At 46.6% G+C, this 71699-nt stretch overlaps 1 protein-coding gene across 2 annotated transcripts; it reads left to right on the top strand.

Moving 5' to 3' along the window:
• The first annotated feature begins 22292 nt into the window (after positions 1-22292).
• LOC121543906 (calcium-independent phospholipase A2-gamma-like) lies at positions 22293-58014 on the top strand. Of its 2 annotated transcripts, none has more exons than XM_045215867.1 (9): positions 22293-22351; positions 23981-25237; positions 25849-25998; positions 26190-26436; positions 26719-26890; positions 27097-27154; positions 27653-27847; positions 54114-54309; positions 56712-58014. In XM_045215867.1, the coding sequence occupies exons 2-9, from the start codon at positions 24221-24223 to the stop codon at positions 56984-56986; spliced, it is 2310 nt and encodes a 769-aa protein (XP_045071802.1). In that variant the 5' UTR covers positions 22293-22351; positions 23981-24220; the 3' UTR covers positions 56987-58014. The 2 variants fall into 2 exon arrangements, with proteins under 2 accessions (XP_045071802.1, XP_045071803.1); XM_045215868.1 differs by lacking the exon at positions 56712-58014 and adding an exon at positions 56554-56662.
• Positions 58015-71699: the final 13685 nt, after the last annotated feature.

Genomic DNA, 71699 nt, shown 5'->3' with positions numbered 1-71699 from the left:
GCGTTCTGTCTCCTAGAGATGAACGTACTTTGGTGTGAAAAGTGCAAATCAATCCCAGAAAAACAGCAAAGGACCTTGTGAAGATGCTGGAGGAAACAGGTACAAAAGTATCTATATCCACAGTAAAACGAGTCCTATATCGACATAACCTGAAAGGCCGCTCAGCAAGGAAGAAGCCACTGCTCCAAAACCGCCATAAAAAAGCCAGACTACGGTTTGCAATTGCACATGGGGACAAAGATTGTACTTTTTGTAACGATCCCGGCAGTCTGAGTCGGGTCCTGTCTGGTGACTAGTTTTTCTGTTCGTGATCTCCAGTTTCCCGAGGGTTCGGGAACGCTCCGGGGAGCTCTCTTGATTTCCGCACCTGCATCCCATCAGCAATCTGCACACCTGGTCCTGATCATCACCCTTCTTAGGCTCTGGCCTAACATCCATTCCCCTGCCGGATCGTTAGCCATGAACAGTAGGTTTACCAGAGTATCAGTCTTAGAGCCTAGCGTTAGTTTTGTTGTTTTTGCACCTTGTTGGTTTATTGCTTACTTACCCCCGTTTTGTTCCATCTGCAGTCACCCGTCCGGAACCTTCATCCAACCTCTGCCTGGTGGTCGGCGGCTGCCGACCCAGGATGGGATCAACCACTGCACCCCCCAACAACTAATCAACGCCGCCCGCTCTGTTCCCTGGATTATTCAGCATCACTCTTGAATTTGTAATAAACACTCACCTTCGTTTCAACTTACCTTGTCCTGGTCTGCTTCTGGGTTCTGGCTTAGCAACTCGTGACAGAACGATCCGGCCAGTAATGAACCCAGCGGACCTGGACTCTGTTCGCCATGCCATTACCCATCAGGAGAAGATGTTGGGCCATCATAGCACGGTACTACAGGAGATCGCGTTGTCAGTTCGGAACCTTTCTACCGGTCTGACGGAGGTCCAGAACCAACGCAAGTTTCCGGTGGAGGATCCACTACCGGTTTCACCCATCTCGCCTGCCGCTTCTGGAGCTGTGTCCTTCCGTGAGCCCAAGGTTCCGACGCCGGATAAATATGAGGGGGAGCTGGGAAGATGCCGTTCCTTCCTTATGCAGTGTGGATTAGCGTTCGATCTACAGCCCTACTCTTATGCCACAGACAAGGCTAGGATAGCCTTTGTGATTGCGTTGCTGCGTGGTCGAGCGCTGGAGTGGGCTTCAGCCGTTTGGGAACGACAAGACCCCTGCATGGCTTCATACCAGGGGTTCACGGCCGAGATGAGGAAGCTCTTCGACCATTCCGTCCGAGGGAGGGACGCAGCTAGGCGCCTGTTTTCGCTTCACCAAGGAACTCGCAGCGTGGCCGACTTCGTGATCGAGTTCAAGACGTTGGCTGTGGAGAGTGGGTGGAACGAGGAGTCTCTGCAAGCGGTCTTTTACCAGGGTCTGTCGGAGCAGCTCAAGGATGAGTTGATCTCCTATCCGGAGCCTAGTGACCTGGACAGCTTGGTAGCCTTGTCTATTCGGGTGGATAATCGAGTCCGAGAGCGAAGGAGGGAGAAGCAATGGGGTCCGTCCAATCGATCAGCTTCTCAGTTCCCAGTCGGGTCGGGTGGTGGACCAGAACACGTCGATCATTCTCCACCACAAAGGATTAGTGGAGAGGTCCTCTCTCCCGATTCTGAACCCATGCAAGTGGGGCGGCACGGGTTAACCAAGGAGGAGCGTCAACATAGACGTAAGACCAACTGCTGCCTCTACTGTGGTAGCTCGGGACATTACATCTCCACTTGTTCCCGGCGGTCGTCAAACTGCCCGGCTCGCTAAAGTTGGGAGGACTTTTAGCGAGCCAGTTTCAACCTCTCAGTACCTCTGTCAGACCCCGTTTCCCGGCTACCCTTGTGAACAGGAATCAGAGCTTAGCGATTAACGCTTTTATCGATTCAGGTGCCGATGGAAGCTTTCTTGATGCCGAGTTGGTGGAACAGCTGGGGCTTTCCAAGGAGCAATTGCCGGAAGCCATTGAAGCGACCACTCTGAACGGCAGTAGTCTGGCACGTATCACGATGAGGACTGAACCGGTTAAGATGCGGTTGTCGGGGAATCATTCTGAGATGATTTCATTCTTCATTCTGCCGTCTTCCCATGTTCCTCTGGTCCTTGGATACCCCTGGCTGAAGGAACACAATCCCACGTTCGATTGGGTGACGGGCAAGGTAACGAGTTGGAGCCTTGATTGTCATGCTAACTGTCTCAAGACTGCCTGCCCCCATTCGGTTCCCAGTCAGGTGATTGAGGCTAAACCCCCAGATTTGTCCCTGGTTCCCGAGACATATCACGATTTGGGGGAAGTTTTCAGTAAGCAGAAGGCTCTGTCACTCCCTCCCCACCGACCATATGATTGTGCCATCAACCTGTTCCCTGGAGCTGTCTACCCCAAGGGAAGGTTATACAGTATCTCCCGACCTGAACGTGAGGCTTTGGAGACCTACATCAAGGAGTCCCTAGCTGCTGGTCTCGTTCGTCCCTCGTCATCACCCCCTGGGGGCAGGATTCTTCTTTGTGGGTAAGAAGGATGGCTCTCTTCGACCGTGTATTGATTATCGGGGGTTGAATGACATCACGGTCAAGAACAAGTATCCCCTGCCCTTGATGAGTTCTGCCTTCGACTCCTTACAGGGTGCTACGGTGTTCACCAAGCTAGACCTACGTAATGCGTATCACATGGTCCGGATCAGAGAGGGGGACGAGTGGTTGACGGGTTTCAATACACCGATGGGTCACTTCGAGTATCAGGTGATGCCGTTTGGACTGACCAATGCTCCAGCGGTATTCCAGAGTATGGTGAACGACGTCCTGAGAGATATGATCGGTCTCTTTGTGTTTGTTTACCTGGATGACATTCTGATCTTCTCGAAGGAACCTTCCGACCACGTCCAGCATGTCCGGCAGGTTCTGCAGCGATTGTTGGAGAATCGTCTGTTCGTGAAGGCCGAGAAGTGCGAGTTTCACGCCCACACGACATCCTTTCTCGGGTACATCATCTCCAGGGGAGAGATTAGGATGGACCAGGAGAAGGTTAGGAGCGGTTCTGGAATGGGCCCAGCCCGGTACGAGATTGCAGCTCCAGAGATTTTTGGGGTTTGCGAATTTCTACCGCAGATTCATCCGGGATTACAGCCGTGTGGCCGCTCCGTTAACTGCCTTGACTTCCAGTATCAGGACCTTCAAGTGGAATCCGGAGGCGGATCGAAGCGTTTCTGGATTTGAAGAGGCGGTTCACCAACGCACCGATTCTCTCTCAACCGGACACGGCCCGTCAGTTCGTCGTTGAAGTGGACGTGTCTGATGTGGGAGTTGGCGCCATCCTGTCGCAGCGATGCTCCACGGACAGTAAACTCCATCCCTGCGCCTACTACTCGTCGCCTTTCGCCTGCGGAGAGGAATTACGATGTGGGTAACCGGGGAGCTTCTCGCGGTGAAACTTGCCTTGGAGGAGTGGCGCCACTGGTTGGAGGGGGCGGAGCAACCGTTTATTGTCTGGACTGACCACAAGAATCTGGCTTACGTGCAATCGGCTAAACGTCTCAACTCCCCGTCAGGCCAGGTGGGCGTTGTTTTTCGGACGATTCAAGTTTTCCCTGACGTTCCGACCTGGATCTAAGAACGGCAAGGCGGACGCCTTGTCCCGGATGTTCTCCAAGACGGAGGAGAGTGGGTCCAAGACCGAGACAATTCTCCCCCGGAACTGCGTCGTGGGAGCAGTTATGTGGAAGATTGAGGAGGAGGTGCTGGCGGCCCCTTCGGACTCAGCCCGGTCCCGGTAACGGTCCACCCGGGTCGGTTGTTTGTGCCTGAGTCGGTTCGTCCTGCTGTCCTCAAATGGTCCCACGCCAGCAAGATGGCTTGTCACCCTGGCGTGGCTCGGACAATGGCGTTTCTTCGCAGACGTTTTTGGTGGCCTGCCATGGCCGAGGATACTCGGGGTTTTGTTGCTGCCTGTCCAGTGTGTGCGCAGAATAAGAGTACCAATCGGCCCAGCTCTGGACTACTTCACCCCCTTCCTATTCCCCGGCGACCATGGTCGCATCTGGCCCTGGACTTCGTCACTGGGTTGCCCGCTTCTGAGGGGAACACGGTCGCTGCTGACTATCGTGGACAGATTCAGCAAGTTCGCCCACTTTGTGCCAATTGCCAAGCTTCCCTCTGCCTCGGAGACGTCCGAGATCCTGGTTAGGGAGGTTTTCAGGGTCCACGGTTTGCCCAGTGATATCGTTTCCGACCGTGGCCCTCAGTTTACCTCTGCTGTCTGGAAGTCCTTCTGTTTGGCCATTGGAGCTACAGTCAGTCTCACATCTGGTTTTCACCCCCAATCCAATGGTCAGGCGGAGAGAGCCAACCAGAAGATGGAATCCACGCTACGCTGCCTGGTCTCTTCCAACCCCACCTCCTGGGTCTCTCAGTTGCCTTGGGTTGAGTATGCCCACAATACTCTCCCCTACATCTGCCACTGGGATGTCTCCCTTCCAGTGCCTGTATGGCTACCAACCTCCCCTGTTCCCTTCTCAGGAGAAGGAGCTCTCAGTGCCTTCTGTTCAGGCCCATATTCGTCGTTGCCACCGGACCTGGCATCGGGCCAGAAAGGCACTCCTTAGAGTTTCGGACCGGTATCAGCTCCAGGCGAATCGTCGCCGGATCCCCGCTCCCACCTATTCCATCGGAGATAGGGTCTGGTTGGCCACACGGGATCTTCCGTTACGGACTGAGTCTAGGAAGTTGTTACCGAAGTTCATTGGTCCGTTTGTGGTGGAGAGGGTGATCAATCCGGTGGCAGTTCGACTCAAACTCCCGAGGACGCTCAGAGTCCATCCCACCTTTCATGTCTCCTGCCTCAAGCCTGTTTTCCTCAGTCCTCTGTTGCCTCCTCCGCCTCCTCCTCCTCCTCCTCGGATGATCGGAGGTGGTCCTGCCTACACGGTGCGTCGCATCATGGATTCCAGACGGCGGGGCCGGGGTTTCCAGTATCTCGTGGACTGGGAGGGGTATGGTCCTGAAGAGAGGAGTTGGATTCCGCGGCGACAGGTCCTAGATGCTGACCTCATCAGTGACTTCTACCGCCTCCATCCTGGCGCTCCGGGGAGTCCGCCCGGTGGCGTTCGTCGGAGGGGGTACTGTAACGATCCCGGCAGTCTGAGTCGGGTCCTGTCTGGTGACTAGTTTTTCTGTTCGTGATCTCCAGTTTCCCGAGGGTTCGGGAACGCTCCGGGGAGCTCTCTTGATTTCCGCACCTGCATCCCATCAGCAATCTGCACACCTGGTCCTGATCATCACCCTTCTTAGGCTCTGGCCTAACATCCATTCCCTGCCGGATCGTTAGCCATGAACAGTAGGTTTACCAGAGTATCAGTCTTAGAGCCTAGCGTTAGTTTTGTTGTTTTTGCACCTTGTTGGTTTATTGCTTACTTACCCCCGTTTTGTTCCATCTGCAGTCACCCGTCCGGAACCTTCATCCAACCTCTGCCTGGTGGTCGGCGGCTGCCGACCCAGGATGGGATCAACCACTGCACCCCCAACAACTAATCAACGCCGCCCGCTCTGTTCCCTGGATTATTCAGCATCACTCTTGAATTTGTAATAAACACTCACCTTCGTTTCAACTTACCTTGTCCTGGTCTGCTTCTGGGTTCTGGCTTAGCAACTCGTGACACTTTTTGGAGAAATGTCCTCTGGTCTGATGAAACAAAAATATAACTGTTTGGCCATAATGACCATCGTTATGTTTGGAGGAAAAAGGGAGATGGCTTGCAAGCCGAAGAACATCATCCCAACCGTGAAGCACGGGGGTGGCAGCATCATGCTGTGGGGGTGCTTTGCTGCAGGAGGGACTGGTGCACTTCACAAAATAGATAGCATCATGAGGAAGGAAAATTATGTGGATATATTGAAGCAACATCTCAAGACATCAGTTAGGAAGTTAAAGCTTGGTCGCAAATGGGTCTTCCAAATGGACAATAACCCCAAGCATACTTCCAAAGTTGTGGCAAAATGGCTTAAGGACAACAAAGTCAAGGTATTGGAGTGGCCATCACAAAGCCCTGACCTCAATCCTATAGAAAATGTGTGGGCAGAACTGAAAAAGCGTGTGTGAGCAAGGAGGCCTACAAACCTGACTCAGTTACACCAGCTCTGTCAGGAGGAATGGGCCAAAATTCACCCAACTTATTGTGGGAAGCTTGTGGAAGGCTACCTGAAACGTTTGACCCAAGTTAAACAATTTAAAGGCATTGCTACCAAATACTCATTGAGTGTATGTAAACTTCTGACCCACTGGGAATGTGATGAAAGAAATAAAAGCTTAAATAAATAATTCTCTCTACTAATATTCTGACATTTCACATACTTAAAATAAAGTGGTGATCCTAACTGACCTAAAACAGGGAATTTTTATTAGGATTAAATGTCAGGAATTGTGAAAAACTGAGTTTAAATGTATTTGGCTAAGGTGTATGTAAACTTCCGACTTCAACTGTATATTTGAGATTCTTCAAATTGCCACCCTTTGCCTTGTTGACAGCTTTGCACACGCTTGGCATTCTCTCAACCAGCTTCACCTGGAATGCTTTTCCAACAGCCTTGAAGCACTTCACACATATGCTGAGCACTTGTTGGCTGCTTTTCCTTCACTCTGCAGTGCGACTCATCCCAAACCATCTCAATTGGGTTGAGGTTGGGGGATTGTGGAGGCCAGGTCATCTGATGCAGCACTCCACCACTCTCCTTCTTGGTAAAATAGCCCTTACACAGCCTGGAGGTGTGTTGGGTCATTGTCCTGTTGAAAAACAAATGATAGTACCACTAAGCCCAAACCAGATGGGATGGCGTATCGCTGCAGAATACTGTGGTAGCCATGCTGGTTAAGTGTGCTTTGAATTCTAAATAAATCACAGAAATACACATGCGGAGATCATCCGTTCACCCACACCACATCTCACAAAGCCACGGCGGTCGGAACCAAAAATCTCCAATTTGGACTCCAGACCAAAATACACATTTCCACCGGTCTAATGTCCAATGCTCGTGTTTCTTGGCCCAAGCAAGTCTCTTCTTCTTATTGGTGTCATTTAGTAGTGGTTTCTTTGCAACAATTCGACCATGAAGGCCTGATTCACACAGTATCCTCTGAACAGTTGATGTTGAGATGTGTCTGTTACTTGAACTCTGTGAAGCATTTATTTGGGCTGCAATTTCTGAGGCTGGTAACTCTAATGAACTTATCCTCTGTAGCAGAGGTAACTCTGGGTCCATTCCTGTGGCGGTCCTCATGAGAGCCAGTTTCATCATTGTGCTTGATGGTTTTTGCGACTGCACTTCAAGAAACTTTAAACGTTTTTGAAATGTTCTTTATTGACTGACCTTCATGTCTCAAAGTAATGGATCTTTGCTTATTTGAGCTGTTCTTGCCATAATTATTACCAAATAGGGCTATCTTCTGTATACCCCCCCTACCTTGTCACAACACAACTGATTGGCTCAAACGCATTAGGAACTAAAGAAATTCCACAAATTAACTTTTAAGAAGGCACACCTGTTAATTGAAATGCATTCCAGGTGACTATCTCATGAAGCTGGTTGAGAGAATGCCAAGAGTGTGCAAAGCTGTCATCAAGGCAAAGGGTGGCTATTTGAAGAATCTCAAATATATTTTGATTTGTTTAACACTTTTTTGGGTACTACATGATTCCATATGTGTTATTTCATAGTTTTGATGTCTTCACTATTATTCTACAATGTAAACAATTGTAAAAAATAAAGAAAAACCCTTGAATGAGTAGGTGTGTCCAAACTTTAGACTGGTAGTGTATACAGTGAGGGAAAAACGTATTTGATCCCCTGCTGATTTTGTATGTTTGCCCACTGATAAAGAAATGATCAGTCTATAATTTTAATGGTAGGTTTATTTGAACAGTGAGAGACAGAATAACAACAAAAAATCCAGAAAAAACGCATGTCAAAAATGTTATAAATTGATTTGCATTTTAATGAGGGAAATAAGTATTTGACCCCCTCTCAATCAGAAAGATTTCTGGCTCCCAGGTGTCTTTTATACAGGTAACGAGCTGAGATTAGGAGCACACTCTTAAAGGGAGTGCTCCTAATCTCAGTTTGTTACCTGTATAAAAGACACCTGTCCACAGAAGCAATCAATCAATCAGATTCCAAACTCTTCACCATGGCCAAGACCAAAGAGCTCTCCAAGGATGTCAAGATTGTAGACCTACACAAGGCTGGAATGGGCTACAAGACCATCGGCAAGCAGCTTGGTGAGAAGGTAACAACAGTTGGTGCGATTATTCGCAAATGGAAGAAACACAAAAGAACTGTCAATCTCCCTCGGCCTGGGGCTCCATGCAAGATCTCACCTCGTGGAGTTGCAGTGATCATGAGAACGGTGAGGAATCAGCCCAGAACTACACGGGAGGATCTTGTCAATGATCTCAAGGCAGCTGGGACCATAGTAACCAAGAAAACAATTGGTAACACACTACGCCCGTCCATGCCACCCGTCATGCCACCCGTCCATATCACCCGTCTGCCACCCGTCTATTCCACCCGTCATGCCACCCTTCCATGCCACCCGTCATGCCACCCTTCCATGCCACCCATCATGCCACCCGTCGTGCCACCCGTCTATTCCACCCGTCATGCCACCCTTCCATGCCACCCGTCATGCCACCCTTCCATGCCACCCGTCATGCCACCCGTCTGCCACCCGTCTATTCCACCCGTCATGCCACCCTTCCATGCCACCTGTCATGCCACCCGTCTGCCACCCGTCTATTCCACCCGTCATGCCACCCGTCTATTCCACCCGTCATATGCTCAGCGACAGGGAGCAATATGATCAGGGCAACATACATTCAGACGTAATGTGAATACATTAGTGATGCTCTAAAGCTTGCCGTCATAAAGCAAATCAAAAAATAGACCCTCTTTTAGATGATTCATCCAGTGTTTATCATGTCTCCATTGCTGCTTCTTCTGTCTTCAGATATCGACTGTTGCACAGCATGTACTGTATGCCTAAGATATATACAGCACCAGGCAAAAGTTTGGACACATCTACTCATTCCAGGGTTTTTCTTTATTTTTACTATTTTCTACATTGTAGAATAATAGTGAAGACATCAAAACTATGAAATAACACATATGGAATCATGTAGTAACCAATAAAGTGTTAAACAAATCAAAATCTATTTTATAGTTGAAGTCAGAAGTTTACATACACTTAGGTTGGAGTCATTAAAACTCGTTTTTCAACCACTCCACAAATTTCTTGTTAACAAACTATAGTTTTGGCAAGTCGGTTAGGACATATACATTGTGCATGACACAAGTAATTTTTCCAACAATTGTTTACAGACAGATTATTTCACTTATAATTCACTGTAACACAATTCCAGTGGGTCAGAAGTTTACATACACTAAGTTGACTGTGCCTTTAAACAGCTTGGAAAATGATGTCATGGCTTTAGAAGCTTCTGATAGGCTAATTGACATCATTTGATTCAATTGGAGGTGTACCTGTGGATGTATTTCAAGGTCTACCTTCAAACTCAGTGCCTCTTTGTTTGACATCATGGGAAAATCAAAAGAAATTAGCCAAGACCTCAGAAAAAAATTGTAGACTTCCACAAGTCTGGTTCATTCTTGGGAGCAATTTCCAAACGCCTGAAGGTACCACGTTCATCTGTACAAACAATAGTACGCAAGTATAAACACCATGGGACCACGCAGCCGTCATACCCCTCAGGAAGGAGACGCGTTCTGTCTCCTAGAGATGAACGTACTTTGGTGTGAAAAGTGCAAATCAATCCCAGAAAAACAGCAAAGGACCTTGTGAAGATGCTGGAGGAAACAGGTACAAAAGTATCTATATCCACAGTAAAACAAGTCCTATATCGACATAACCTGAAAGGCCGCTCAGCAAGGAAGAAGCCACTGCTCCAAAACCGCCATAAAAAAGCCAGACTACGGTTTGCAATTGCACATGGGGACAAAGATTGTACTTTTTGTAACGATCCCGGCAGTCTGAGTCGGGTCCTGTCTGGTGACTAGTTTTTCTGTTCGTGATCTCCAGTTTCCCCGAGGGTTCGGGAACGCTCCGGGGAGCTCTCTTGATTTCCGCACCTGCATCCCATCAGCAATCTGCACACCTGGTCCTGATCATCACCCTTCTTAGGCTCTGGCCTAACATCCATTCCCTGCCGGATCGTTAGCCATGAACAGTAGGTTTACCAGAGTATCAGTCTTAGAGCCTAGCGTTAGTTTTGTTGTTTTTGCACCTTGTTGGTTTATTGCTTACTTACCCCCGTTTTGTTCCATCTGCAGTCACCCGTCCGGAACCTTCATCCAACCTCTGCCTGGTGGTCGGCGGCTGCCGACCCAGGATGGGATCAACCACTGCACCCCCAACAACTAATCAACGCCGCCCGCTCTGTTCCCTGGATTATTCAGCATCACTCTTGAATTTGTAATAAACACTCACCTTCGTTTCAACTTACCTTGTCCTGGTCTGCTTCTGGGTTCTGGCTTAGCAACTCGTGACAGAACGATCCGGCCAGTAATGAACCCAGCGGACCTGGACTCTGTTCGCCATGCCATTACCCATCAGGAGAAGATGTTGGGCCATCATAGCACGGTACTACAGGAGATCGCGTTGTCAGTTCGGAACCTTTCTACCGGTCTGACGGAGGTCCAGAACCAACGCAAGTTTCCGGTGGAGGATCCACTACCGGTTTCACCCATCTCGCCTGCCGCTTCTGGAGCTGTGTCCTTCCGTGAGCCCAAGGTTCCGACGCCGGATAAATATGAGGGGGAGCTGGGAAGATGCCGTTCCTTCCTTATGCAGTGTGGATTAGCGTTCGATCTACAGCCCTACTCTTATGCCACAGACAAGGCTAGGATAGCCTTTGTGATTGCGTTGCTGCGTGGTCGAGCGCTGGAGTGGGCTTCAGCCGTTTGGGAACGACAAGACCCCTGCATGGCTTCATACCAGGGGTTCACGGCCGAGATGAGGAAGCTCTTCGACCATTCCGTCCGAGGGAGGGACGCAGCTAGGCGCCTGTTTTCGCTTCACCAAGGAACTTCGCAGCGTGGCCGACTTCGTGATCGAGTTCAAGACGTTGGCTGTGGAGAGTGGGTGGAACGAGGAGTCTCTGCAAGCGGTCTTTTACCAGGGTCTGTCGGAGCAGCTCAAGGATGAGTTGATCTCCTATCCGGAGCCTAGTGACCTGGACAGCTTGGTAGCCTTGTCTATTCGGGTGGATAATCGAGTCCGAGAGCGAAGGAGGGAGAAGCAATGGGGTCCGTCCAATCGATCAGCTTCTCAGTTCCCAGTCGGGTCGGGTGGTGGACCAGAACACGTCGATCATTCTCCACCACAAAGGATTAGTGGAGAGGTCCTCTCTCCCGATTCTGAACCCATGCAAGTGGGGCGGCACGGGTTAACCAAGGAGGAGCGTCAACATAGACGTAAGACCAACTGCTGCCTCTACTGTGGTAGCTCGGGACATTACATCTCCACTTGTTCCCGGCGGTCGTCAAACTGCCCGGCTCGCTAAAGTTGGGAGGACTTTTAGCGAGCCAGTTTCAACCTCTCAGTACCTCTGTCAGACCCCGTTTCCCGGCTACCCTTGTGAACAGGAATCAGAGCTTAGCGATTAACGCTTTTATCGATTCAGGTGCCGATGGAAGCTTTCTTGATGCCGAGTTGGTGGAACAGCTGGGGCTTTCCAAGGAGCAATTGCCGGAAGCCATTGAAGCGACCACTCTGAACGGCAGTAGTCTGGCACGTATCACGATGAGGACTGAACCGGTTAAGATGCGGTTGTCGGGGAATCATTCTGAGATGATTTCATTCTTCATTCTGCCGTCTTCCCATGTTCCTCTGGTCCTTGGATACCCCTGGCTGAAGGAACACAATCCCACGTTCGATTGGGTGACGGGCAAGGTAACGAAGTTGGAGCCTTGATTGTCATGCTAACTGTCTCAAGACTGCCTGCCCCCATTCGGTTCCCAGTCAGGTGATTGAGGCTAAACCCCCAGATTTGTCCCTGGTTCCCGAGACATATCACGATTTGGGGGAAGTTTTCAGTAAGCAGAAGGCTCTGTCACTCCCCTCCCCACCGACCATATGATTGTGCCATCAACCTGTTCCCTGGAGCTGTCTACCCCAAGGGAAGGTTATACAGTATCTCCCGACCTGAACGTGAGGCTTTGGAGACCTACATCAAGGAGTCCCTAGCTGCTGGTCTCGTTCGTCCCTCGTCATCACCCCCTGGGGGCAGGATTCTTCTTTGTGGGTAAGAAGGATGGCTCTCTTCGACCGTGTATTGATTATCGGGGGTTGAATGACATCACGGTCAAGAACAAGTATCCCCTGCCCTTGATGAGTTCTGCCTTCGACTCCTTACAGGGTGCTACGGTGTTCACCAAGCTAGACCTACGTAATGTCGTATCACATGGTCCGGATCAGAGAGGGGGACGAGTGGTTGACGGGTTTCAATACACCGATGGGTCACTTCGAGTATCAGGTGATGCCGTTTGGACTGACCAATGCTCCAGCGGTATTCCAGAGTATGGTGAACGACGTCCTGAGAGATATGATCGGTCTCTTTGTGTTTGTTTACCTGGATGACATTCTGATCTTCTCGAAGGAACCTTCCGACCACGTCCAGCATGTCCGGCAGGTTCTGCAGCGATTGTTGGAGAATCGTCTGTTCGTGAAGGCCGAGAAGTGCGAGTTTCACGCCCACACGACATCCTTTCTCGGGTACATCATCTCCAGGGGAGAGATTAGGATGGACCAGGAGAAGGTTAGAGCGGTTCTGGAATGGGCCCAGCCCGGTACGAGATTGCAGCTCCAGAGATTTTTGGGGTTTGCGAATTTCTACCGCAGATTCATCCGGGATTACAGCCGTGTGGCCGCTCCGTTAACTGCCTTGACTTCCAGTATCAGGACCTTCAAGTGGAATCCGGAGGCGGATCGAGCGTTTCTGGATTTGAAGAGGCGGTTCACCAACGCACCGATTCTCTCTCAACCGGACACGGCCCGTCAGTTCGTCGTTGAAGTGGACGCGTCTGATGTGGGAGTTGGCGCCATCCTGTCGCAGCGATGCTCCACGGACAGTAAACTCCATCCCTGCGCCTACTACTCTCGCCGCCTTTCGCCTGCGGAGAGGAATTACGATGTGGGTAACCGGGAGCTTCTCGCGGTGAAACTTGCCTTGGAGGAGTGGCGCCACTGGTTGGAGGCGGAGCAACCGTTTATTGTCTGGACTGACCACAAGAATCTGGCTTACGTGCAATCGGCTAAACGTCTCAACTCCCGGCCAGGCCAGGTGGGCGTTGTTTTTCGGACGATTCAAGTTTTCCCTGACGTTCCGACCTGGATCTAAGAACGGCAAGGCGGACGCCTTGTCCCGGATGTTCTCCAAGACGGAGGAGAGTGGGTCCAAGACCGAGACAATTCTCCCCCGAACTGCGTCGTGGGAGCAGTTATGTGGAAGATTGAGGAGGAGGTGCTGGCGGCCCTTCGGACTCAGCCCGGTCCCGGTAACGGTCCACCCGGTCGGTTGTTTGTGCCTGAGTCGGTTCGTCCTGCTGTCCTCAAATGGTCCCACGCCAGCAAGATGGCTTGTCACCCTGGCGTGGCTCGGACAATGGCGTTTCTTCGCAGACGTTTTTGGTGGCCTGCCATGGCCGAGGATACTCGGGGTTTTGTTGCTGCCTGTCCAGTGTGTGCGCAGAATAAGAGTACCAATCGGCCCAGCTCTGGACTACTTCACCCCCTTCCTATTCCCCGCGACCATGGTCGCATCTGGCCCTGGACTTCGTCACTGGGTTGCCCGCTTCTGAGGGGAACACGGTCGTGCTGACTATCGTGGACAGATTCAGCAAGTTCGCCCACTTTGTGCCAATTGCCAAGCTTCCTCTGCCTCGGAGACGTCCGAGATCCTGGTTAGGGGAGGTTTTCAGGGTCCACGGTTTGCCCAGTGATATCGTTTCCGACCGTGGCCCTCAGTTTACCTCTGCTGTCTGGAAGTCCTTCTGTTTGGCCATTGGAGCTACAGTCAGTCTCACATCTGGTTTTCACCCCCCAATCCAATGGTCAGGCGGAGAGAGCCAACCAGAAGATGGAATCCACGCTACGCTGCCTGGTCTCTTCCAACCCCACCTCCTGGGTCTCTCAGTTGCCTTGGGTTGAGTATGCCCACAATACTCTCCCTACATCTGCCACTGGGATGTCTCCCTTCCAGTGCCTGTATGGCTACCAACCTCCCCTGTTCCCTTCTCAGGAGAAGGAGCTCTCAGTGCCTTCTGTTCAGGCCCATATTCGTCGTTGCCACCGGACCTGGCATCGGGCCAGAAAGGCACTCCTTAGAGTTTCGGACCGGTATCAGCTCCAGGCGAATCGTCGCCGGATCCCCGCTCCCACCTATTCCATCGGAGATAGGGTCTGGTTGGCCACACGGGATCTTCCGTTACGGACTGAGTCTAGGAAGTTGTTACCGAGTTCATTGGTCCGTTTGTGGTGGAGAGGGTGATCAATCCGGTGGCAGTTCGACTCAAACTCCCGAGGACGCTCAGAGTCCATCCCACCTTTCATGTCTCCTGCCTCAAGCCTGTTTTCCTCAGTCCTCTGTTGCCTCCTCCGCCTCCTCCTCCTCCTCCTCGGATGATCGGAGGTGGTCCTGCCTACACGGTGCGTCGCATCATGGATTCCAGACGGCGGGGCCGGGGTTTCCAGTATCTCGTGGACTGGGAGGGGTATGGTCCTGAAGAGAGGAGTTGGATTCCGCGGCGACAGGTCCTAGATGCTGACCTCATCAGTGACTTCTACCGCCTCCATCCTGGCGCTCCGGGAGTCCGCCCGGTGGCGTCGGCCGGAGGGGGGTACTGTAACGATCCCGGCAGTCTGAGTCGGGTCCTGTCTGGTGACTAGTTTTTCTGTTCGTGATCTCCAGTTTCCCGAGGGTTCGGGAACGCTCCGGGGAGCTCTCTTGATTTCCGCACCTGCATCCCATCAGCAATCTGCACACCTGGTCCTGATCATCACCCTTCTTAGGCTCTGGCCTAACATCCATTCCCTGCCGGATCGGTTAGCCATGAACAGTAGGTTTACCAGAGTATCAGTCTTAGAGCCTAGCGTTAGTTTTGTTGTTTTTGCACCTTGTTGGTTTATTGCTTACTTACCCCCGTTTTGTTCCATCTGCAGTCACCCGTCCGGAACCTTCATCCAACCTCTGCCTGGTGGTCGGCGGCTGCCGACCCAGGATGGGATCAACCACTGCACCCCCCAACAACTAATCAACGCCGCCCGCTCTGTTCCCTGGATTATTCAGCATCACTCTTGAATTTGTAATAAACACTCACCTTCGTTTCAACTTACCTTGTCCTGGTCTGCTTCTGGGTTCTGGCTTAGCAACTCGTGACACTTTTTGGAGAAATGTCCTCTGGTCTGATGAAACAAAAATATAACTGTTTGGCCATAATGACCATCGTTATGTTTGGAGGAAAAAGGGAGATGGCTTGCAAGCCGAAGAACATCATCCCAACCGTGAAGCACGGGGGTGGCAGCATCATGCTGTGGGGGTGCTTTGCTGCAGGAGGGACTGGTGCACTTCACAAAATAGATAGCATCATGAGGAAGGAAAATTATGTGGATATATTGAAGCAACATCTCAAGACATCAGTTAGGAAGTTAAAGCTTGGTCGCAAATGGGTCTTCCAAATGGACAATAACCCCAAGCATACTTCCAAAGTTGTGGCAAAATGGCTTAAGGACAACAAAGTCAAGGTATTGGAGTGGCCATCACAAAGCCCTGACCTCAATCCTATAGAAAATGTGTGGGCAGAACTGAAAAGCGTGTGTGAGCAAGGAGGCCTACAAACCTGACTCCAGTTACACCAGCTCTGTCAGGAGGAATGGGCCAAAATTCACCCAACTTATTGTGGGAAGCTTGTGGAAGGCTACCTGAAACGTTTGACCCAAGTTAAACAATTTAAAGGCATTGCTACCAAATACTCATTGAGTGTATGTAAACTTCTGACCCACTGGGAATGTGATGAAAGAAATAAAAGCTTAAATAAATAATTCTCTCTACTAATATTCTGACATTTCACATACTTAAAATAAAGTGGTGATCCTAACTGACCTAAAACAGGGAATTTTTATTAGGATTAAATGTCAGGAATTGTGAAAAACTGAGTTTAAATGTATTTGGCTAAGGTGTATGTAAACTTCCGACTTCAACTGTATATTTGAGATTCTTCAAATTGCCACCCCTTTGCCTTGTTGACAGCTTTGCACACGCTTGGCATTCTCTCAACCAGCTTCACCTGGAATGCTTTTCCAACAGCCTTGAAGCACTTCACACATATGCTGAGCACTTGTTGGCTGCTTTTCCTTCACTCTGCAGTGCGACTCATCCCAAACCATCTCAATTGGGTTGAGGTTGGGGGATTGTGGAGGCCAGGTCATCTGATGCAGCACTCCACCACTCTCCTTCTTGGTAAAATAGCCCTTACACAGCCTGGAGGTGTGTTGGGTCATTGTCCTGTTGAAAAACAAATGATAGTACCACTAAGCCCAAACCAGATGGGATGGCGTATCGCTGCAGAATACTGTGGTAGCCATGCTGGTTAAGTGTGCTTTGAATTCTAAATAAATCACAGAAATACACATGCGGAGATCATCCGTTCACCCACACCACATCTCACAAAGCCACGGCGGTCGGAACCAAAAATCTCCAATTTGGACTCCAGACCAAAATACACATTTCCACCGGTCTAATGTCCAATGCTCGTGTTTCTTGGCCCAAGCAAGTCTCTTCTTCTTATTGGTGTCATTTAGTAGTGGTTTCTTTGCAACAATTCGACCATGAAGGCCTGATTCACACAGTATCCTCTGAACAGTTGATGTTGAGATGTGTCTGTTACTTGAACTCTGTGAAGCATTTATTTGGGCTGCAATTTCTGAGGCTGGTAACTCTAATGAACTTATCCTCTGTAGCAGAGGTAACTCTGGGTCCATTCCTGTGGCGGTCCTCATGAGAGCCAGTTTCATCATTGTGCTTGATGGTTTTTGCGACTGCACTTCAAGAAACTTTAAACGTTTTTGAAATGTTCTTTATTGACTGACCTTCATGTCTCAAAGTAATGGATCTTTGCTTATTTGAGCTGTTCTTGCCATAATTATTACCAAATAGGGCTATCTTCTGTATACCCCCCTACCTTGTCACAACACAACTGATTGGCTCAAACGCATTAGGAACTAAAGAAATTCCACAAATTAACTTTTAAGAAGGCACACCTGTTAATTGAAATGCATTCCAGGTGACTATCTCATGAAGCTGGTTGAGAGAATGCCAAGAGTGTGCAAAGCTGTCATCAAGGCAAAGGGTGGCTATTTGAAGAATCTCAAATATATTTTGATTTGTTTAACACTTTTTGGGTACTACATGATTCCATATGTGTTATTTCATAGTTTTGATGTCTTCACTATTATTCTACAATGTAAACAATTGTAAAAATAAAGAAAAACCCTTGAATGAGTAGGTGTGTCCAAACTTTAGACTGGTAGTGTATACAGTGAGGGAAAAACGTATTTGATCCCCTGCTGATTTTGTACGTTTGCCCACTGACAAAGAAATGATCAGTCTATAATTTTAATGGTAGGTTTATTTGAACAGTGAGAGGCAGAATAACAACAAAAAATTCAGAAAAAAACGCATGTCAAAAATGTTATAAATTGATTTGCATTTTAATGAGGGAAATAAGTATTTGACCCCCTCTCAATCAGAAAGATTTCTGGCTCCCAGGTGTCTTTTATACAGGTAACGAGCTGAGATTAGGAGCACACTCTTAAAGGGAGTGCTCCTAATCTCAGTTTGTTACCTGTATAAAAGACACCTGTCCACAGAAGCAATCAATCAATCAGATTCCAAACTCTTCACCATGGCCAAGACCAAAGAGCTCTCCAAGGATGTCAAGATTGTAGACCTACACAAGGCTGGAATGGGCTACAAGACCATCGGCAAGCAGCTTGGTGAGAAGGTAACAACAGTTGGTGCGATTATTCGCAAATGGAAGAAACACAAAAGAACTGTCAATCTCCCTCGGCCTGGGGCTCCATGCAAGATCTCACCTCGTGGAGTTGCAGTGATCATGAGAACGGTGAGGAATCAGCCCAGAACTACACGGGACGATCTTGTCAATGATCTCAAGGCAGCTGGGACCATAGTCACCAAGAAAACAATTGGTAACACACTACGCCGTGAAGGACTGAAATCTTGCAGCGCCCGCAAGGTCCCCCTGCTCAAGAAAGCACATATACATGCCCGTCTGAAGTTTGCCAATGAACATCTGAATGATTCAGAGGAGAACTGGGTGAAAATGTTGTGGTCAGATGAGACCAAAATCAAGCTCTTTGGCATCAACTCAACTCGCCGTGTTTGGAGGAGGAGGAATGCTGCCTATGACCCCAAGAACACCATCCCCACCGTCAAACATGGAGGTGGAAACATTATGCTTTGGAGTGTTTTTCTGCTAAGGGGACAGCATGACAATGACCCAAAACACACGGCCAAGGCAACAAAGGAGTGGCTTAAGAAGAAGCACATTAAGGTCCTGGAGTGGCCTAGCCAGTCTCCAGACCTTAATCCCATAGAAAATATGTGGAGGGAGCTGAAGGTTCGAGTTGCCAAACATCAGCCTCGAAACCTTAATGACTTGGAGAAGATCTGCAAAGAGGAGTGGAACAAAATCCCTCCTGAGATGTGTGCAAACCTGGTGGCCAACTACAAGAAACATCTGACCTCTGTGATTGCCAACAAGGGTTTTGCCACCAAGTACTAAGTCATGTTTTGCAGAGGGGTCAAATACTTATTTCCCTCATTAAAATGCAAATCAATTTATCAATTTACATGCATTTTTCTGGATTTTTTTGTTGTTTTTCTGTCTCTCACTGTTCAAATAAACCTACCATTAAAATGATAGACTGATCATGTCTTTGTCAGTGGGCAAACGTATAAAATCAGCAGGGGATCAAATACTTTTTTCCCTCACTGTATATATGTTTTATTTCCCAATGGTTCTTAGCTACAGTGCAATATACTTTGAAATGAATGTGGAGTCGTGCAGTAAAGCCATATCTAGTTACAGTATAGATCTTAGCTACACAATGCACTTTGAAATGATTCTGGAGTGATGCTGTAACACCACACAGCAATAAGTGCAATCTTCTCTTCTATGATCCCTTGGGATTCTCAATATCCCAACTCAGTGTGATTCATCTTCAGGTTGCGAAACATCTCACACTGTGTACGATAGACTTTAAAATTAATCTTGAGTCATGCAGTAAAGCCATATGAGTGTAATTGACTTCTAGTCGACCTCACGGGGTTCTCAACATCCCCAGTCTCTGTGTGAATCATCTATAGCTCCCAAACATCTGACCATCTCACTCTGTGCCTTGTTTACCCCTATCATCAACCTTACCACTCTGTGCCTTGTTTACCCCTATCATCAACCTTACCACTCTGTGCCTTGTTTACCCCTATCATCAACCTTACCACTCTGTGCCTTGTTTACCCCTATCATCAACCTTACCACTCTGTGCCTTATTTACCCCTATCATCAACCTTACCACTCTGTGCCTTGTTTACCCCTATCATCAACCTTACCACTCTGTGCCTTGTTTACCCCTATCATCAACCTTACCACTCTGTGCCTTGTTTATTCCTATCATCAACCTTACCACTCTGTGCCTTGTTTACCCCTATCATCAACCTTACCACTCTGTGCCTTGTTTACCCCTATCATCAACCTTACCACTCTGTGCCTTGTTTACCCCTATCATCAACCTTACCACTCTGTGCCTTGTTTACCCCTATCATCAACCTTACCACTCTGTGCCTTGTTTACCCCTATCATCAACCTTACCACTCTGTGCCTTGTTTACCCCTATCATCAACCTTACCACTCTGTGCCTTGTTTATTCCTATCATCAACCTTACCTATCAGGTTCCAGGGAGCACGGTGCAAGACCTGGTTGCTATGGGAATTTGTCGTGGTTAAGAGGGAAGGGGAACTTGAATTGGATTGGGAATTGGATTGCCCCACTAATATATGTAATTAACTGCTACCCTTCATAGAAAGGAACATAATTTCAACAGGGTTTTTACTATAGAGTCACTTCTGAGCACTGTGACAGGAATCTGGATACAGTACATAATCAGATAATGTTTTTCTTCTATAGATGATAGAGTAATAATGACATATTACATAATAATGAAATATGACATAATAATGACATATGACATAATAATGACATATGACATAATAATGACATATGACATAATAATGACATATGGCATAATAATGACACATTACATAATAATGACATATGGCATAATAATGACATAATAATGACATATGGCATAATAATGACATATGACATAATAATGACATAATAATGACATATGACATAATAATGACACATTACATAATAATGACATATGGCATAATAATGACATAATAATGACATATGACATAATAATGACATATGACATAATAATGACATATGACATAATAATGACATATGACATAATAATGACATAATAATGACATATGACATAATAATGACATATGACATAATAATGACATAATAATGACATAAGACATAATAATGACATATGACATAATAATGGTTTTGCTTCTGCTGTATGTTTTTGATTACTTCTAATGAAACTGTTATTACTGTTTGAATGGAACAAAGGGGGAGTTTGTTTTGCTATAAAACATCCATCCATACACACACACACACACACACACACACACACATTTCATTCTGTTTAAGTTTGGCAGCTAGGATCAACAGGAATATCCAGCAGCACTGTACCTCTGTGGGTTGTTACTGTGCTCTTCTAGCAGCACTGTGCCTCTGTGGGTTGTTTCTGTGGTCCTCTAGCAGCACTGTGCCTCTGTGGGTTGTTACTGTGCTCTTCTAGCAGCAATGTGCCTCTGTGGGTTGTTACTGTGCTCCTCTAGAAGCACTGTGCCTCTGTGGGTTGTTACTGTGCTCCTCTAGCAGCACTGTGCCTCTGTGGGTTGTTTCTGTGGTCCTCCATGTTATTACACTCTGTACCAGAGAGTCATTTATTCAACTGGTCTATGCCCACTACTGTTTGTGTAATGAAATAAGGGTGAAAATCCAATAAATGCGTTGGGAACTCTATGGCCATTTAGAGCGGGCACAGGAACAGGCACATGTACAAAATGATTGTCAGGGCCGGTGGCTACCCCTTTGGAGCCAGATCACCTTTAGTGTAACTCACTGAGCACAGTCAGAGTGCTGTTAGGTTGTTTAATGGCGTGTGTGCGTCATAGTGTGTCCCAAATGGCACCCTATTCCTTTATAGATTCATAGGGCTCTGGTAGTGCACTATATAGGGAATAAGGTTCCATTTGGGACACATCCATACAGTGGTTTTACATTGAGGTTTAAGAGAATTCGTGGCACCCCATTGTGAGACCTGAATGGACCTTGTCCAATTACCTTTGTTGAAATCATAGAAACCAATGTCCCTCCCAACCATGTTGTATCAAGATAGGAGCTCATTTAACATTTGCACACATTGCTGACATTTTGCGCTGCATGTTGTTGAACGAGACTCTGCATGAAAGAATCCATAGTAGAGATAGATAAATCCTCAATGGGATGATCAATGAATGATCTCTAAATCATCCATATTTAATCCATATTTAATTTGCATCACATGTCGTCATTGTATGTTATCAATTGAACAATCCTCCTCTTATTGGGCCAACAACACAAATAACAACGTTATAGCTAAGCGATTAGCTACTTTCAGTGGTGGGCTATATGTGGCTATGTTGTTCTGTAAAATGTACTGGAATGTTGTAGATTACAATCGGATGCACACTCCATCTAGTTTGTATCAAATCATTAGTTCATACTCTAAGTGGTGAAATGAACATTTGTGCCAAACATGAGTAAAACAAATGAGTAATGCGGAATTATTTTTCTCCAATTTAAATTCAATTAAATACTGTAGCTGTCCCGCAATGAAATCTAATGAGATTCACACATGGAGTATTCTCTCATATGAGATGCTGCCCTCTAGTGTTACAGAGCAGTCAATGCATGCCCTCTCGTGGTTGGTGGTTAGTGGTTGACGTGTCTATGAAACAGCCAATCGAGAAGCAGAGCACCGTAACATGCTCTATTGTATATTTCCACATTTCCTGTTTTCCTTGGCTAGCCGAGCTGTCAATGAAACGCTGACTGTTCTGGTAATTTCCTTGAATTAAATGTTACATTTGTGAAGGTTTTATCATAATTTACAAAACACCTTTTGAAATGGGCTCTCATAAACTCAATGATGATTAGCGAGCTGATGCTGCATTGTTAGTTAGCTAACCCAACGTAGCAGGCGAAAAAGAAACTAGCTAGCTGTTGTTGTATCGCTAGTTAGCAAACTAAGCTAGCAAACAAACGGCCGAGTTTTTGTAAATCAAATAGCTTCGCTGATATGTAGCTATGTTTTTTCAACTCTTCACAGTGAAGTAATAGACATGAAGTCCCTTTATTGTTACAAGCCCTTGTGTTCCCTTCTGCCTTGGATATGTGCTCGCAAGGTGTCTCCTAAGAGATGAATATTCGCCACAGAAACGTTAGCTGTCCATTCTGTTTACATTGCTAAAAGTCTACAGTATTCTGGAGCAACGTTTTGCTCTCGATGACGTCTTTCAACCACTTCTCCCTGAACCTCGTTTTCCCTGGCCTGTGTGTCAGCCTGTTCGACTCCACTAGAAAGAACACCTCCACGGGCAAAGTCTGAGGTTTGATCTTGGAGATCACAATGACAAAGTAGACACAGGCCGTCGCCTTGGGGGTCGGGGTGCGTCGGGAGGGGATGCTCCATTGTGCCCGGTAGTGGTACTGTTTGTGAAACTCATGATCCGTCTCCTGGAGGAATTCTATGCTAAAAAGCCAGCTGGGATGCACCTCCCATGTGTGGATGTACTCCTCGACTTGCTGTTTCCCCAGTTCAATGGTAAAGTCCTTGCAAGTGATCCATTGGATGTTTCTGAACTCGTAGTCGGTGTAGTGTTGCACTTCTCGCTGGTGGTGGCCGAGAACACAGCGCGCGTTCTCCAGTACATTTTTCACGATTTCAGATGCTCTCAAGCTTAGGTTTGATGAAGGCCTCTCTTCCATCGTGTTTCTCTTCGTATATCAAAACGTACTTTGAGAAGGTATTTGGAAACCCGTAGATATCATTCGTTTTCTACACCAGACAGGTGCTCTTCTGCAGCATAATGTTGTTGTTTTGAAGGGTTTCCATGGCTACCATGGAACAGAAGGAACATCCGGGTATTTGATAGGGTTTGAATGGCCAACCAGTGCTCTCTATCTTTTTTAATTGTAATGAGGGGCTCTTTCTCTCATCCATTGTGGTTTTACTTTGCACAAAGTCCTCAGACATCCATTTGTTTTCTTTCTCAGATATAACCTCCTGAGTGGCGCAGTGCTAACTGTGCCACTAGAGATCCTGGTTCGAATCCAGGCTCTGTCGCAGCCGGGCGCGACCGGGAGACTCGTGGGCGGCGCACAATTGGCCCAGCGTCGTCCAGGGTAGGGGAGGGAATAGCCGGCAGGGATGTAGCTCAGTTGATAGAGCATGGCGTTTGCAACGCCAGGGTTGTGGGTTTGTTTCCCACGGGGGGCCAGTATAAAAAAAATATATACAAAAAAATATATGTATTCACTAACTGTAAGTCGCTCTGGATAAGAGCGTCTGCTAAATGACTAAAATGTAAATGTAATATTCTAGGAGGGTGCTTAATTCCTAGATGACATATGCTGGACCAGAGCCAAGAGGCACCATAATGGTTCTCTATCTTTCTTCCATTCTCCAGAGGTTGTCCTGACTGATCCATTCTCCAGAGGTTATCCTGACTGATCCATTCTCCAGAGGTTATCCTGACTGATCCATTCTCCAGAGGTTGTCCTGACTGATCCATTTTCCAGAGGTTGTCCTAACTGAACACAGGAGATGACCCAACAAGGCCTATCCCCGTATCAGCACTGGCACAAGCAAAGGCTGTAGTCCAGTCAAACTATTTTAACTCTCTCCTGTCTCTGGTGTGAGTCGACGCATGTCGCGGATCAGGAGCACGCTCAACACTGTTTCCAAAGCGGTAAGCGGCACCGACCTCCTCTCCAAGATATCCCGCCTTAAGCCCAGCGCCGCAGCCGCCCATGCAGAGAAGGTACTGGCCAAAGCGGAGCCTCCGACTCCATCTCCAACCCCGGCAGCGAGTGATGCTTCAGCTGCAACAGCCATGAAGCCACCAGAGCAGGATCAGACAGTAGGACAGGAGCAGAACAATGGAGAGGAGGTGAAGGAGAATCAGCCACTTCAGGCTTTAGAGAAACCCTTCATGGCCAACGTCAAGCCCAAACATAGTCTCACTGCGTCAGTGGCTAACTCCGCCGCCAGCTCCTCGTCAGCCATGGCCAAGCAGACGTTACAGCTGTTCCACCCAGAGGCCCTCTCCACCAACATGGACGAGACATACAGCACCCTGGCTCAACATGTCAACGACTACTTCGGGAGTAGTAGTAGTCTATCAACAGGAGACGACAAGAAGCCTCACCATCTAAATGACAATGCTCAAGCATCCACGTCCTCCAAGCCTGCCCTCAATCAACGCTATCAGAGCACCAAGAGCGGGGACCACATCCCCGTTTCAGTACCAGTGGCAGCTGAGACCGAGGTTATCCAGGGCGAGACTGCTACCCCACGACCGACTCCTCCCCTGGACGAGGTTAGCCCAACCTCAGGTGTTCCCACCCGAGAAAGCCCTGCCTCAGACAACACTTCCTTTGACCCAGCCACCACTACCCCCACCCTAACACCCTCTAAAAAAGGGGGGTTTGGGCAGTACCTGTCCGACCCTCGCCCCAATGTTCAGGCATTCTTTGGCAGCTACATAGCACCCTTGGTTCCTAGTAAGTTCAGGGCTGAAGCCAAGAGCGTCACAGCAGCAGTTAAAGGGAAGACCACGGAGGAGGCTGTGAGGAAGCCTGGAGAGAAGACAGAGACTGAGGAGGAGGAGAAGAAGAACGCTGAAGAGAGGGCCAAGAAACTGCTGCTGAGCCAGAGAGAGAAGGTACTGAACTGAAACTGATTCATATAAATGAACGATTCTCTGCCATGTGAATGTGAATTAATTAAAATGAACTTGAATAAATGCTCTGTTACGTGTTTTATAGACATTCTTAGGTCATACCTCTAATTACATAGTTAGTGATAATTAATGAATTTTTTGTATTAAAAAAAGTGCTCTGTTTTATATAATACTTTCCTCTCAGTTTGAAGTGTCTTACCCTCTCAGGTTGAAGTGTCTTACCCTCTCAGTTTGAAGTGTCTTACCCTCTCAGTTTGAAGTGTCTTACCCTCTCAGTTTGAAGTGTCTTACCCTCTCAGTTTGAAGTGTCTTACCCTCTCAGTTTGAAGTGTCTTACCCTCTCAGTTTGAAGTGTCTTACCCTCTCAGGTTGAAGTGTCTTACCCTCTCAGGTTGAAGTGTCTTACCCTCTCAGGTTGAAGTGTCTTACCCTCTCAGGTTGAAGTGTCTTACCCTCTCAGGTTGAAGTGTCTTACCCTCTCAGTTTGAAGTTAATGTTCAATGATCTGGGACAGAGGGAAAAACATTACACACAAACAATTACTGTTAAGTCTAATTTGGGTACTGGATGTGTTCTGTGCACTCCCATCCCAGATCATAGCCCGGGTGAGTATGGACAACAGGACCAGAGCCCTGGTGCAGGGCATCCAGAAAGCCACAGATGTGAATATCCACACCAGCCGTGTGGAGGAGCTCAGCATGCATCTACTGGAGTACCCTGAGACACGCGGCGTGGCCGTCAAGGTGGGGGTGGCGGTGTGTGTAGACAATGTCAACTTGAATCCTTGTAGATATACTGTGGGTATATTTACATTCATGTTTTAGTCATGTAGCGGAAGCTCTCATAGACCAACTTACAATCAGTGCATTCAACTAAGGTAGGTAAATGTAGAAGTGTGTGAGTTTGCTGAAGTTAACCCCCCCCCCCTCTCCAGGAGAGGGTGATCCCGTGCCTGTTGCGTCTGAGGCAGACCAGAGACCCCAGGCTCCAGGCTGCAGTGAGAGAAGCCCTGGCCCTGGTGGGATACACAGACCCTGTGAAGGGCCGGGGTATACGGATCCTGGCCATCGATGGAGGGGGGACCAGGGGACTGGTGGCCCTGCTGGCCCTACATAAACTGCAGACCCTGACGGGCAAACCCATCTACCAGCTGTTTGACTATATCTGTGGGGTCAGCACAGGTAGGCTGTTTCACCATGCTCCCTGTATTTTATACAACATGATATCGGCCCAAACTACTAGGGCTGGCTTCCCAGACTCAGATTAGGCCTAGTCCTGAGAATATTCTCAATTGAGCATTCTTTTTAGGCCAAGACTAGGCTTAATTTACATCTGAGAAACCAGTTCCTTATGTTTAATGAAAGACACTATACAGTCCAGTCTTAAAATCAAATCCTGATCCTAAATCCTGTTTAGTACATGTGGTATGTGGCATCCTAACATGATGAACCCCTGTCCCGCAGGTGCCATCCTGGCCTTCATGTTGGGGGTGTTCCAGATTCCTCTGGATGATTGTGAGGAACTCTACAGGAAGCTGGGTTCTGACGTGTTCAAACAGAACGTAATCGTGGGAACCGTCAAGATGGGCTGGAGCCATGCCTTCTACGACAGCCAGATCTGGGAGAACATCCTCAAGTTTGTACAGTACCCTGCTGCTCCGTCTAGTATTCTCTCATGTCAGTGGTGGAAAAGATCTGACAGTGTAGTCTGACCTATGGGATTTAAAGGGATGTTGGAAGATTATTTTGTAGTAATTGAAAATCATGTTCTTATTTTGGAGCAATATTGTTTTGCCTAATTTAATAATGATAATGAAGTGGTGAATGTTTTGTGTGTAACAGAGAGAGAATGGGAGAAGGCCTCATGGTCGAGACAGCCCGGGATCCAAAATGCCCGAAGGTAAGATTTTCTCTATACATCACTTTAACAACCATACGTTTACACAGTGAACAAAGACTTAATCAACTCCATATAGACGGGTTGGCTGACAACGTCACCAAAATTATGTGTGCACATCGATAAGGCCAGATGTGCGTTGTTATGATTCTGGACGGTCAGATAGCTAGCAACGATCTCGTTGTGTCTTGTTATTGATACCATGTCTTGTTTTGAGGTGTTTTGACTGATGTCATGTCAATGCTAATATGGCTAAAATTCGCTAGCTAGCTAACCAACAACTGTAACGATGCATTTAAGAGACAACAAGTGCTCATTGTGCAAATGTATTTATGTTTTCAATAAACATTTGGAGACAAAATCTAGTTTACATGTTGTTAACAGTCTAAACTAACTCCGTCTGTTTTGCCCTAGAGTTGCGCACGTGTCGATTTTGTTGCTAAACAACCAACCCGTCTATGTGCTCATGAACACGTCTTAATGCCTCTGTTTCTCCTCTAGGTGTCAGCAGTGAGCACCATAGTGAACAGGGGTCTACCTCTGAAGGCCTATGTGTTCAGGAACTACAGCATGCTACCAGGGGTCAGGTCCCACTACATAGGAGACTGTAAACACAAGATGTGGCAGGCCATCAGAGCCTCCTCCGCCGCCCCAGGGTACTTCCAGGAGTATACACTGGGAAAAGACCTGCACCAGGTAACCAATTGATCTATCTTTATATGTGTAGCTTTACCACTCTTTTTCTCTCTGTGTATCTACCTCAACCTCTCTCTCTTTCTCTCTGTGTATCTACCTCAACCTCTCTCTTTCTCTCTGTGTATCTACCTCAACCTCTCTCTCTGTGTATCTACCTCAACCTCTCTCTCTTTCTCTCTGTTTATCTACCTCAACCTCTCTCTCTTTCTCTCTGTGTATCTACCTCAACCTCTCTCTCTTTCTCTCTGTGTATCTACCTCAACCTCTCTCTCTTTCTCTCTGTGTATCTACCTCAACCTCTCTCTCTTCTCTCTGTGTATCTACCTCAACCTCTCTCTCTTTCTCTCTGTGTATCTACCTCAACCTCTCTCTCTTTCTCTCTGTTTATCTACCTCAACCTCTCTCTCTTTCTCTCTGTGTATCTACCTCAACCTCTCTCTCTGTGTATCTACCTCAACCTCTCTCTTTCTTTCTCTCTGTGTATCTACCTCAACCTCTCTCTCTTTCTCTCTGTTTATCTACCTCAACCTCTCTCTCTTTCTCTCTGTGTATCTACCTCAACCTCTCTCTTTCTCTCTGTGTATCTACCTCAACCTCTCTCTTTCTTTCTTTCTTTCTTTCTATCTACCTCAACCTCTCTCTTTCTCTCTGTTTTTCTTTCTATCTACCTCAACCTCTCTCTTTCTCTCTGTTTATCTACCTCAACCTCTCTCTCTTTCTCTCTGTGTATCTACCTCAACCTCTCTCTCTTTCTCTCTGTGTATCTACCTCAACCTCTCTTTCTTTCTTTCTTTCTTTCTTTCTATCTACCTCAACCTCTCTCTCTTTCTCTCTGTTTATCTACCTCAACCTCTCTCTCTTTCTCTCTGTTTATCTACCTCAACCTCTCTCTTTCTTTCTTTCTTTCTATCTACCTCAACCTCTCTCTCTCTCTCTCTGTTTATCTACCCCAACCTCTCTCTCTTTCTCTCTGTTTATCTACCTCAACCTCTCTCTCTTTCTCTCTGTTTATCTACCTCAACCTCTCTCTCTTTCTCTCTGTTTATCTACCTCAACCTCTCTCTTTCTCTCTGTGTATCTACCTCAACCTCTCTCTCTTTCTCTCTATCTACACTACCATTCAAAAGTTTGGGGTCACTTAGAAACTTCCTTGTTTTCGAAAGAAAAGCATTTTTTTGTCCATTAAAATAACATCAAATTGATCAGAAATACAGTGTAGACATTGTTAATGTTGTAAATGGCTATTGTAGCTGGAAACGGCTGATTTTTAATGGAATATCTACATAGGCGTACAGAGGCCCATTATCAGCAACCATCAGTCCTGTGTTCCAATGGCACGTTGTGTTTGCTAATCCAAGTTTATCATTTTAAAAGGCTAATTGATCATTAGAAAACCCTTTTGCAATTGTTTTAGCACAGCTGAAAACTGTTGTGCTGATTAAAGAAGCAATAAAACTGGCTTTCTTGAGACTAGTTGAGTATCTGGAGCATCAGCAATTGTGGGTTTGATTACAGCCTCAAAATGGCCAGAAACAAATAACTTTCTTCTGAAACTCGTAAGTCTAGTCTTGTTCTGAGAAATGAAGGCTATTCCATGCGAGAAATTGCCAAGAAACTGAAGATCTCGTACAATGCTGTGTACTACTCCCTTCACAGAACAGCGCAAACTGTCTCTAACCAGAATAGAAAGAGGAGTGGGAGGCCCCGGTGCACAACTGAGCAAGAGGACAAATACATTAGACTGTCTAGTTTGAGAAACAGACGCCTCACAGGTCCTCAACTGGCAGCTTCCTTAAATAGTACCCGCAAAACACCAGTCTCAACGTCAACAGTGAAGAGGCGACTCCAGGATGACCTTCTAGGCAGAGTTGCAAAGAAAAAGCCATATCTCAGACTGGCCAATAAAAAGAAAAGATTAAGATGGGCAAAAGAACACAGACACTGGACAGAGGAAGATTTGAAAAAGGTGTTATGGACAGACAAATTGAAGTTTGAGGTGTTCGGATCACAAAGAAGAACATTTGTGAGATGCAGACCAAATTAAAAGATGCTGGAGGAGTGCTTGATGCCATCTGTCAAGCATGGTGGAGGCAATGTGATGGTCTGGGGGTGCTTTGGTGGTGGTAAAGTGGGAGATTTGTACAGGGTAAAAGGGATCTTGAAGAAAAAAGGCTATCACTCCATTTTGCAACACCATGCCATACCCTGTGGACGGCGCTTGATTGGAGCCAATTTCCTCCTACAACAGGACAATGACCCAAAGCACAGCTCCAAAATATGCAATAACTATTTAGGGAAGAAGCAGTCAGCTGGTATTCTGTCTATAATGGAGTGGCCAGCACAGTCACCGGATCTCAACCCTATTGAGCTGTTGTGGGAGCAGCTTGACCGTAAGAAGTGCCCATCAAGCCAATCCAACTTGTGGGAGGTGCTTCAGGAAGCATAGGGTGAAATCTCTTCAGATTACCTCAACAAATTGACAACTAGAATGCCAAAGGTCTGCAAGGCTGTAATTGCTGCAAATGGAGGATTCTTTGACGAAAGGAAAGTTTGAAGGACACAATTATTATTTCAATAAAAAATCATTATTTCGAACCTTGTCAATGACTACTATTCATTTTGCTATATTTCCTATTCAAACTCATTTCATGTATGTTTTCATGGAAAACAAGGACATTTGTGGCCCCAAACTTTTGAACGGTAGTGTACCTCAACCTCTCTCTCTTTCTCTCTGTTTTCTTTATCTACCTCAACCTCTCTCTAATACCTCTCTCTCTTTCTCTCTGTTTTCCTTATCTACCTCAACCTCTCTCTCTTTGTCTCCCTGTCTCTATGATCTCTCTCTTTGTCTCTCTGTCTCTATGATCTCTCTCTTTGTCTCCCTGTCTCTATGATCTCTCTCTTTGTCTCCCTGTCTCTATGATCTCTCTCTTTGTCTCCCTGTCTCTATGATCTCTCTCTTTGTCTCCCTGTCTCTATGATCTCTCTCTTTGTCTCCCTGTCTCTATGATCTCTCTCTTTGTCTCCCTGTCTCTATGATCTCTCTCTTTGTCTCTCTGTCTCTATGATCTCTCTCTTTGTCTCCCTGTCTCTATGATCTCTCTCTTTGTCTCTCTGTCTCTATGATCTCTCTCTTTGTCTCCCTGTCTCTATGATCTCTCTCTTTGTCTCCCTGTCTCTATGATCTCTCTCTTTGTCTCCCTGTCTCTATGATCTCTCTCTTTGTCTCCCTGTCTCTATGATCTCTCTCTTTGTCTCCCTGTCTCTATGATCTCTCTCTTTGTCTCCCTGTCTCTATGATCTCTCTCTTTGTCTCTCTGTCTCTATGATCTCTCTCTTTGTCTCCCTGTCTCTATGATCTCTCTCTTTGTCTCTGTCTCTATGATCTCTCTCTTTGTCTCCCTGTCTCTATGATCTCTCTCTTTGTCTCCCTGTCTCTATGATCTCTCTCTTTGTCTCCCTGTCTCTATGATCTCTCTCTTTGTCTCCCTGTCTCTATGATCTCTCTCTTTGTCTCCCTGTCTCTATGATCTCTCTCTTTGTCTCTCTGTCTCTATGATCTCTCTCTTTGTCTCTCTGTCTCTATGATCTCTCTCTTTGTCTCCCTGTCTCTATGATCTCTCTCTTTGTCTCCCTGTCTCTATGATCTCTCTCTTTGTCTCTATGATCTCTCTCTTTGTCTCCCTGTCTCTATGATCTCTCTCTTTGTCTCCCTGTCTCTATGATCTCTCTCTTTGTCTCTCTGTCTCTATGATCTCTCTCTTTGTCTCTCTGTCTCTATGATCTCTCTCTTTGTCTCCCTGTCTCTATGATCTCTCTCTTTGTCTCCCTGTCTCTATGATCTCTCTCTTTGTCTCCCTGTCTCTATGATCTCTCTCTTTGTCTCCCTGTCTCTATGATCTCTCTCTTTGTCTCTCTGTCTCTATGATCTCTCTCTTTGTCTCCCTGTCTCTATGATCTCTCTCTTTGTCTCCCCTGTCTCTATGATCTCTCTCTTTGTCTCCCTGTCTCTATGATCTCTCTCTTTGTCTCCCTGTCTCTATGATCTCTCTCTTTGTCTCTCTGTCTCTATGATCTCTCTCTTTGTCTCCCTGTCTCTATGATCTCTCTCTTTGTCTCTCTGTCTCTATGATCTCTCTCTTTGTCTCCCTGTCTCTATGATCTCTCTCTTTGTCTCCCTGTCTCTATGATCTCTCTCTTTGTCTCCCTGTCTCTATGATCTCTCTCTTTGTCTCCCTGTCTCTATGATCTCTCTCTTTGTCTCCCTGTCTCTATGATCTCTCTCTTTGTCTCTCTGTCTCTATGATCTCTCTCTTTGTCTCTCTGTCTCTATGATCTCTCTCTTTGTCTCCCTGTCTCTATGATCTCTCTCTTTGTCTCCCTGTCTCTATGATCTCTCTCTTTGTCTCTATGATCTCTCTCTTTGTCTCCCTGTCTCTATGATCTCTCTCTTTGTCTCCCTGTCTCTATGATCTCTCTCTTTGTCTCTCTGTCTCTATGATCTCTCTCTTTGTCTCTCTGTCTCTATGATCTCTCTCTTTGTCTCCCTGTCTCTATGATCTCTCTCTTTGTCTCCCTGTCTCTATGATCTCTCTCTTTGTCTCCCTGTCTCTATGATCTCTCTCTCTTTGTCTCCCTGTCACTATGATCTCTCTCTTTGTCTCCCTGTCTCTATGATCTCTCTTTTGTCTCCCTGTCTCTATGATCTCTCTCTTTGTCTCTCTGTCTCTATGATCTCTCTCTTTGTCTCCCTGTCTCTATGATCTCTCTCTTTGTCTCCCTGTCTCTATGATCTCTCTCTTTGTCTCCCTGTCTCTATGATCTCTCTATTTGTCTCTCTGTCTCTATGATCTCTCTCTTTGTCTCCCTGTCTCTATGATCTCTCTCTTTGTCTCTCTGTCTCTATGATCTCTCTCTTTGTCTCCCTGTCTCTATGATCTCTCTCTTTGTCTCTCTGTCTCTATGATCTCTCTCTTTGTCTCCCTGTCTCTATGATCTCTCTCTTTGTCTCTCTGTCTCTATGATCTCTCTCTTTGTCTCTCTGTCTCTATGATCTCTCTCTTTGTCTCTCTGTCTCTATGATCTCTCTCTTTGTCTCCCTGTCTCTATGATCTCTCTCTTTGTCTCTCTGTCTCTATGATCTCTCTCTTTGTCTCTCTGTCTCTATGATCTCTCTCTTTGTCTCCCTGTCTCTATGATCTCTCTCTTTGTCTCCCTGTCTATATGATCTCTCTCTTTGTCTCTATGATCTCTCTCTTTGTCTCTCTGTCTCTATGATCTCTCTCTTTGTCTCTCTGTCTCTATGATCTCTCTCTTTGTCTCCCTGTCTCTATGATCTCTCTCTTTGTCTCTCTGTCTCTATGATCTCTCTCTTTGTCTCTCTGTCTCTATGATCTCTCTCTTTGTCTCTCTGTCTCTATGATCTCTCTCTTTGTCTCTCTGTCTCTATGATCTCTCTCTTTGTCTCCCTGTCTCTATGATCTCTCTCTTTGTCTCCCTGTCTCTATGATCTCTCTCTTTGTCTCCCTGTCTCTATGATCTCTCACTTTGTCTCTCTGTCTCTATGATCTCTCTCTTTGTCTCCCTGTCTCTATGATCTCTCTCTTTGTCTCTCTGTCTCTATGATCTCTCTCTTTGTCTCTCTGTCTCTATGATCTCTCTCTTTGTCTCTCTGTCTCTATGATCTCTCTCTTTGTCTCCCTGTCTCTATGATCTCTCTCTTTGTCTCTCTGTCTCTATGATCTCTCTCTTTGTCTCTCTGTCTCTATGATCTCTCTCTTTTGTCTCTCTGTCTCTATGATCTCTCTCTTTGTCTCCCTGTCTCTATGATCTCTCTCTTTGTCTCTCTGTCTCTATGATCTCTCTCTTTGTCTCCCTGTCTCTATGATCTCTCTCTTTGTCTCTCTGTCTCTATGATCTCTCTCTTTGTCTCTCTGTCTCTATGATCTCTCTCTTTGTCTCTCTGTCTCTATGATCTCTCTCTTTGTCTCCCTGTCTCTATGATCTCTCTCTTTGTCTCTCTGTCTCTATGATCTCTCTCTTTGTCTCTCTGTCTCTATGATCTCTCTCTTTGTCTCCCTGTCTCTATGATCTCTCTCTTTGTCTCCCTGTCTATATGATCTCTCTCTTTGTCTCTATGATCTCTCTCTTTGTCTCTCTGTCTCTATGATCTCTCTCTTTGTCTCTCTGTCTCTATGATCTCTCTCTTTGTCTCCCTGTCTCTATGATCTCTCTCTTTGTCTCTCTGTCTCTATGATCTCTCTCTTTGTCTCTCTGTCTCTATGATCTCTCTCTTTGTCTCTCTGTCTCTATGATCTCTCTCTTTGTCTCTCTGTCTCTATGATCTCTCTCTTTGTCTCCCTGTCTCTATGATCTCTCTCTTTGTCTCCCTGTCTCTATGATCTCTCTCTTTGTCTCCCTGTCTCTATGATCTCTCACTTTGTCTCTCTGTCTCTATGATCTCTCTCTTTGTCTCCCTGTCTCTATGATCTCTCTCTTTGTCTCTCTGTCTCTATGATCTCTCTCTTTGTCTCTCTGTCTCTATGATCTCTCTCTTTGTCTCTCTGTCTCTATGATCTCTCTCTTTGTCTCCCTGTCTCTATGATCTCTCTCTTTGTCTCTCTGTCTCTATGATCTCTCTCTTTGTCTCTCTGTCTCTATGATCTCTCTCTTTGTCTCTCTGTCTCTATGATCTCTCTCTTTGTCTCCCTGTCTCTATGATCTCTCTCTTTGTCTCCCTGTCTCTATGATCTCTCTCTTTGTCTCCCTGTCTCTATGATCTCTCACTTTGTCTCTCTGTCTCTATGATCTCTCTCTTTGTCTCCCTGTCTCTATGATCTCTCTCTTTGTCTCTCTGTCTCTATGATCTCTCTCTTTGTCTCTCTGTCTCTATGATCTCTCTCTTTGTCTCTCTGTCTCTATGATCTCTCTCTTTGTCTCCCTGTCTCTATGATCTCTCTCTTTGTCTCCCTGTCTCTATGATCTCTCTCTTTGTCTCCCTGTCTCTATGATCTCTCTCTTTGTCTCCCTGTCTCTATGATCTCTCTCTTTGTCTCTCTGTCTCTATGATCTCTCTCTTTGTCTCCCTGTCTCTATGATCTCTCTCTTTGTCTCCCTGTCTCTATGATCTCTCTCTTTGTCTCCCTGTCTCTATGATCTCTCTCTTTGTCTCCCTGTCTCTATGATCTCTCTCTTTGTCTCTCTGTCTCTATGATCTCTCTCTTTGTCTCCCTGTCTCTATGATCTCTCTCTTTGTCTCTCTGTCTCTATGATCTCTCTCTTTGTCTCCCTGTCTCTATGATCTCTCTCTTTGTCTCCCTGTCTCTATGATCTCTCTCTTTGTCTCCCTGTCTCTATGATCTCTCTCTTTGTCTCCCTGTCTCTATGATCTCTCTCTTTGTCTCCCTGTCTCTATGATCTCTCTCTTTGTCTCTCTGTCTCTATGATCTCTCTCTTTGTCTCTCTGTCTCTATGATCTCTCTCTTTGTCTCCCTGTCTCTATGATCTCTCTCTTTGTCTCCCTGTCTCTATGATCTCTCTCTTTGTCTCTATGATCTCTCTCTTTGTCTCCCTGTCTCTATGATCTCTCTCTTTGTCTCCCTGTCTCTATGATCTCTCTCTTTGTCTCTCTGTCTCTATGATCTCTCTCTTTGTCTCTCTGTCTCTATGATCTCTCTCTTTGTCTCCCTGTCTCTATGATCTCTCTCTTTGTCTCCCTGTCTCTATGATCTCTCTCTTTGTCTCCCTGTCTCTATGATCTCTCTCTTTGTCTCCCTGTCTCTATGATCTCTCTCTTTGTCTCCCTGTCTCTATGATCTCTCTCTTTGTCTCCCTGTCTCTATGATCTCTCTCTTTGTCTCTCTGTCTCTATGATCTCTCTCTTTGTCTCCCTGTCTCTATGATCTCTCTCTTTGTCTCCCTGTCTCTATGATCTCTCTCTTTGTCTCCCTGTCTCTATGATCTCTCTCTTTGTCTCTCTGTCTCTATGAGCTCTCTCTTTGTCTCTCTGTCTCTATGATCTCTCTCTTTGTCTCTCTGTCTCTATGATCTCTCTCTTTGTCTCTCCTGTCTCTATGATCTCTCTCTTTGTCTCCCTGTCTCTATGATCTCTCTCTTTGTCTCCCTGTCTCTATGATCTCTCTCTTTGTCTCTCTGTCTCTATGATCTCTCTCTTTGTCTCCCTGTCTCTATGATCTCTCTCTTTGTCTCCCTGTCTCTATGATCTCTCTCTTTGTCTCTCTGTCTCTATGATCTCTCTCTTTGTCTCCCTGTCTCTATGATCTCTCTCTTTGTCTCTCTGTCTCTATGATCTCTCTCTTTGTCTCCCTGTCTCTATGATCTCTCTCTTTGTCTCTGTCTCTCTGCTCTCTCTCTTTGTCTCCCTGTCTCTATGATCTCTCTCTTTGTCTCCCTGTCTCTATGATCTCTCTCTTTGTCTCCCTGTCTCTATGATCTCTCTCTTTGTCTCTCTGTCTCTATGATCTCTCTCTTTGTCTCCCTGTCTCTATGATCTCTCTCTTTGTCTCTCTGTCTCTATGATCTCTCTCTTTGTCTCTCTGTCTCTATGATCTCTCTCTTTGTCTCCCTGTCTCTATGATCTCTCTCTTTGTCTCCCTGTCTCTATGATCTCTCTCTTTGTCTCCCTGTCTCTATGATCTCTCTCTTTGTCTCCCTGTCTCTATGATCTCTCTCTTTGTCTCCCTGTCTCTATGATCTCTCTCTTTGTCTCTCTGTCTCTATGATCTCTCTCTTTGTCTCTCTGTCTCTATGATCTCTCTCTTTGTCTCCCTGTCTCTATGATCTCTCTCTTTGTCTCCCTGTCTCTATGATCTCTCTCTTTGTCTCCCTGTCTCTATGATCTCTCTCTTTGTCTCCCTGTCTCTATGAGTCTCTCTCTTTGTCTCCCTGTCTCTATGATCTCTCTCTTTGTCTCCCCTGTCTCTATGATCTCTCTCTTTGTCTCCCTGTCTCTATGATCTCTCTCTTTGTCTCCCTGTCTCTATGATCTCTCTCTTTGTCTCCCTGTCTCTATGATCTCTCTCTTTGTCTCCTGTCTCTATGATCTCTCTTTGTCTCTCTGTCTCTATGATCTCTCTCTTTGTCTCCCTGTCTCTATGATCTCTCTCTTTGTCTCCCTGTCTCTATGATCTCTCTCTTTGTCTCTCTGTCTCTATGATCTCTCTCTTTGTCTCTCTGTCTCTATGTCTCTCTCTTTGTCTCCTGTCTCTATGATCTCTCTCTTTGTCTCCCTGTCTCTATGATCTCTCTCTTTGTCTCTCTGTCTCTATGATCTCTCTCTTTGTCTCCCTGTCTCTATGATCTCTCTCTTTGTCTCCCTGTCTCTATGATCTCTCTCTTTGTCTCCCTGTCTCTATGATCTCTCTCTTTGTCTCCCTGTCTCTATGATCTCTCTCTTTGTCTCCCTGTCTCTATGATCTCTCTCTTTGTCTCCCTGTCTCTATGATCTCTCTCTTTGTCTCCCTGTCTCTATGATCTCTCTCTTTGTCTCCCTGTCTCTATGATCTCTCTCTTTGTCTCCCTGTCTCTATGATCTCTCTCTTTGTCTCCCTGTCTCTATGATCTCTCTCTTTGTCTCCCTGTCTCTATGATCTCTCTCTTTGTCTCCCTGTCTCTGTGATCTCTCTCTTTGTCTCCCTGTCTCTATGATCTCTCTCTTTTGTCTCCCTGTCTCTATGATCTCTCTCTTTGTCTCTCTGTCTCTATGATCTCTCTCTTTGTCTCTCTGTCTCTATGATCTCTCTCTTTGTCTCTCTGTCTCTATGATCTCTCTCTTTGTCTCCCTGTCTCTATGATCTCTCTTTGTCTCTCTGTCTCTATGATCTCTCTCTTTGTCTCTCTGTCTCTATGATCTCTCTCTTTGTCTCCCTGTCTCTATGATCTCTCTCTCTTTGTCTCTCTGTCTCTATGATCTCTCTCTCTTGTCTCCTGTCTCTATGATCTCTCTCTTTTGTCTCCCTGTCTCTATGATCTCTCTCTTTGTCTCCCTGTCTCTATGATCTCTCTCTTTGTCTCCCTGTCTCTATGATCTCTCTCTTTGTCTCCCTGTCTCTATGATCTCTCTCTTTGTCTCCCTGTCTCTATGATCTCTCTCTTTGTCTCCCTGTCTCTATAGATCTCTCTCTTTGTCTCCCTGTCTCTATGATCTCTCTCTTTGTCTCCCTGTCTCTATGATCTCTCTCTTTGTCTCCTGTCTCTATGATCTCTCTCTTTGTCTCTATGATCTCTCTCTTTGTCTCCCTGTCTCTATGATCTCTCTCTTTGTCTCTCTGTCTCTATGATCTCTCTCTTTGTCTCTCTGTCTCTATGATCTCTCTCTTTGTCTCCCTGTCTCTATGCTCTCTCTCTTTGTCTCCCTGTCTCTATGATCTCTCTCTTTGTCTCTCTGTCTCTATGATCTCTCTCTTTGTCTCTCTGTCTCTATGATCTCTCTCTTTGTCTCCCTGTCTCTATGATCTCTCTCTTTGTCTCCCTGTCTCTATGATCTCTCTCTTTGTCTCCCTGTCTCTATGATCTCTTTCTTTGTCTCTCTGTCTCTATGATCTCTCTCTTTGTCTCTCTGTCTCTATGATCTCTCTCTTTGTCTCTCTGTCTCTATGATCTCTCTCTTTGTCTCCCTGTCTCTATGATCTCTCTCTTTGTCTCCCTGTCTCTATGATCTCTCTCTTTGTCTCCCTGTCTCTATGATCTCTCTCTTTGTCTCCCTGTCTCTATGATCTCTCTCTTTGCCTCCCTGTCTCTATGATCTCTCTCTTTGTCTCCCTGTCTCTATGATCTCTCTCTTTGTCTCCCTGTCTCTATGATCTCTCTCTTTGTCTCCCTGTCTCTATGATCTCTCTCTTTGTCTCCCTGTCTCTATGATCTCTCTCTTTGTCTCTCTGTCTCTATGATCTCTCTCTTTGTCTCTCTGTCTCTATGATCTCTCTCTTTGTCTCTCTGTCTCTATGATCTCTCTCTTTGTCTCCCTGTCTCTATGATCTCTCTCTTTGTCTCTATGATCTCTCTCTTTGTCTCTATGATCTCTCTCTTTGTCTCTCTGTCTCTATGATCTCTCTCTTTGTCTCTCTGTCTCTATGATCTCTCTCTTTGTCTCTCTGTCTCTATGATCTCTCTCTTTGTCTCTCTGTCTCTATGATCTCTCTCTTTGTCTCTCTGTCTCTATGATCTCTCTCTTTGTCTCTCTGTCTCTATGATCTCTCTCTTTGTCTCTCTGTCTCTATGATCTCTCTCTCTTTGTCTCTCTGTCTCTATGATCTCTCTCTGACTGTCACTCGTTTACCTGCAACCTCTCTCAAATCAATACACATCCAGTAAACTTCCTGACAGGCCTCTCCTAGGCCAGAGGCCATTAACTGGAGGGTCCTAGTGTGTGCTTCTGTGTGCTTGGCTGTGTGAGAGCAAATGTAGAGCGCCAATTAAATTACATTTTAATTTAAGGGGCTTTTTTGGCATGAGAAACATATGTTAACATTGCCAAAGCAAGTGAAATAGATAGTAAACAAAAGTGAAATAAACCATAAATATTAACAGTAAACATTACACTCAGAAGTTCCAAAAGAATAAAGACATTTCAAATGTCATATTATGTGTATATATACAGTGTTGTAACAATGTGCAAATAGTTAAAGTACAAATGGGAAAATAAATAAACATAAATATGGGTTGTATTTACAATGGTGTTTGTTCTTCACTGGTTGCCCTTTTCTTGTGGCAACAGGTCACACATCTTGTTGCTGTGAAGGCACACTGTGGTATTTCACCCAATATATATGTGAGTTTATCAAAATTGGGTTTGTTTTCGAATTCTTTGTGGATCTGTGTAATCTGAGGGAAATATGTGTCTCTAATATGGTCATACATTTGGCAGGAGGTTAGGAAGTGCAGCTCAGTTTCAAAACACACACACACACACACACACACACACACACACACACACACACACACACACACACACACACACACAAACAAACCCTCAAACACGCACACACACACACACACACAAACAAACCCTCAAACACACACACACACACACACACACACAAACAAACCCTCAAACACACACACACACACACACACACAAACAAACCCTCAAACACACACACACACACAAACAAACGCTCAAACACACACATCAAAGACTGAGCCCCCCTGTGATGGAGAAGGGTTCCTGTAGGTACTACTGTTTGTAGGGGAACCGGAGGAGACACTGACTGTTAATGAAAGAGAATATCAACACATAGAGCCAAATTATGCTCCACTAACCTATTAGTTTGTCAGACTATTTTCTAGGTTAACAGAATGGTATTTGACCTGTTGTAATTTGGATGCCACTCCGTTGACCTGCTTTAGTTTTGTTTGGTTGTAGACTGTACACCTGCGTCATAGAGCGAAGGCTATTTCCTGTATGTTAGTTTGTTTCAGGAAGAAGGAAATCAGAGCTAAATGCAAAGCAAGCTCTCTTCTCAGAGCCTTAGAATATTCACTGGTTGCCATGGAGATTTCTATCTACCCGACCAAGTGGGTTTGGGCCTCCCTCCATCCCTCCATCTGGGCAGAGCCCTCAGACAAGCCGTTCTTTAACCTTTACCCAGAGTCTGAAAGGAGAGGTAGCTGCCTGCCTGGCCTACAGTCCCTTTGATCACCCATTCACAATGGAGCACAGTGCCCTGCCACACACTCCAGTGATTTATTGATATTTAAACACACAGCGCACGCACACGCCACTGGAGAGAGAAGGATGATTTGGTGACATGCTTTATTTACTGTGTGCCACTGTGTGTTGGCCCTGTTTCCCTCTTTTCAACAGCTTTACAACAGACCAAAGAGGAAAGTGTAGACTAGAGATGTATTTAAAGTCTACAGATCTTGACTCGCCTCTTGAGAGAGCTGGGTTGTTTTTGGAGTTTTCTTTACTGTTCAATGGACAGATGTGGTTGTTTTTTAATGTGCCAGCAATCATTTGAATCCTTAGTTTGTCATGAGACTTGGCTGTTGTCTTGGATGAACCTCTTTTCGATGATTGAACTTCCTGCTTCATCATTTTGATAAGGCTAAGTCCATTTATCCATAGATTTCCCTTTAGCTCTCTGTCCCTTCTCTGACAATGCTACATACCCAGTGGGCAGGCCTATTTGATATGCTATTACATAGTCAATAGACTCTTATCACTAATCCCATTATGTTCTGTTTAATATATTTAGTGTGTGTGGATTAAAATGCAAGGAGCAGCTGTAGCTCTTGGCTGAGAAACCGGTTGACAGCTGAACTCCCTCTGCTCTCAGTCAGTCCGGACGGAGACACGCCCGCCCGCCCACCAGCCCGCCCATAAAAAAATCTGTGTTTTAAAGGGGAATGGAAACACTAGGCTTCAGAACACCGGCTAACTGTAACTGTAAATCACCGTTAGGAAATGTACTCAGACCATGACCTTTTGCGTGCATTAATGAGGAACATTTGCTGGTGTCAAACCATATATGAAAACATGATACATATTTTGAAAGCTGAGAAACAGCCCTTTCAAATGATATGACATACAATGGCACCACAGCCATCGAATGGTAATCAGTTCAAGAAAAAACACCTGTGAAAATGTGTATCTTATACGAAAATCAACGTTCTTTCCCCAAACAACTGCCATTTACACACCTTCCTAATGAAGATGGAGAAATATTTAAGGCGTATTGAGTGTTCCTTTAAGGATTGATCATCTGAAATCAGAATAGTGATACCTTTTACTGTGAATGAGTTAGACGTTTTAGGGACCAGTGATATTTTTCTAGGATTCTATGGAATGTTCAATTATCAGACATTTTCTTATCTGGATAGTATATTAATTTTTTTAAATTTTAGTCATTTAGCAGACGCTCTTATCCAGAGCGACTTACAGTTAGTGAGTGCATACATTATTTTAATTTTTTTCATACCCCCCGTGGGAATCGAACCCACAACCCTGGCGTTGCAAACGCCATGCTCTACCAACTGAGCTACATCCCTGCCGACCATTCCCTCCCCTACCCTGGACGACGCTGGGCCAATTGTACAAATGGCATTTAGTCTTACATGTGATAACGAAAGAGACACAAGTAATATAATATGAATAAAACATTAACATAATTAATACATTAGTGCAACACATTCGGTAGAAAATCATTTTCATCAGATGACAACTGAAGTGCAACGCTAGCAGCCACACATAGCTAAGTAAATTAGCTTACGATGTAAAAGCAAGGTATTTTTGCAAAAACGATGCATGGCCATCATATTTCTAATGTTTATCATAGAAAGAATTTAGTCAGCTATATTTCCTAATGTTTTTCTTGAAGTTATTCTTGCATTTGAAGATAGACGACACCGTAGAAAAGTAGCCTACAAAAAATCAACAAAATTGTTAGCTGACATGGCTAATTGTGACTGACATAATGAGATAAATTGCTGATGCACAACTACATTTTGCATCTTGTGTATTCTACTATTCTAACTCTCAACAGTAAGTTAAGTTCCTGTTTTGGGGGGTCTGGGGCCCCCTAGCAGCCTGGGGCCCTAAGCGACTGCCTATGTTTTCTATGCCTGGAGCCGGCCCTGCACACACAGTGCTGAAGGGTGCCACGGTAATGGTCGTAATGTCCGACTCCCTCCATCCCTTCTGTCAGTAATAATGTGGACCAGTGCCCTGGGTTGGCATCAGTCCATTGACCCAAGCCAAAGCCCTTAGATTAGCCAAGAAGAACCATCCTAGGAACCTCACAATGAGAGCGTTGTTTATTTATTTGACCTTTATTTAGCCTTGAATAAAGACTTGGAAGTATCAGTATGGTAACGCAAAACCAACTTTGATTTAACCGAGCAACAACTAAAAAAGGTGCATTTCCTGAAGGAAAGGTGTGTGTTGCTTCAGCTGTAGTTTTATGGTAGTTGAAAAAGTAGTAAGGCTAAATGTCTTTACAGTGACCACCTGGAGAGAGCAGGGAGAGAGGCGTTGATACTTCTTTACAGTGACCACCTGGAGAGAGCAGGGAGAGAGGTGTTGATACTTCTTTACAGTGACCACCTGGAGAGAGCAGGGAGAGAGGCGTTGATACTTCTTTACAGTGACCACCTGGAGAGAGCAGGGAGAGAGGTGTTGATACTTCTTTACAGTGACCACCTGGAGAGAGCAGGGAGAGAGGCGTTGATACTTCTTTACAGTGACCACCTGGAGAGAGCAGGGAGAGAGGTGTTGATACTTCTTTACAGTGACCACCTGGAGAGAGCAGGGAGAGAGGCGTTGATACTTCTTTACAGTGACCACCTGGAGAGAGCAGGGAGAGAGGTGTTGATACTTCTTTACAGTGACCACCTGGAGAGAGCGGGGAGAGAGGCGTTGATACTTCTTTACAGTGACCACCTGGAGAGAGCAGGGAGAGAGGTGTTGATACTTCTTTACAGTGACCACCTGGAGAGAGCAGGGAGAGAGGCGTTGATACTTCTTTACAGTGACCACCTGGAGAGAGCAGGGAGAGAGGTGTTGATACTTCTTTACAGTGACCACCTGGAGAGAGCAGGGAGAGAGGCGTTGATACTTCTTTACAGTGCACCTGGAGAGAGCAGGGAGAGAGGCGTTGATACTTCTTTACAGTGACCACCTGGAGAGAGCAGGGAGAGAGGCGTTGATACTTCTTTACAGTGACTACCTGGAGAGAGCAGGGAGAGAGGTGTTGATACTTCTTTACAGTGCACCTGGAGAGAGCAGGGAGAGAGGCGTTGATACTTCTTTACAGTGACTACCTGGAGAGAGCAGGGAGAGAGGTGTTGATACTTCTTTACAGTGACCACCTGGAGAGAGCGGGGAGAGAGGTGTTGATACTTCTTTACAGTGACCACCTGGAGAGAGCAGGGAGAGAGGTGTTGATACTTCTTTACAGTGACCACCTGGAGAGAGCGGGGAGAGAGGCGTTGATACTTCTTTACAGTGACCACCTGGAGAGAGCGGGGAGAGAGGTGTTGATACTTCTTTACAGTGACCACCTGGAGAGAGCAGGGAGAGAGGTGTTGATACTTCTTTACAGTGACCACCTGGAGAGAGCAGGGAGAGAGGCGTTGATACTTCTTTACAGTGACCACCTGGAGAGAGCAGGGAGAGAGGTGTTGATACTTCTTTACAGTGACCACCTGGAGAGAGCAGGGAGAGAGGCGTTGATACTTCTTTACAGTGACCACCTGGAGAGAGCAGGGAGAGAGGCGTTGATACTTCTTTACAGTGACCACCTGGAGAGAGCAGGGAGAGAGGCGTTGATACTTCTTTACAGTGACCACCTGGAGAGAGCAGGAGAGAGGTGTTGATACTTCTTTGCAGTGACCACCTGGAGAGAGCAGGGAGAGAGGCGTTGATACTTCTTTACAGTGACCACCTGGAGAGAGCAGGGAGAGAGGTGTTGATACTTCTTTACAGTGCACCTGGAGAGAGCAGGGAGAGAGGCGTTGATACTTCTTTACAGTGACCACCTGGAGAGAGCAGGGAGAGAGGCGTTGATACTTCTTTACAGTGACCACCTGGAGAGAGCAGGGAGAGAGGCGTTGATACTTCTTTACAGTGACCACCTGGAGAGAGCAGGGAGAGAGGCGTTGATACTTCTTTACAGTGACCACCTGGAGAGAGCAGGGAGAGAGGTGTTGATACTTCTTTACAGTGACCACCTGGAGAGAGCAGGGAGAGAGGTGTTGATACTTCTTTACAGTGACCACCTGGAGAGAGCAGGGAGAGAGGCGTTGATACTTCTTTACAGTGACCACCTGGAGAGAGCAGGGAGAGAGGTGTTGATACTTCTTTACAGTGACCACCTGGAGAGAGCAGGGAGAGAGGCGTTGATACTTCTTTACAGTGACCACCTGGAGAGAGCGGGAGAGAGGCGTTGATACTTCTTTACAGTGACCACCTGGAGAGAGCGGGAGAGAGGCGTTGATACTTCTTTACAGTGACCACCTGGAGAGAGCAGGGAGAGAGGTGTTGATACTTCTTTACAGTGACCACCTGGAGAGAGCAGGGAGAGAGGCGTTGATACTTCTTTACAGTGACCACCTGGAGAGAGCAGGGAGAGAGGCGTTGATACTTCTTTACAGTGACACCTGGAGAGAGCAGGGAGAGAGGCGTTGATACTTCTTTACAGTGACCACCTGGAGAGAGCAGGGAGAGAGGCGTTGATACTTCTTTACAGTGACCACCTGGAGAGAGCAGGGAGAGAGGCGTTGATACTTCTTTACAGTGACCACCTGGAGAGAGCAGGGAGAGAGGCGTTGATACTTCTTTACAGTGACCACCTGGAGAGAGCAGGGAGAGAGGTGTTGATACTTCTTTACAGTGACCACCTGGAGAGAGCAGGGAGAGAGGTGTTGATACTTCTTTACAGTGACCACCTGGAGAGAGCAGGGAGAGAGGCGTTGATACTTCTTTACAGTGACCACCTGGAGAGAGCAGGGAGAGAGGTGTTGATACTTCTTTACAGTGACCACCTGGAGAGAGCAGGGAGAGAGGCGTTGATACTTCTTTACAGTGACCACCTGGAGAGAGCGGGGAGAGAGGCGTTGATACTTCTTTACAGTGACCACCTGGAGAGAGCGGGGAGAGAGGCGTTGATACTTCTTTACAGTGACCACCTGGAGAGAGCGGGGAGAGAGGCGTTGATACTTCTTTACAGTGACCACCTGGAGAGAGCAGGGAGAGAGGCGTTGATACTTCTCACTGCTGTTCTCTACATTCCCCTTGGAGCTGAATAATGTTCTATTGGCCTTTTGACCCGACGTTGTCATTCAGGACTCTAGATTCTCACTCTCCCTCTATTTTTCAACGCCACAGATGGCATTTCTCAAAGGGCTTCTGCCAGACAGAGACAGTTTGACTGAGGCAGTAGAGTTGACCTGTTTCTCACTGTGTCTACCATCGTTACACAGTAAATCAAATCAAAGTGTATTGGTCGCGTACACAGATTTGCAGATGTTATCGCATGTGCAGCAAAATGCTTATGTTTCTACCTCCAACAGTGCGGTAATACCTAGCAATCAAAAAAATTAAATACACACATAATCCAGAAAAATAAATACAATTAGTTAGGATGACCCATCACTAGAATACAGTATAAAGTGGGTAAAACAGTGTGTAAACATTATTAAAGTGACCAGTGTTCAATGACTCTATGTACCTAGGGCAGCAGTCTCTAAGGTGCAGGGTAGAGGACCGGGTGGTAGCCGGCTAGAACAGTGACTAAGGTGCAGGGTAGAGTACCGGGTGGTAGCCGGCTAGAACAGTGACTAAGGTGCAGGGTAGAGTACCGGGTGGTAGCCGGCTAGAACAGTGACTAAGGTGCAGGGTAGAGGACCGGGTGGTAGCCGGCTAGAACAGTGACTAAGGTGCAGGGTAGAGTACCGGGTGGTAGCCGGCTAGAACAGTGACTAAGGTGCAGGGTAGAGGACCGGGTGGTAGCTGGCTAGAACAGTGACTAAGGTGCAGGGTAGAGTACCGGGTGGTAGCTGGCTAGAACAGTGACTAAGGTGCAGGGTAGAGTACCGGGTGGTAGCCGGCTAGAACAGTGACTAAGGTGCAGGGTAGAGTACCGGGTGGTAGCCGGCTAGAACAGTGACTAAGGTGCAGGGTAGAGTACCGGGTGGTAGCCGGCTAGAACAGTGACTAAGGTGCAGGGTAGAGTACCGGGTGGTAGCCGGCTAGAACAGTGACTAAGGTGCAGGGTAGAGTACCGGGTGGTAGCCGGCTAGAACAGTGACTAAGGTGCAGGGTAGAGGACCGGGTGGTAGCCGGCTAGAACCGTGACTAAGGTGCAGGGCAGGGTACTGGGCGGAGGCCGGCTAGAACAGTGACTAAGGTGCAGGGTAGAGTACCGGGTGGTAGCCGGCTAGAACAGTGACTAAGGTGCAGGGTAGAGGACCGGGTGGTAGCCGGCTAGAACAGTGACTAAGGTGCAGGGTAGAGGACCGGGTGGTAGCCGGCTAGAACAGTGACTAAGGTGCAGGGTAGAGTACCGGGTGGTAGCTGGCTAGAACAGTGACTAAGGTGCAGGGTAGAGGACCGGGTGGTAGCCGGCTAGAACAGTGACTAAGGTGCAGGGTAGAGTACCGGGTGGTAGCTGGCTAGAACAGTGACTAAGGTGCAGGGTAGAGGACCGGGTGGTAGCCGGCTAGAACAGTGACTAAGGTGCAGGGCAGGGTACTGGGCGGGGGCCGACTAGTGGTGACTGTTTAACAGTCTGATGGCCTGGAGATAGAAGCTGTTTCTTAGTCTCTCGGTTCCAGCTTTGATGCACCTGTACTGTCTCCGCCTTCTAGATGGTAGCGGGGTGAACAGGCCGTGGCTCGGGTGGCTGAGGTCCTTGATGATCTCCTAGATGGTAGCGGGGTGAACAAACCGTGGATCGGGTGGCTGAGGTCCTTGATGATCTTCTTGGCCTTCCTGTGACACTGGGTGCTGTAGATGTCCTGGAGGGCAGGCAGTGTGCCCCCGGTGATGCGTTGGGCGTACCGCACCACTCCCTGCGGTTGTGTAGTGCTGATTCTAGAGTAGAGACATCGTGAACTAATGCTCAGTGATCTGGTATATTTAAAGATTTAGCTAGTCTAGCTCAGACACGTTCTGCAGTTCAGTTCACTGGCGTTTGCTTTACTGGCATTAGCATCAATGTTGTTAGTAACTGTTAGGCTACATCATAAGTGACAGAGAGGCTGTGTCCCAAATGGCTCCCTATGTAGTGCAGTACTTTTGACCATAGCCCTATAGGCCAGAGCCCTAAGACCGTATGGGCCCTGGTCAAAAGTAGTGCACTACATAGGGAATAGGGTGCCATTTGGGACACAGCCAGAGTCTAGAGGGGTGATGAGCTGAGCGTGGCTCCCAGTCCGACCTCCCCAGTGTTCTTGAGGCAACGGGACAGAAAATGGGATCTCTTCTGCCTCAGCTGAATCCAACACATCCTCCCTCCCAGTCCCTGTCATCTGCCCATCCGGACACAGCTAAACAATGAGACTAGAGCCAGCACATCCATTTTGTGGTAGTGTTGTGTTAGGATATCAGGCATGAAGAGAAGCACTTTCAGCCTCAGTCAGGGACTCTCTCGGGTTGTAGTTAAATTAGCAGGTTTGTTTGTTCCAGCTAGCTAAACGAGCTGTTGTTGGTAAAGTAATATTGCTTATTGTATGGAGTTTTCAATCCAAGCTCATGGCCATTTTATCTTACTTTTTCCTTGTATAAGTAAACTGAAATTCCAATTCCAATTTTCCTTGTTGAAAAGCAATGAGGAAAATTGGGAATGTAATTGGGCTTTTAGTTTACTTCCTGACTCCAACACAGATATAGGCTGTTGGCTTGTTGTATTGTTGTGATTGGAACATTGAATATGGTGAGTGGAAGGTTGACCCTCATTAAGGCTCTGTGACCTTAGAGGTCAGAGGTCAGGGAATAGAACCAGCTGGTGTAATGACATAATGTGGCTTGGACACCTTTGGATCGACACACTCACTACCAGGACTATTATAGGGGCACTGGTTGGTTCAGTGGTGAAGAAAATAATAGACAAGCATATTTCTAGCATTGTGTATTTGAATAATATTAACAAGTATAATTAAGTAATAAGGCCCGAGGGGGTGTGGTATATGGCCAATATACCACGGCTAAGGGCTGTTCTTATATTTTTCTCATTCCCCTCTTTCTCATTTCTCCCTCATCTCAGTTTCTTTGTCTTTTTTCTCTCTCTCTCTCTCTCCTCTCCTCCCCCTCTCTCTCTTTCTCATTTCTCCCTCCATCTCTCTCTGTTTCATTGTCTTTTACTCTCTCTCTCCCTCCCCCCTCCCTCTCCCCCCTCTCTCTCTCTCTCTCTCTCCCATCTCTCTCTCTCCTCCCCTCTCTCTCCTCCCCTCTCTCTCTCCTCCCCCCTCTCTCTCCTCCCCTCTCTCTCTCCTCCCCCCTCTCTCTCTCCTCCCTCTCTCCGTCCATTGTGTTGTAATTGGTTCAGTTCACAGCCTACTCCAAGCCAGTTAAAGAGGACTCTGTCCCTGTCTGTCTTACTGAGAAACAGAGGATTCCCAGGACCACTGATCAGGTCCTCATGTGTAGGCTAGCTTGGGTTCTCTTTTCATTGTGGCTGTCCACTCACGCTCCTTTCCACTCAGCAGTTGACCCTCTTCTCCTCAGCTGGAGTTATTTCAAGACAACCATATCAGCCGTTCCAAGTGTTTTAGTAATAAGCAAAGCTAATCTGACCTTTTTGACAGGTCGTCCTTGCAAAGCAGAATGTTCTCACCTGTATAAATAAAGGTTAAAAAAAATATATTTGTCTTGTATATCATTTTGAAAATGACAGTTTCCTGTCTGTCTTTACTTCCTGGTAGTAGGTGCCACGTGGATAGATAGAGAGATCATCTTTCTATATGTCCCATTATGGTGTCTGTGAGAGCACAGGCAGCGCCATCGAGGCGATCTCCATTTTCTTCTTCTACTACTTCTATGATTTGGCCAACAAACTGCCAACTAGTGTTTGCTCGCAAGTATAATTCATTGGCTGATCCCTCCTGATGACCCGGATGGAATAATGTGATCCTTCCTTAACCCATTGGAAGTCCCACCCAGTTGACTACTTTGAAATGGTGGAAGCCCTCAACGACAATGTCCATGCCAAAACTGGTTATATCCATCTAGAGTCCTCCATCTAACTCTATGAAGGTACCAGAACAAAGCCTGGTTGTTATTTTGACAGAGGCACTGAACAGTACTGTACTGTGTTTCCATAGAACTTCCTTCACATCTTGTGTGCTAGTTACCTTGTTACCTTCAGCATGCTAGTTTGCCAGGGACATACTGTATTATGATTACATAAAGACCAGTGATCTGGTCATATGCTGTATCAGGGACATACTGTATTATGATTACATAAAGACCAGTGATCTGGTCATATGCTGTATCAGGGACATACTGTATCATGAAAACATAAAGACAAGTGATCTGGTCACATGCTGTATCAGGGACATACTGTATCATGATAACATATAAAGACCAGTGATCTGGTCACAGTTTTGTAACGCTCTTAATTGCAGCCAGGCTAGGTTTTATTTGGCTAATTTTGTGTTTAATCATCATGAGGCCTGCAGCGAAGTGTCAAGACACATTAAGGTACCATGAAATCTCTGGTTAGTCACGATGATGCGCTTGTTGGTAAACAGGTCACAAAAATAATCACCTGATAAAACACAACAATTAGCACTGAGAATTGTCCTCTAATACAGTGGGGGGGAAAAGTATTTAGTCAGCCACCAATTGTGCAATTTCTCCCACTTAAAAAGATGAGAGAGGCCTGTAATGTTCATCATAGGTACACGTCAACTATGACAGACAAATTGAGATTTTTTCTCTCCAGAAAATCACATTGTAGGATTTTTTGATGAATTTATTTGCAAATTATGGTGGAAAATAAGTATTTGGTCACCTACAAACAAGCAAGATTTCTGGCTCTCACAGACCTGTAACTTCTTCTTTAAGAGGCTCCTCTGTCCTCCACTCGTTACCTGTATTAATGGCACCTGTTTGAACTTGTTATCAGTATAAAAGACACCTGTCCACAACCTCAAACAGTCACACTCCAAACTCCACTATGGCCAAGACCAAAGAGCTGTCAAAGGACACCAGAAACAAAATTGTAGACCTGCACCAGGCTGGGAAGACTGAATCTGCAATAGGTAAGCAGCTTGGTTTGAAGAAATCAACTGTGGGAGCAATTATTAGGAAATGGAAGACATACAAGACCACTGATAATCTCCCCTCGATCTGGGGCTCCACGCAAGATCTCACCCCGTGGGGTCAAAATGATCACAAGAACGGTGAGCAAAAATCCCAGAACCACACGGGGGGACCTAGTGAATGACCTGCAGAGAGCTGGGACCAAAGTAACAAAGCCTACCATCAGTAACACACTACGCCGCCAGGGACTCAAATGCTGCAGTGCCAGACGTGTCCCCCTGCTTAAGCCAGTACATGTCCAGGCCCGTCTGAAGTTTGCTAGAGTGCATTTGGATGATCCAGAAGAGGATTGGAAGAATGTCATATGGTCTGATGAAACCAAAATATAACTTTTTGGTAAAAACTCAACTCGTCGTGTTTGGAGGACAAAGAATGCTGAGTTGCATCCAAAGAACACCATACCTACTGTGAAGCATGGGGGTGGAAACATCATGCTTTGGGGCTGTTTTTCTGCAAAGGGACCAGGACGACTGATCCGTGTAAAGGAAAGAATGAATGGGGCCATGTATCGTGAGATTTTGAGTGAAAACCTTCCATCAGCAAGGGCATTGAAGATGAAACGTGGCTGGGTCTTTCAGCATGACAATGATCCCAAACACACCGCCCGGGCAACGAAGGAGTGGCTTCGTAAGAAGCATTTCAAGGTCCTGGAGTGGCCTAGCCAGTCTCCAGATCTCAACCCCATAGAAAATATTTGGAGGGAGTTGAAAGTCCGTGTTGCCCAGCGACATCCCCAAAACATCACTGCTCTAGAGGAGATCTGCATGGAGGAATGTGCCAAAATACCAGCAACAGTGTGTGAAAACCTTGTGAAGACTTACAGAAAACGTTTGACCTGTGTCATTGCCAACAAAGGGTATATAACAAAGTATTGAGAAACTTTTGTTATTGACCAAATACTTATTTTCCACCATAATTTGCAAATAAATTCATTAAAAATCCTACAATGTGATTTTCTGGAGAAAAAAATTCTCATTTTGTCTGTCATAGTTGACGTGTACCTATGATGAAAATTACAGGCCTCTCTCATCTTTTTAAGTGGGAGAACTTGCACAATTGGTGGCTGACTAAATACTTTTTTTCCCCACTGTATGTTCACTATCACAGTTTGACTGTGACATTTCCTCTAGATTGAAACTCCAAATAGTGAGACTTTCATGTCTGTCAGGGCCCACTTCCTTATTCCAATTCGTTTTGTGTTTCCAGAAGGGTTTTTAGAAGAGGCAGTCCTGGACATAAAGCCATGGCAACACTGGAGACATTGTCTGTTTCTCTTCAGTGTCTCTCTGTAGTGAGAAGCCAGTGAGGTTGTTGAGAGAGGCTTAGCCCAGAGAGCTGTTGTAGCTCTGACCCCCACAGAGTGGAAATGACCTTTGACCTACAGTCAGCACGGGTCAAGGCCTTATTGTGAGCCACACTCTCCCACAGTCCACCATGAGTGGATCATTGTTTTAGCAGTTTAATCCTATCCAAACACCACAGTTTGTAAACCCTTCACGCAGGGTGTGTCCCAAATGACACCCTATACTTTTTTACCAGGGCCCATAGGGCTCTCAAAGGTAGTGCACTATGTAGGAAATAGGGTGCCATTTGGGACACAGACTTAGTGGATGCAGTCCAAGAGGAAGTGGACTTGGAGAGGGAAGCTAAGAGAGAGAGAGAGAATAAAGTAATAAGACTAAAGCTGGCCTTGTCAAGACAACGTCACTGTTCTGCTAGTGTCTGGTTATAGTGCACTACTTTTGAGAGCCCTATGGGCCCTGGTAAAAAGTATAGGGTGTGATTTGGGACCCACCCTGAGTGAAGAGTTTTCAAACTGTGGTGTTTGGATAGGATTAAACTGCTAAAACAATGATCCACTCATGGTGGACTGTGGGAGAGAGTGTGGCTCACAATAAGGCCTTGACCCGTGCTGACTGTAGGTCAAAGGTCATTGGTGTTTCATTAAACAGACATGGTGTTTCAGGACTGGGGCGTTTCATTAAACAGACAAGGTGTTTAGATGCAGACTAGCATTGATCAGGGACTGGGGCGTTTCATTAAACAGACATGGTGTTTCAGGACTGGGGCGTTTCATTAAACAGACAAGGTGTTTAGATGCAGACTAGCATTGATCAGGGACTGGGACGTTTCATTAAACAGACATGGTGTTTCAGGACTGGGGCGTTTCATTAAACAGACATGGTGTTTAGATGCAGAGCAGCATTGATCAGGGACTGGGGCGTTTCATTAAACAGACATGGTGTTTAGATGCAGAGCAGCATTGATCAGGGACTGGGGCGTTTCATTAAACAGACATGGTGTTTAGATGCAGAGCAGCATTGATCAGGGACTGGGGCGTTTCATTAAACAGACATGGTGTTTCAGGACTGGGGCGTTTCATTAAACAGACATGGTGTTTCAGGACTGGGGTGTTTCATTAAACAGACATGGTGTTTAGATGCAGAGCAGCATTGATCAGGGACTGGGGCGTTTCATTAAACAGACATGGTGTTTAGATGCAGAGCAGCATTGATCAGGGACTGGGGCGTTTCATTAAACAGACATGGTGTTTAGATGCAGAGCAGCATTGATCAGGGACTGGGGCGTTTCATTAAACAGACATGGTGTTTAGATGCAGAGCAGCATTGATCAGGGACTGGGGCGTTTCATTAAACAGACATGGTGTTTAGATGCAGAGCAGCATTGATCAGGGACTGGGGCGTTTCATTAAACAGACATGGTGTTTAGATGCAGAGCAGCATTGATCAGGGACTGGGGCGTTTCATTAAAGAGACATGGTGTTTAGATGCAGAGCAGCATTGATCAGGGACTGGGGTGTTTCATTAAACAGACATGGTGTTTAGATGCAGAGCAGCATTGATCAGGGACTGGGGCGTTTCATTAAACAGACATGGTGTTTAGATGCAGAGCAGCATTGATCAGGGACTGGGGCGTTTCGTTACACCTTGACCCCACCTGACTCTGGAAACGAGCTGCTGGAGGACTGCTGACAAGGAGAGGACACACACACACACACACACACACACACACACACACACACACACACACACACACACTCTCTCTCACTCCGTAGCTCCAGGTATACCTCAGGGTAATTGGCACACTACAAGGCAGCTGTGAAAGCTGCATTCTGGTCACACCTCCCCCTGAAGGCATGCTTGATGCTAGGCCTCTTTCATATTTTTCATATCTTCTAGCGTGCGCTGGTTTGTAATGATGAATGAATGTCTATTGGAGTCATAAAGACACAGACATGATGTACTAGGACATGATAATGATTTATTCTGTTCTACCTCAATATTATTACACATTTACCAGCACATTAACCAAGCTTAATGCCAATCCTGAAAAAGAAACAATTCATACACCTTTACATACAAGATAAGAACGCAGACATACACATTTGAACAACATACCGGTACGTCTAAAATCATTGTGGTATTTTATAAACTCATAGATTGTCTCCGTGTGTGTCTCCAGGATGGAGGTCTCCTCATCAACAACCCGACAGCGTTGGCCATCCACGAGTGTAAGCTGCTGTGGCCCAACACCCCAGTGCAGTGTGTCGTCTCTCTGGGTACGGGCCGCTATGAGACCGCCAGCAAGAACAACAGCACCTACACCAGCCTCAAAGCCAAGATCACCAATGTCATCAGCAGTGCCACCGACACAGAGGGTAGGTCACACATGGGACCGTGGAGTGTGTATGTGTGTGTAGTTTGTGAGTGTGTAGTTTGTGTGTGTATGCATGTTGTGTGTCACTTTCCACATCTGTCCTTTGACAGGGATTAAACCACATGAGGTTATTTTTAACATCAGAGTAAAGGCCATCAGTCAGTCACAGACATGTGCTTCACTAAAACAGACACTCCCTGTTAGGTGGTTGGAAGACAATTGTTTTGTCTAATGATGTATTTCAGTCAATCTCCTTCAATGATTTCCTTATGACTTACACAGCTCAGAATATGAAGTTCATGTAGCTCCCCAGTGCTTGACCTCTCTCTGATTCCTCTCATTCATCAGCTCCCCAGTGCTTGACCTCTCTCTGATTCCTCTCATTCATCAGCTCCCCAGTGCTTGACCTCTCTCTGATTCCTCATTCATCAGCTCCCCAGTGCTTGACCTCTCTCTGATTCCTACATGTGTAGATGGTCGGCCTTTTGAGTGAAGTTTAGTCAGTGTGTGTGTGGTTGATGGCACTAATAACAACTTGATGGATCTCTATAAAGTAGGAAGTCATGATAAACCAGTCACATATACAGTGAGCTCCATAATTCACTGGACAGTGACCATTCTTTTGTTATTTTGGTTCTGTACTCTAGCACTTTGAGTTTGAAAGGATACAATGAGGGTGAAGTGCAGACTGTCAGCTTTAATTTGAGGGTATTTTCATACATATCGGATGAACCATTTACGAATTATAGAAGCTTTTGTACATGGTCCCCCCCATTTTCGGGCATCAAAAAACATTGGACAGTTTAACATAATGTAGAATAAAGTAATCATTGTTAATATTTGGTCGCATATCCTTTGCATGCAATGACTGCTTGAAGTCTGCGATGCATCGCCATCACCAGACGCTGGGTATCTTCCCTGGTGATGCTCTGCCAGGCCTGTACTGCAGCCATCTTCAGTTCCTGCTTGTTTCGGGGACTTATTGCCTTAAGTCTCCTCTTCAGCATGTAAAATGCATGTTCAATTGGATTCAGATCTGGTGATTGACTCGGCCAGTCAAGGATTTTCCACTTTTTGGCCATCAAAAACCCCTTTGTTGCTCTAGCAGTATGTTTAGGGTCATTGTCTTGTTGCATGATTAAGTGCCGTCCAATGAGTTTGGAGGCATTTGGTTTTATCTGAGCAGATAAAATATTTCTGTAGACTTCAGAATTCATTGTTCTACTTCTGTCTGCAGTCACATCATCGATGAAGACAAGTGAGCCTGTTCCACTGGCAGCCATACAGGCCCAAGCCATAACACCCCCTCCACCATGTTTCATGGATGAGGTGGTATGCTTTGGATCATGGGCATTTCTTTTTTTTCTCCACACTTTTGTCTTTCCATCACTCTGGTACATGTTAATCTTTGTCTCATCTGTCCACAATACTTTTTTCCAGAACTCTTGGGGCTCTTTTAGGTGCTTGTAATCTTGCCTTTCTGTTCTTCAGGCTTATCAGTGGTTTGCATCTTGTAGTGTTACCCTCTGTAGTCCTGCTGGTGTAGTCTTCTGCGTATGGTAGACTTTGACACATCTACACCTGCATCCAGGAGAGTGTTTTTGATCTGTTGGGCTGTTATCAGGGGGTTTTTCTTCACCATAGAGAGTATTCTCCGGTCATCCAATACAGTGGTCTTCCTCTGTCTACCGGGTCTTTTGACATAATTGAGTTCACCGGTTGTTTTTTTCTTGTTAATGATGAACAAAACTGTTGACTTGGGCATGGCCAGGGTTTTTGCAATGTTCCTGAATGATTGATTTTCATTTCTGAGCCTTATGACGGCCAACTTCATTTGCATCGACACTGCTGTCTTCCTCATGTTGTCACACCCCAATAACAACCTCCAAAGGCAATAGCAAAGTCTAGAATCATTACTATTCATCAGCAGCTCTCCTGCATTCACTAACGACACAAATGAATACACCTGCCTAACGACACACATCTGTGAAGCCAATTTAACAAATACTTGTAGTACCTTAAAATGGGGGGACCATGTACAAAAGGTGCTGTCATTTCTAAACGGTTCATCCGATATGTATGAAAATACCCTCAAATTAAAGCTGACAGTCTGCACTTTTCGCTCATTGTCATTGTATCCTTTCAAACTCAAAGTGCTAGAGTACAGAACCAAAATAACAAAACAATGGTCACTGTCCAATGAATTATGGAGCTCACTGTAGACTAACTCTATCTCCCTCATCAGAGGTCCACATCATGCTGGACGCTCTCCTTCTCCCGGACAGCTGCTTCCTCTATCACTAAACTAGCTACACTAACAACATGATAGCTATGAAAATATAAAATGATTTAACTCTACTCCAGCAACATGACCTAACCTCTCAGCTCTTCTCTCCCTGTCAGAGGTCCACATCATGCTGGACGCCCTCCTTCCACCCGACACCTACTTCCGCTTCAACCCCTACATGAGCGAGGACATCCCATTGGACGAGAGCCGGCCGGAGAGGCTCACCTTCCTGCAGGAGGAAGGAACTCGCTACCTGGAGAGGAACGAAGCCAAGCTGAACAAGGCAGCGTCGGTGCTGGCTCTGGAGAAGAGCGCCATCCAGAGGCTGGCTGAATGGTGCAAACTGAAGGCCGACATGTACGAGGGCCTGCCTTTCATCTCCAAACTGTAGGGGATGTCTAGAGGTGAAAGGTCAGACAGGCTGAGAGACACTAATTTAGACTGATTATGAAGATAATATAGGAGCTGTAAAGGTCTGACATGTACGAGGGCCCTTCATCAGAAACTGTAGGAGGAGACCTGCAGAGGTTAAAGTTCAAAAGGCAGCTGCAGGCGGTAGCTGCTGAGACATTCATTTAGGCTTGATAATAAACATAATGTGCTTTGATATGACTCCATATCTGCTTGATGTAGATTATTTGAATTTCTGTTGCTTGGGCAGGATGTTGTTGCCTTTGACCTGTGAGAGTTGATGCAGTAGGATCTGTAGGAGTGTTTTCTCTGAAAAGTGTTTGGCAGGTAGGGCTGAAGGAATCAACCTTTTGACTGGTCCTAAATAAAGCGCCACTGTGAAGAGAGCGCATATGCTGTGTTTACACAGGCAGCCCAATTCTAATATTTTGCCACCCCAAAAATCTGATCAAATATTTTGCCAATAATTGGGTAAAAGATCTGAATTGGACTGCCTGTGTAAACAGCCATAATGGTGTGAATGGTAGATAGCCATTTACTGTTTTGATTTAAGAGTGCAGGGTTTGCAGGGAAGGTATTTTTAACAACTACCGACTTAACATGTACTGGTATGTCAGATATTCAGGGTCTGTTATTAGCAACTCATTCTGTTGTAATTACTATAAATATGAATGTTGTAACTGACCTTGCTGTCACCTCATTCCCATGTTCAGTAACTTTAAATGCTTCAAACTTGAACTAGGCATGTAAAGTAGAATGGTATATAACATGTAATTATGCCTTTTTTTCACAGATGAATGAAATCATGCACTTTGTAAATTGTCACATTGTTCTTATCGTAAGAGGTCTGTAAGGGATAAAATGTAAATGGTTTGATATGTGATTTTGAATAATATTTAATTGCAGAGTTCATGATATTAGCTTTATAACGAACTTGAACCCCCTAGTTCCTTTCTCCTGCATCGGTGTGTGAGAATGAAAATGTGTAATTAAAACAGGTTTCTGTTGTCGTGTTGTCTATTGGTTGCTGTGTCTGATAACTACAGAATATAAATGATCATTATATCCTCATCTGACCTGTACTGACGTCTGTTGAAGCTTAAGTAATAGTCTACGACAACCTTAAACCCCTCGCTCTCTCTCTCTCACACATTCACACACAGACAGAGTCTATAATAGAGGTGGCATGGAAGAATGTGGAGTGTCCTCCTCTGTGATGAATTGCTTTTTCCAATTGCGGAATTGATTGGTTGCGTTGTTGTTTATCCCCTGACATTCCATGATGACACTCACTCCTCCCATTCAAATGAGAATCACCCCAATCAACCCTACACATAACGCAGCCTTGTAGGCTGTGTCTCAAATGGCATCCTGTTCCCTATTTAGTGCACTACTTTTGACCAGGGCCAATAAGGCTCTGGTCAAAAGTAGTGCACTATATAGGGAATAGGGTGTCATTTGCATAGCAGTCTATGTCAGAGGACACATTATAGCCTCATACAAGAACAATTTAAATCGTCACTAGAACCAAACACATGAGAATCAGGCATAATTGATGGAATAAAATTCATTTGGATAGAGGCTTGGTGGGGTGTTAGGGTGTGGATAGAGGGTTGGTGGGGTGTTAGGGTGTGGATAGAGGGTTGGTGGGGTGTGGATAGAGGGTTGGTGGGGTGTTAGGGTGTGGATAGAGGGTTGGTGGGGTGTGGATAGAGGCTTGGTGTGGATAGAGGGTTGGTGGGGTGTTAGGGTGTGGATAGAGGGTTGGTGGGGTGTTAGGGTGTGGATAGAGGCTTGGTGTGGATAGAGGGTTGGTAGGGGTGTTAGGGTGTGGATAGAGGCTTGGTGGGGTGTGGATAGAGGCTTGGTGTGGATAGAGGGTTGGTGGGGTGTTAGGGTGTGGATAGAGGGTTGGTGGGGTGTTAGGGTGTGGATAGAGGGTTGGTAGGGGTGTCGATAGAGGGTTGGTAGGAGTGTCGGGGTGTGGAGAGAAGGTTGGTTGGGGTGTTGCGGTGAGGATAGAGGGTTGGTAGGGGTGTTGGGGTGTGGATAGAGGGTTGGTAGGGGTGTGGATAGAGGGTTGGTGGGGTGTTAGGGTGTGGATGGATGGAGGGTTGGTAGGGGTTGGTGGGGTGTGGATGGATAGAGGGTTGGTAGGGGTGTGGATAGAGGGTTGGTGGGGTGTTAGGGTGTGGATGGATGGCGGGTTGGTGGGGTGTTGTAGTGTGGATAGAGGGTTGGTAGGGGTGTTGGGGTGTGGATAGAGTGTTGGTGTGGATGGAGGGTTGGAAGGGGTTGGTGGGGTGTTAGGGTGTGGATAGAGGGTTGGTACGGGTGTTGGGGTGTGGATGGAGGGTTGGTAGGGGTTGGTGGGGTGTGGATGGAGGGTTGGTAGGGGTTGGTGGGGTGTTGGGGTGTGGATGGAGGGTTGGTAGGGGTGTTGGGGTGTGGATAGAGGGTTGGTAGGGGTTGGTGGGGTGTGGATAGAGGGTTGGTGTAGATGGAGGGTTGGTAGGGGTTGGTGGGGTGTTAGGGTGTGGATAGAGGGTTGGTAGGGGTGTTGGGGTGTGGATAGAGGGTTGGTGTAGATGGAGGGTTGGTAGGGGTTGGTGGGGTGTTAGGGTGTGGATAGAGGGTTGGTAGGGGTGTTGGGGTGTGGATAGAGGGTTGGTGTAGATGGAGGGTTGGTAGGGGTTGGTGGGGTGTGGATAGAGGGTTGGTAGGGGTGTTGGGGTGTTAGGGTGTGGATAGAGGGTTGGTGGGGGTGTTGGGGTGTTAGGGTGTGGATAGAGGGTTGGTGGGGGATACACAAATGTCAATGTTGTATTTACACTGGGTGATCCCATTGAGATTAGAAATGTATTTTTCAATAGGGACTTGTCTGTCTAATACTGGAAGAGCAACCTACTACAACACACCAGACAGATACCATCAGTACTCACACAGATGTCAACAACAGAGCTGTGAGTCTGATAAAGGGCCCAGCAGCGATATTCTCAAGTTCAGGATGTACATATCTTGTTTTTCTTCTCTGAGTTTGAACCACACCTCACTCAGTGACATGACTATGTCCTACATCTTATGATTGATTGTTGTCAAGGGTTACTGATGAGAACTAGACCTAACGAGGTAATACAGATGAATGTTTCTGCCCTAGCCACATTCTGACAGTTTCCTGTTTTTGGGGGCCAGTGTAAAGGTCAAAGTGTAAAGGTTAACTGTCTCACGTTGTTTACAAGTCGGAGATGTAACTAATGATTCTGGTCCAGACGGTACCGCTACACCGCCAGGGTCCAAATGAACTCATCAGCTGTGAGGAACACTGTGTGTGTGTGTGGTCTCCTAATGGTGTTCCCTAGCAACCATCTCTCCTACACAATGCACTGCTGGTATGCATCGTCATGTTCTCCACATTCTCCTGATCAGAACTAACTGTGTTATGCAATATGCTCAGGGTTGTGCAGTTTCTTTTGTGCCTTTGTTCTATATTGACATTTCAGTCATTTAGCCGACGCTCCAGAGCCACTTACAGCTAGTACATTCATCTTAAGGGGGCTAGGTGAGACAACACCATATCACAGTCACAGCGTTCTATTCTTAGCAATGCATTTGAATTGGGCAAATTATACATGTTGCAACTTCAATTGAATGGAGTGAGGCTAGAATTGGATTCCAATTGGTATTCGTGACCTTTTGGTTTAGTCATCAATATCAGTCTAATTGGTTCGGTAGTTTAAATGAATTATAGCTCTCTGTAGAGAGCAGTATAGAAGGAATGCCACAATGTATTTGAGTGTTTTACGAGTAGGGCCATTAGGCTACAGGATACCTACAGCTCAATGAAACATCTCTGTGTGTTTCTAATTCAGCTCATTCCCTCTCCTGGTCTCCCTTGGTTTGGGTTTTCTTTCTTTATCTTTTGTGTCGCGTGAGATAAGACCGGAGCAGTATCAGAGCAGTATCAGAGCAGTAACAGAGCAGTATTATAGCAGTATCAGTATCAGAGCAGTATCAGAGCAGTATTATAGCAGTATCAGTATCGGAGCAGTATCAGTATTAGAGCAGTATCAGTATCAGAGCAGTATCAGAGCAGTATTATAGCAGTATCAGTATCGGAGCAGTATCAGTATCAGAGCAGTATCAGTATCAGAGCAGTATCAGTATCAGTATCAGTATCAGTATCAGAGCAGTATCAGTATCAGTATCAGAGCAGTATCAGTATCAGTATCAGAGCAGTATCAGTATCAGAGCAGTATCAGTATCAGTATCAGAGCAGTATCAGTATCAGTATCAGAGCAGTATCAGTATCAGTATCAGAGCAGTATCAGTATCAGAGCAGTATCAGTATCAGTATCAGAGCAGTATCAGTATCAGTATCAGAGCAGTATCAGTATCAGAGCAGTATCAGTATCAGTATCAGAGCAGTATCAGTATCAATATCAGAGCAGTATCAGTATCAGTATCAGTATCAGAGCAGTATCAGTATCAATATCAGAGCAGTATCAGTATCAGTATCAGTATCAGTATCAGAGCAGTATCAGTATCAGTATCAGTATCAGAGCAGTATCAGTATCAGTATCAGAGCAGTATCAGCATCAGAGCAGTATCAGTATCAGTATCAGAGCAGTATCAGTATCAGAGCAGTATCAGTATCAGTATCAGAGCAGTATCAGTATCAGTATCAGAGCAGTATCAGTATCAGTATCAGAGCAGTATCAGTATCAGTATCAGAGCAGTATCAGTATCAGTATCAGAGCAGTATCAGTATCAGTATCAGAGCAGTATCAGTATCAGTATCAGAGCAGTATCAGTATCAGTATTAGAGCAGTATCAGTATCAGTATCAGAGCAGTATCAGTATCAGTATCAGAGCAGTATCAGTATCAGAGCAGTATCAGTATCAGAGCAGTATCAGTATCAGTATCAGAGCAGTATCAGTATCAGAGCAGTATCAGTATCAGTATCAGAGCAGTATCAGTATCAGAGCAGTATCAGTATCAGAGCAGTATCAGTATCAGTATCAGAGCAGTATCAGTATCAGAGCAGTATCAGTATCAGAGCAGTATCAGTATCAGTATCAGAGCAGTATCAGTATCAGAGCAGTATCAGTATCAGTATCAGAGCAGTATCAGTATCAGTATCAGAGCAGTATCAGTATCAGAGCAGTATCAGTATCAGAGCAGTATCAGTATCAGAGCAGTATCAGTATCAGTATCACAGCAGTATCAGTATCAGAGCAGTATCAGTATCAGAGCAGTATCAGTATCAGTATCAGAGCAGTATCAGTATCAGAGCAGTATCAGTATCAGTATCAGTATCAGAGCAGTATCAGTATCAGAGCAGTATCAGTATCAGTATCAGAGCAGTATCAGTATCAGTATCAGAGCAGTATCAGTATCAGTATCAGAGCAGTATCAGTATCAGAGCAGTATCAGTATCAGTATCAGAGCAGTATCAGTATCAGAGCAGTATCAGTATCAGAGCAGTATCAGTATCAGTATCAGAGCAGTATCAGTATCAGAGCAGTATCAGTATCAGAGCAGTATCACTATCAGTATCAGTATCAGAGCAGTATCAGTATCAGAGCAGTATCAGTATCACTATCAGAGCAGTATCAGCGCAGTATCAGTATCAGAGCAGTATCAGTATCAGTATCAGAGCAGTATCAGAGCAGTATCAGTATCAGAGCAGTGTCAGTATCAGAGCAGTATCAGTATCAGAGCAGTATCAGTATCAGAGCAGTATCAGTATCAGTATCAGAGCAGTATCAGTATCAGAGCAGTATCAGTATCAGTATCAGAGCAGTATCAGTATCAGAGCAGTATCAGTATCAGTATCAGAGCAGTATCAGAGCAGTATCAGTATCAGAGCAGTATCAGTATCAGAGCAGTATCAGTATCAGAGCAGTATCAGTATCAGAGCAGTATCAGTATCAGTATCAGAGCAGTATCAGTATCAGAGCAGTATCAGTATCAGAGCAGTATCAGTATCAGTATCAGAGCAGTATCAGTATCAGAGCAGTATCAGTATCAGTATCAGAGCAGTATCAGTATCAGATCAGTATCAGTATCAGAGCAGTATCAGTATCAGAGCAGTATCAGAGCAGTGTCGTCCACAAGTGTCATATAGGCCATGCTGTGCTCTGTCCACCCAGTGTTGCTGCTGCCAATGTAAAAAACATTGCATAAAAGAAACAACAACTTACCAACATTACAAGAACCATCAGCCAAACCAAATGATCCAGGAATAGAACTACAGTACATCGTGTGTGTTGACTAACCATGTGATTATAAAAGGCTTCATTAGACGTTGCTTCAATGGATGCAATTGAATCAGCAAATACTGTATGTGCTTTAGGGGATGAGAGAAGGAGAGCAGTGGTGACAATTTAGAAACTTTCGACTTCGCTGGATGAGATTCCCACAGTTTGTTGCATTAGGAGATAATATATGCCTGAGGGCTCCAGAAGAGGAACTGCTGATGCATAATAATGAAATGAAGCAAATAGAAGATTTTCAAGATACTTTTGTTCTGTGTAACGCAAGTCCTGACACATCGTGTTTTTATGTTTGTAACTAATGCCTGGCCATGTACACTACCTTACAATGTCAAAGGAATATTTTACACTAAGTATGGAAAGCAGGTTACAATTCAACCAGGTGTTTTGAACTAGGACCAACAATGCCAAGTTATAAATGTTGTGTTAGGTGGTGTTAGGTCTGAACTCCCCTAGAGACATGTCATAATACATGCTCATGACCAACAGATCAACCATGGTCAAACCCTACAGACTGTCTGAAAGACCATTTATGGAAGAGACACTATACACCTACTAGAGCAGGAAATACCCCCTGGATATCTCTCAGCGTCAATGGTACAGATGTAACCAGACAGACAGCAATGTATTCACTATGCTCCATTTACCATTATGGTCACCTGCAGGGGTGGAACTGGAAAATAAACTCACTCTGGGAATTGACCAATGTAAAGATCCTTGAATTTATCTGAAGAACACTTTTCTACATGTCAAAATATTGTAACTTTGTGTGTGTGGTCTGTGTGTGTGTGTGTACGTACGTACGTGTATGTGTGTGTGTGTGTTTTTGTATGTGTGTGGCACCATAATGATCTGTATAAGGCAGAACAGACATTATGGGACATGGTTGGACAGTTATGAATGAGTCTGTAGACTAATGTTGGGACATGGTTGGACAGTTATGAATGAGTCTGTAGACTAATGTTGGGACATGGTCGGACAGTTATGAATGAGTCTGTAGACTAATGTTGGGACATGGTCGGACAGTTATGAATGAGTCTGTAGACTAATGTTGGGACATGGTCGGACAGTTATGAATGAGTCTGTAGACTAATGTTGGGACATGGTTGGACAGTTATGAAAGAGACTGTGTGTGTGTGTGTGCGTATGCATGTGTGTGTCTGTGTTATGTGTGTGTGTGTGTGTGTGTGTGTGTGTGTGTGTGTGTGTGTGTGTGTGTGTGTGTGTGAGAGTGTGAGTGTGTTATGTGTGTGTGTGTGTGTGTGTGAGAGTGTGTGTGTGTGTGAGAGTGTGTGTTATGTGTGTGAGAGTGTGTGTGTGTGTGTGTGTGTGTGTGAGTTCATCCTTGTCCTCATTCAGCTCAGTCTAGTCTACCACATGGTAATGTAATTGGGAGGCGCACTAGAGCATTGGACACTCACTACCATTTACATGAAGATGTGAATAGAGGACAGGCATTATCCACCTGTACTACGGCTGGTGATGATGGCACCTACTGTCGGCCTGCCTCTTTTTCCAGAATTCCTTCTCTGGAACAGATAATGCCAAAATCACTAGTGATTCCCTCACAATATGTTCATCAGATCCCACAACCCACTCCCCAAATTAAATGTGGTACTGTACAAAATGTTCCTATTTTTGGGGCTGGATTTCTTACAATCAGTGAAAACACCAAGCCTAGCCTACAGAGTGCTAATCTTTATTACCAAAATGACTAATTCATCTGGGAGATATAAAAGCTCTATTACTGCAGAATTATTGTTCTATCCACAGCACACCATCATCCATCTATCTTTTGTCTTCTATTTTATTTTACCATCATCTTTTTAATTGTTTTAATCATTTGTAATTTTTACAATCATCCGTCCATCTACAGTATCTGCAGGTCCCGTCGCAGCCGCTCACTAGCCGGGGTCGCTGCAGCTGCGCGTTCTGTTCGTTCTGAGTTTCTGCATTCTGCCTGCACGGGAGCGGTGGGTGCGCGTGCGCGAGACGGCAGCAGCTAGAGGGCTGCTCCTTCGACAGCGGCTGGGGCGAAGAGGGAGCTGATGCTCGAACGGGAGAACGGAGCAGAGGACCACAGGCTGTCAGGCTGCAGCGGGGAAGGAGTCAGAGCACTGCCCGGAGACGGGAGACAAAAAACATCAACTCATCCTATTCTATTCCTACAGCTGCGAGAAGAGGGGAACACCTGTCAACGTTTGCTTTAACAGGTGAGTTTTGTGAGTTATTTTCATTTCATTTTTCTGCGGGTGGTTATGATTTTTTTATGCTGTTGTCTTGTGTAGGCTGTGCTGTGTATGTATGATGAAATCCCCGCTGCTTTGCTGTGTGAATAATGCGCATTTGGTGCAGTGGATGGATGTGTCAAGTCGAAGAGCGGATGGGATGACGGTCCAGTTGTAGATTTCCCATAGAAACCGATGATGTTGTGGATATTTATGTTGTTGGCGTCAGGTGTGAATATGGAGGCTCGACATTATATCGGTGTTTTCAGAGATGAAAGGAATATCATCTGATCACATCAAAGGAAAACACAGGCAGCAATAAGCGGCAATGTGATTCAGAGCGTCTAGGCTATGATAAAATACATTATTGTCGTTGTCTAGTTTGTGGTGGGTGCTTATCGTGTGATGATCATTATTATTTTATTTACCATATTAATTAATTAATTAAGCTGTATTCCATCCTTTGTGTGGGAAACTATGTTTTGCCGGCCGGCGTTATTGTACAAGCGTTTAGGTTATTGATGTCTACAGTCTATCAATGGCATGGCCAGCTGTGAATTACATAATCGTGAATGAATTCCCTATTGGCAGCCTATCAATTAGGTAACAGTTTAGTGATGAGGCCTATATAGGCCTATGTGTCGTAAAGGTGTGAGACATTTGAGAGTAGAAAGCAGGTGCAGCAACCATGTAGACCCACACGGACATTTGCATGCTGCAGCAATTATTATAGGCTAACCCCCTCTTTTATACATGTAAGCTATGGCTGTGCTCTCTGCCTTTGCATCGTGACATGCGGTAAAGCCCAATAAGGATTAACGGTGTATTCCCAGTAGTATATAATACGTTGTAGGCCTAGTCTGTGGTCGGTGTCATTTTATATAGGGCAAGGCCTGCTAAACCCAGTAAAGCTGATGTGGGCTATAGATTCCCCCAACTCCCGCATCATCACTGCTCTGAGGTTCAGAACATTAGGGGGATCTCACAGGTGTAGAATCCCCTTAGCTCTATTGACTCCCAACAGCAATACAGATGCTTCACACACAGTATATGTGTGCGTCCCAAATGGCACTGGTCTAAAGTAGTGCACTACGTAGGGAATAGGGTGCCATTTGGGACACCCCCGTTATGTTTCTGCTGAATACAGAAGGCCTTATCAGATAGTCCCATGTAGAGCAGTACCTGGGACTATTGTGAGGCTGATATTATTTCATGCTGATACAGTACATAGATATTTATTTGACATGTTGACAACAAGTCCCCCTCTCCCAAATTATAATCTGATTTAAAAAATGAAACGTTAAACAGAAGTCAATAATCCGTTGGTAGGGCGATTGGACAGATGTTTTGAGATATTTCTGTAGTGACCGGGACGAGGATGAATCCTGTATACACCAGGTTGTGTTTGATTGGTGACATGTTGACAGATGTCCAGTGGCATTATTCTCTGATGTGTGTGTGTGTGATCCTCTGATTCGTAGACCCCACATGGTGATGATGATGATGATTCCATGGTTTTTGTGATGTGCTACTATGGGAAAAGCCTGAGAACTGGTGTAGTTGGAGGAAATAGAAAGAGCTATTATGAATGTCACTGTGTTTGTCTGTGTGGGGTTTGAAGCATGTGACCTGTTTCATCAAGCTGTTTCCTCTCCAAATGTTGTCCTTTGTGGTGTGGGTTACGTCATCGGTCATACTTAGGGCGATGTGACCCTGAGACATGACCAGGGAAAACTCTGAGCCCGGCCTGTAGGCTATAACAGGGCTCAGAGTTGATCCTGGTTATCCATAACTCTACTTCCCAGCTTTGAACCCCAACCAGGACTAACTGTCAGCTCAACATAAGACAGAGCCTTTATATGGGATCCTGTCCACATCCTCCACCTCAGTCAAGATTCAAGAACATGTTCCCTGAGGACATTACAGAAGACAAAGACACATGACTGTAGTCCCTGGTGTCTGCCTCCCTCCTCCTCCCCTGGTGTCTACCTCCCTCCTCCTCCCCTGGTGTCTACCTCCCTCCTCCTCCCCTGGTGTCTACCTCCCTCCTCCTCCCCTGGTGTCTACCTCCCTCCTCCTCCCCTCCTACCCTGGTGTCTACCTCCCTCCTCCTCCCCTGGTGTCTGCCTCCCTCCTCCTCCCCTGGTGTCTACCTCCCTCCTCCTCCCCTGGTGTCTACCTCCCTCCTCCTACCCTGGTGTCTACCTCCCTCCTCCTCCCCTCCTACCCTGGTGTCTACCTCCCTCCTCCTCCCCTGGTGTCTTCCTCCCTCCTCCTCCCCTGGTGTCTGCCTCCCTCCTCCTCCCCCTGGTGTCTACCTCCCTCCTCCTCCCCTGGTGTCTACCTCCCTCCTCCTCCCCTGGTGTCTACCTCCCTCCTCCTCCCCTGGTGTCTACCTCCCTCCTCCTCCCCTGGTGTCTACCTCCCTCCTCCTCCCCTCCTACCCTGGTGTCTACCTCCCTCCTCCTCCCCTGGTGTCTACCTCCCTCCTCCTCCCCTGGTGTCTACCTCCCTCCTCCTCCCCTGGTGTCTACCTCCCTCCTCCTACCCTGGTGTCTACCTCCCTCCTCCTCCCCTCCTACCCTGGTGTCTACCTCCCTCCTCCTCCCCCTGGTGTCTCCCTCCCTCCTCCTCCCCTGGTGTCTACCTCCCTCCTCCTCCCCCTGGTGTCTACCTCCCTCCTCCTCCCCTGGTGTCTACCTCCCTCCTCCTCCCCTGGTGTCTACCTCCCCCTCCCTACACTGGTGTCTACCTCCCTCCTCCTCCCCTGGTGTCTACCTCCCTCCTCCTCCCCTGGTGTCTACCGCCCTCCTCCTACCCTGGTTTCTACCTCCCTCCTCCTCCCCTGGTGTCTACCGCCCTCCTCCTACCCTGGTTTCTACCTCCCTCCTCCTACTATTGTGTCTACCTGTCAATAGTGGTACATTATATAGGGAATAGGGTGCCATTTGGGATGCAGACACTGTCTGGGGCCCCCCAGCCCTCAGCTCTCAGCGTACAGCCACTGTCTGGGGCCCCCCAGCCCTCAGCTCTCAGCATACAGCCACTGTCTGGGGAGCCCCAGCCCTCAGCTCTCAGCATACAGCCACTGTCTAGGGGGCTCCCAGCCCTCAGCTCTCAGCGTACAGCCACTGTCTGGGGGGGCCCCAGCCCTCAGCTCTCAGCGTACAGCCACTGTCTAGGGGCCCCCCAGCCCTCAGCTCTCAGCATACAGCTGCAATGGTTGTGCTTGTTGTTGTTTTATCAGATCAGGAACCATGTTAAATTAACATGACTGGTTGGAGATTGATGAATTGGAGGAAATTTCAGACAGGAGATATCTCATGGTTCTGGTAAGTACGTGAGGTTGCCATAGTGACTACCTTGAACAGCTGTTGTTGTTTTTCTGCTGATGAAATCCAGATTGCTGTGTTTTTGGCTTTTTCATCAATGCATTAATAAGTCAGTCAGTCATTGTCTTGGCTATTAAAGGTCAAAACCCTGTAGAGCCCAATGGCACTGCCAGGCAGATGAACTAACAGCAGTGGTCATCTCTAGTCACCCACTCACTGCCCAGGTCCCATGGTCCTGTGGAGAAGGTTAGGGGTTTTGATGATCCAGTGAGGGTTAGTCTAACTACCACACGCTCCATCTCCAGAACAAAGAGAGTTGGCCTGGTACACCTCTGGTAGGAGGAGAAGAGAAGAGAAGAAAGGAGAGGAGAGGAGAAGAGAAGAGAGACATGTTGACGGCACCAGCTGTGCCAGAGCTCTGCTGAAGCATAGTGCCGTGAACCATGAGGATAATGAAAGACGACATGGCACGCTCCACCTCTCCCCTCTCCCTCCCCTCTCCTCTCTCCCTCCCTCTCTCCACCTCTCCACCTCTCCACCTCTCCCTCCCCTCTCTCCACCTCTCCCCTCTCCCTCCACTCTCTCCACCTCTCCCCTCTCCCTCCCCTCTCCCCTCTCCCTCCCTCTCTCCACCTCTCCCTCCCTCTCTCCACCTCTCCCCTCTCCCTCCCCACCCCTCTCCCCACTCTCCCCTCTCCCTCCCCTCTCTCCACCTCTCCCTCTCCCCTCTCTCCACCTCTCCCTCTCCTCCTCTCCCCACCTCTCCCTCTCCCTCCTCTCCCCACCTCCCTCCCTCTCTCCATCTCTCCGCTCTCCCTCCCCTCTCCCACCTCTCCCTCTCCCTCCCCCTCTCCACCTCTCCCCCTCCCTTCCTTCTCCCCACCTCTCCCCTCTCCCTCCCCTCTCCCCACCTCTCCCCTCTCCCTTCCCTCTCTCCACCTCTCCCCTCTCCCCTCTCCCTCCCTTCTCTCCACTCCTCCCCTCTCCCTTCCTTCTCCCCACCTCTCCCCTCTCCCTCCCCTCTCCCCACCTCTCCCCTCTCCCTCCCCTCTCTCCATCTCTCCGCTCTCCCTCCTCTCTCCACCTCTCCCTCTCCCTCCCCCCTCTGCACCTCTCCCCCTCCCTTCCTTCTCCCCCACCTCTCCCCTCTCCCTCCCCTCTCCCCACCTCTCCCCTCTCCCTTCCCTCTCTCCACCTCTCCCCTCTCCCCTCTCCCTCCCTTCTCTCCACTCCTCCCCCTCTCCTTCCTTCTCCCCACCTCTCCCTCTCCCTCCCTCTCTCCACCTCTCCGCTCTCCCTCCCCTCTCTTCACCTCTCCCCCTCTCCCTCCCTCTCTCCACCTCTCCGCTCTCTCCCTCTCCCTCCCCTCTCTCCACCTCTCCACTCTCCCTTCCTTCTCCCCACCTCTCCCCTCTCCTCCTCCTCTCTACACCCTCCCCTCTCCATCCCCTCTCTCCACCTCTCCCCTCTCCCTCCCCTCTCTCCACCTCTCTCCTCTCCCTTCCCTCTCCCCACCTCTCCCCTCTCCTTCCCCCCTCCCTCTCCCTCCCCTCTCCCTCCCCCCTCCCCTCTACCTCCCCTCTCTCCACTTCTCCCCTCTCCCTCCCTCTCTCCCTCTCCCTCTCCCCCTCTCCCTCCCCTCTCTCCCCTCCCCTCTCCCTCCCTCCCTCTCTCCCTCCCTCTCTCCCCCTCCTCCCTCCCCTCTCTCCCTCTCTCCTCTCCCTCCCCTCTCTCCACCTCTCCCCTCTCCCTCCCCTCTCCACTCTCTCCCCTCTCCCTCCCCTCTCTCCACTTCTCCCTCCCCACCCTCTCTCCCCTCTCCCTCCCTCTCTCCCACCTCTCCCCTCTCCCTCCCCTCTCTCCACCTCTCCCGCCTCCCTCCCCTCTCTCCACCTCTCCCCTCTCCCTCCTGTCTCCACCTCTCCCCTCTCCCTCCTGTCTCCACCTCTCTCTCCCTCTCCCTTCCTCTCTCTCTACCTCTCCCCCTCTCTCTACCTCTCCCCCTCTCCACTTCCCTCTCCCCTCTCCTTACCTCTCTCCCTCTCCCCTACTCTCCCTCTCTCCACCTCTCCCCTCTCCCCTCTCTACCTCTCTCCCCTCTCCCCTCTCTACCTCTCTCCCTTCTCCACCTCTCTCCACCTCTCCCCTACTCTCCCTCCCCCCTCCACTCTCTCCCCTCTACGATGACTTGATGATAAAGACCACTGCTCTGATGGTTCTGTAGATGCATGCTGAATTGATATCTGCACTCATCATCATTCATCCATTTTGATTGTGTTTGAAGATAAGGTGCTGAAATATCAATATTGGGCAGGTTAATTAAACAGTGGCTCAGTGTGAGATGGATAATGCCACAGAGCAGCCCCTCAGACCCACCCCATGGCCATGGGCAACAGATGGGTGAGTGGGGAGGTCAAGGCGGAGGGGGACACAGAGTTATACTGGACCGGTAGTACAGTAGTGTTCAGCAGCTGTATTTCAGCAGAAATACACACACACACACACACACACACACACACACACACACACACACACACACACACACACACACACACACACACACACACACACCACACTCACTCACTTTGTTGGCTTGGCGGCTCAGACATTTGTGCCATTTTTAATTGCTCAGCAAATATGCCACTGGTGGCCTGTATCCTGATTTAAGATGTAAGACCTGCTTATGTCCAGAGAGCGAATAAAAGCCAAAGCTCTTGTTGGGAAATCACCACATTCAATGGGGTCTGTGAAGGGAGAGTTCAAAGGTCACGGTTTACATTTTTTGGGGTGAGATTCAGTGAAATGTGGCCGTTTTCTAGGAGGCAAATCGTCCAAAACTCTCTCTCTCCATCTGCCA

This window comes from Coregonus clupeaformis, unplaced genomic scaffold (assembly GCF_020615455.1).
Source record: "Coregonus clupeaformis isolate EN_2021a unplaced genomic scaffold, ASM2061545v1 scaf0539, whole genome shotgun sequence".
In the NCBI taxonomy this organism is placed as follows: Eukaryota; Metazoa; Chordata; class Actinopteri; order Salmoniformes; family Salmonidae; genus Coregonus; species Coregonus clupeaformis.
The sequence above is the reverse complement of the archived record's forward strand: the minus strand, read 5'-3'. Positions and strand labels throughout refer to the sequence as shown.

Bases quoted from the DNA above. Each gene is read 5' to 3' on its own strand.
- LOC121543906 (XM_045215867.1), top strand. From the start codon at position 24,221: ATGTCGCGGATCAGGAGCACGCTCAACACTGTTTCCAAAGCGGTAAGC. The intron at 27,848-54,113 runs GTAACCAATTGA...GTGTGTCTCCAG, and splicing joins TGGGAAAAGACCTGCACCAG to GATGGAGGTCTCCTCATCAA. The intron at 54,310-56,711 runs GTAGGTCACACA...TCTCCCTGTCAG, and splicing joins CAGTGCCACCGACACAGAGG to AGGTCCACATCATGCTGGAC.